Consider the following 72,089-nt stretch of genomic DNA (forward strand, 5'->3'; position numbering starts at 1 on the left):
CATAAACTTCTCTGTGACCACAGCTTTATTTGCAACCCACAGGTTTTGTTATGGCATATTTTCATTATCATTCAATTAATAAAATTCTAATTCCCATTGCGACTTTATCTTTGACCTACATAATGATCAGAAGTATGTTTTTAATATCCAACTATTTGGTAAAATATTGGTTATATATTTTTAAATTTCTTGCTTATTCGGAGTCTTGTTTTATAACTGGAATATAGTCAATTTTATAAATGTGCCATATGCACCTAAAAATTTCTGCGTAATATATATATTCCATCATTGTTGGTGCAGTGTTTTATGTAAATGTAGGCCAAAGTTATTAATGATGGTATTCAGATCTTCTCTAATCTGCTGATTTGTTCTTCTGGTTCTATGTTACTGATCTAGGTAATTTAGATTTTTCTATTTCTACTTAGTTTTTTGGAATTTCCCTTCATCTATTGCATTGAAGTGTAGATTTATAATATATTCCTTATAAAGTAACAGTGGGTTTTATTATCCTGCCTTATCGCCAGTGATACTTTTTGCTTTCAAATCTATGTTAACATTAAAAAATCTTCTTCAATTTTACTTACTGTTGTTAGCACATAATTTTTTTTTTTTTTTTTTTTTTTTTTTTTTTGCGTTATGTGGGCCTCTCACCGCTGTGGCCTCTCCCGCCGCGGAGCACAGGCTCCGGACGCGCAGGCTCAACGGCCATGGCCCACGGGCCCAGTCGCCCTGCGGCACGCGGGACCCTCCCAGACCGGGGCACGAACCCGCGCCCCCCGCATCCGCAGGCGGACTCCCAACCACTGCGCCACCAGGGAAGCCCAGGACATAATATTTGAATCCTTTAATTTTCAATCTGACTCTTGTCTCTTGTAGGTGGCATAGAATTAGGTTTTTTGTTTGTTTCAATAATCCTTGTCCTTTCATTCGAGTATTTACAGTTAATGTATTTTCTTATAGACCGTTTACTCCTCGTTTACTATTTGTCCCACCTTGTTATTTGCCTCTTGCTCTTCTTTCTTCCTTTTAGATTTCTTCAAATTCCATTTTCCCTTGTATTAGCTTGTTATTTTTACGTAAGTAGCAGTTCCACATGTACCATGACTTATTAGCTCTTTTACTGCTTCTCAAGCAATGCTGAGATCTTAAATTTCTTTTACTACTTTTTCCTCTTCCATTTGTTTTAATGCATTCTAATTTTTGATATATTTTATTATTACTCTTTTGTGCAATTAGATTTTATTTAGGTTTATCCACTTATTTATCCTTTCTGTTATACATAATTCTTTATAAATTCCTTATTTTCATCTGTGATAATCTTCCTTCTGCCTGGGGTCTCCCTTTATAATTTAATTCAGTCAGTTCTGATGAGAACATATTTTCTAAATTTTGTTTGTCTGCAAATTTCCTTATTTCATCTTTCCTTCCAAACAACATTTTCTCTGCCTCTAGAATTCCCAATGGGCAGTTCTTTTCTTTAGCACTTAAAAATGTTATTCCATTATTTTCTAGTATCCAGTCAGTTTCGTTGAGAAGAAAGCTGTAATCTTAATCCTATTGTTCCTTTGAAAGTAATCTGTCTCTTTTTCCTTGGGCTGCTTTTAAGATGTCATGTTTTTCTTTACTATTCATGAATTGTACTGTGGTGATCTTAGGTGTGGTTTTCTTTGTATTTGTTCTTGTTGCTTTCTTTAGTGCTTATTGAATTATGGCTCCATATATTCTTTTTAGTTTTAGAGAACTCTCAGCTGTTAATATTTCTGAAATATTGTTTTCATCCCAATCTCTCTCTCCTTTTTTCTTTGGACTCCAGTTTACACATATGATAAAAATATTTACTGTGGCCCATATGTCTCAAATGCGCTTTTGTGTACTTTTTATTCTTTTCGTTTCCCATGCTTTAGTCTTAATATTGTTACTACTCTATCTTCCAGTTCACTTACCTCTCTTTACCTGTGTCCAATCCACTACCGAGTTTTAAATTTCATATAATTTTTAATTCTATCAGTTCAACTTCAATCAGCTTATAGTTTCTAGTTGTCAAGTTAAGTTCTCCACCTTGTCATCTATTTTCTTGAACTTGATAATATTTACCAAAATATGTATGAACTTTAATGTTTAGGTCATCTATGACTCTGATTCTGTTTTGTTTTTTATTCTAATTCTCCTTTTCTTGGTAGTCTTGGTGGTTCTTCAGTGAATACCAGACTTGGGATATGACAAGTTGTAGGGAACCTGAATGATGTTACAGTTGCCCTTTGAACAACCTGGGTTTGAACTGCACAGATCCACTTATACATGGATTTTTTTTCAATAAGTAATACAGTACTACATGATCTGTGGTTGGTTGAATCCTCAGATTCAGAACCACAGATAAGAAGGACCGACCATAAAGTTATATGTGGATTTTTGACTGTACAAGGAGTCAGCATCTCTAACCCCTACCTTGTTCAATGGTTAACTGTATTTTCTTGAGGAGAGAATTTGCTATTCTTAAGTAGGGAGCAGAGGGGAAGATCACCTCAGTCACTGGACCAACTTCATACTCATTTTCCTTCTTTATAAGGTTCAGTGTAGATGTTGCCTCAACCTTCCTAACACACAGACACACACACACAAACACACACACACACACACACACACACACACACACATAGAGACTTTCAATGTCCTAATTCATATCATTAGTTTTCCATTGGGCCACAAATCTTTCATAGGTTCTGAACCCCAATTTTGTCTCTGCAGCATTATGAGCCAACTAAGTCTTTGCTTTGACTTCAGTTAGCTTTTGTTTGACTTCTTAGCATCTTGCCTTGTCTACCTATTATAAATGGAAAATACTGCAAGGGAACACTGTTGCTGAATCCAGCTCCGTTCTCTGAATCTTTACTCTCTCTGTGATTTTGGTCCTTAAAATTCTAGCTGCCTTTTTATTTCTCAATTCCAACTCTGGTTTCCTTAGTCCTATGACATTGTCCTAAGATCTACTGGCTTTTCTACCTCTTAGGAGCCACATTTGGTTTCTCAGACTTTTGCTCTTCATCAGTAGTTTCTAAATGACTGGGCTAGAAAAGCATGTGCAGAATATTGTTCTCACTTCAGTGAGTTTCTTTCTCTATTTTACTTTTCTAGGTCATGGCTATCTCAGTAGCTTTCTAACGCTCACAGTCAAATGTTGCTTTTGATTTATCTGGCCTAAGGTAAACTGATATAGTTGGAAACAGAAGTTCGTACCCACCATTTAAAAAATTCTGTTTTGTCTTTCTATGAATTCTTTTTGTCCCATCTTCTGTCACTTTTTCCTACCCAAAATTCCCATTCTCACAGATAGATTACTTTAAGATTAAAAATTATTATTAAGCTAATATGTTAGTTTTGAAAGGAATTAATTTTGCTTCGAACAAGAACACAGATTGGTGAATGGAATACGGAAGATTCCTTAAGACCTTTTTCATCTCTAAGAGTAGTATCCAACCATCGGTACCATAATAAGTTTGTCAACTTTCGAAGAAAGCAGTCTTTATAAAATCAGCATTATTCAATAATCTCAAAAACTGCTTCACTTTCCTGCTCATGCCACCAATTTCCAAATGTTCAATAGGAGCAGAGAATCATGGGATGGGTCGTGGAGAAATGGCCTGTCATAGTAACTATAAATATTGGAAGAATGGAATTATAAATAAAGAGGGTTTTCTATGAATATATTTGAAGTGTTTGTTCCTAAAGAACTTTTAGAATAAGACTCAAAAGTTTAACATAGAAACACCTATTGATAAGTATGAAACTCCGTAAAATTTATCTCATCATAGTTTTGTCTTTTGTGTTATGTGATTGTCAGAGTCACACAAAACTGTTTTTATCTGGACTTCACAGATCTTCTTATTTTTACTATGGGATCAGTGACCCTACATTTTTGAAACGTGGCAAAATCATTAAATTTGGAACATTTCTCCAAAATCCAGGGCATATGACTTACATTTCTGTAGAAGGCAATATTATATTTCTGTCTAGTTCTGGGGTAAACATTTTCATACCTGCTAATCCAATTTGACTAATGTATCATTTTTACAGTGCATTAGTGGAAATTAAATGGTAAATTCAGTCAAACAGTCATTTCATACATCAAAAAGGAAAATCAGTCAACACAACTCTCTGACTGAAATGAATGAAGAAAACAATTCAAGGCAAACAACTGTCCCAGTAGACTTGTATAAACACAGTAGTGGTGTCATGTGCAGAATTAATCTTCCCTCACCCTTAAACGGAGAACACTCTGCCAGCCAATTCAGTCACTCAAATGATACTGAATTATAATATTCCAGTTTCATTTACTCTCAGTTACTGCTTACTGCCCTTCCTTCTCCTTCATCTGTCCATCAGTGGAGAATGTCAGAGCAGGAGAATAGTAATATTGGCATATTGTACTGTACTGTCTTGAATTCTACAGCTTCAAAATTCTTAGGCTAACTCAATGATCTTAAAGAGTCTGGTGCAGAAAGGATATGTGAATTAAATCACAGACCACTGGCTGACCCTTCCAGCACTAACATCCCTTATTCCTGGTTCTAATATATCACAGAATACTCAAGAGGAAGGTATTGAGTGGTCAGCAGAAATATGGCTCCAAATCAGGCACATGGAAAAGAAATGTTGTCATCTCTGATCCACTTTAAAGTTGACTTGTCTTTTACTCATAAACCAGATTCAGTGTGAATTCTGTTCTGCTAAAGGTTGGAGAATATGTTGGAAGAGTGTGGCCAATTCTTTTGAAATTTTTTACTCTCTAACTTTTTGTTTTTTTAACATCTTTATTGGAGTATAATTGCTTTACAATGCTGTGTTAGTTTCTGCTTTATAACAAAGTGAATCAGCTATACATATACATATATCCCCATATCTCCTCCCTCTTGTGTCTCCCTCCCACCCTCCCTACCCCACCCCTCTAGGTGGTCACAAAGCACTGAGCTGATCTCCCTGTGCTATGTGGCTGCCTCTCACTAGTATCTATTTTACATTTGGGAGTGTATATATGTCCAAGCCACTCTGTTACTTCATCCCAGCTTACCCTTCCCCCTCCCCGTGTCCTCAAGTCCATTCTCTACATCTGCGTCTTTATTCCGGTCCTGCCCCTAGGTTCTTCAGAAAATTTTTTTTTTAGATTCCATATATCTGTGTTAGCATACGATATTTGTTTTTCTCTTTCTGACTTACTTCACTCTGTATGACAATCTCTAGGTCCATCCACCTCACTATAAATAACTCAATTTCATTTCTTTTTATGGCTGAGTAATATTCCATTGTATATATGTGCCACATCTTTATCATTAATCTATCGATGGACACTTAGGTTGTTTCCATGTCCTGGCGATTGTAAATAATGTCGCAATGAACATGGTGGTACATGTCTCCTCTAATTACCTTTTTTTTAGGGTATATGCCCAGTAGTAGGATTGCTGGGTCATACAGTAGTTCTATTTTTAGTTTTTTAGGGAACCTCCATACTGTACTCCATAGTGGCTGTATCAATGTACATTCCCACCAACAGTGCAAGAGGGTTCCCTTTTCTCCACAGCCTCTCCAGCATTTATTGTTTGTAGATTTTTTGATGATGGCCATTCTGACTGGTCACACAAAGAACTTTGGCATGGTGTTCATCATCTAGCTTATCCTAACATGCAGACATTTATGAGAGTAAAGTCAGGTCTTTGCCAGAATGGGTTGCTTATTTGGGCAACTGGGTCAAATCAAGAAGGGCAAATGTAGGCTGCAAGAGTAAATAAGGAGAGGAAAAACAAAAAGAATGAGACATATCATTCATCAGTGATTTTCCCCCCCCAATATTCTTAGCCTCCACCTATCTCCATCTTACTGGTAACACAGGAACTAGACTGAACTATCAGGTAGAAGGTCTCTACAGAAACTGAGGTAATATAGAAAATTAAAAAATAAAACATAAAATTGTAAATTTTCTTCCTAGGGATAATTGAGATGATACTTCAATAATAACATAAGATCAGGGAAGTCTAAAGAAATTTTAGAAACCTGGATAAAGTAAGGAAACATCTGTTCGCCAGCATCCGAATGTTAGAGAGACACCAAGACATGTGGGCCAAGTTGTGGAGAGAAGGGAAACAGAGACGCAAGGTTGACATTTGGTGCAGCTTTTCTCCTTGGGGCATTTGCTGATTCAACTCATACAGCCTAGGAGCTGAAAAGCCAAGGAGTTCAAAAGACTGTAACCACAGAAGCCAAACGGCAAGAGCTCAAGATAAAAGCAACAACTAATGGAATGACAAGCTACACGTATCCTTAGTCTCACAGGGCTGGGGAAACCATTACATTTAAAGCCTAACAAATACAAGGGTAGTTGGGAATAGGAAGAATCCAAACTTTCACATGGTAATCCCAAAGGTCAGAGGAAGGACAAGACAGAAATAGAGCACCCTTCACACAGACTGAAAAACGGCTTTGGGGCTTCCCTGGTGGCGCAGTGGTTGAGAGTCCGCCTGCCAATGCAGGGGACACGGGTTCGTGCCCCGGTCTGGGAAGATCCCACATGCCGCGGAGCGGCTGGGCCCGTGAGCCATGGCCACTGAGCCTGTGCTCCGGAGCCTGTGCTCCGCAAGGGGAGAAAGCCACAACAGTGAGAGGCCCGCCTACCGCAAAAAAAAAAAAAAAAAAAAAAAAAACGGCTTTGAATGAGCTCAAACTGAGAATGGACTAAGGTTTCCAGTCCCTATAGTAACTGTCTGCCATGGGCAAAAGGAAATCTTTTCAAGAGAACAATAACAACATCCAGAATGTGGAGGTATCTTTATAGTTTCCTAAAATAAGTTAAGCCCAATTTTAATATAAAAAATAATTGGACATACCATACTAAATGATCAAAAGCTCAAAAAAAAAAAATAAAAGAAAGAAGAAGAAAGACAATATAAATAGACAGAGGAGGACAAGAGTTAGTAGGCGTTGGTTAAAAAACAGAACAAAACAACTATGATTAAACAAAGAAAATAGACACATGACAAATAAGCATATGAAAAGACGCTACACATTCCATGTCATCAGGGAATTTTAAATTAGAACAATAACGAGATACCACTACACACCTATTCAAATGGCTAAAATCCAAACACTGAAATACCAAAGTTGTTGAAGATGCAGAACAACTGAAATTCTCATTTGTTGCTAGCAGGATACTTGGCAGTTTCTTAACAAAACGAAACATACTTTAACATACAGTGATCTAGTAATCATGCTCTTTGGTCTTTACCCATAGGAACTGAAAAGTTATGTCCGCATGAAAACCTGCACATGGATGTTTATAACAGTTTCTTTCATAATTGCCAAAACTTGAAATCAACCAACCAATCAATCAATCAAATCACCTGTTTTTCAATAGGTGAATGGATAAACAAACTACGGTATATCAGTACAAAGGAATAGCTTTGAGCAATGAAGAGAAAAGGTTATGAAGCCATGAAAAGACATGGAAGAAGCTTAAATGTATATTGCTAAGTGAAAAAAAGCCAATCTGCAAAGGCTACATGCATATTATATGATTGAAGCTATATGAAATTTAGGAAAAGGCAAAAGTGTGGAGACATTCAAAGATCAGTGGTTGCCAGAGGTTGTAGTGAGGGAGAAAAGGATGGGTGAAGCACGGAATTTTCAAGGCAAAGAAACTCCGGCGTATGTTTCTGTAATGGTGGATACAGGTTATTGCACATTTGTCAAAAATCATATAATGTACAAAACAAAGAGTGAAGTCTAAAGTAAACCATGGACTTTAGTTAGTAATAATGTATCAATATTGGTTCATTAACTATAACAAATGTATTATGCTAATGTAAGATGTTAATAATAGGGGAAACTGGGTAGAGAGGTAAGGAGGTATGAGAACTCTGTCCTTTCTGCTGAATTTTTCTTTAAACCAGAAACTGCTCCAAAATAGTCTGTTAATTTAAAAAACAAATCTAGACCTGCATACAAAACTTGCACGTAAATCCAACCACAGCAGCATTATTCATAAGAGTCCCAAAGTAGAAATAATCCAAATGGCCATTTACTGTAAATGGATAAATGAAACATAGTAATATCCACACCATGGAATATTATTCAGCCATAAAAAGGAATCAAGTACTGATGCATGCTACAACATGGATGAGCCTTGAAAACATGCTAAGTAATTGTAATTCCCACCAGGGAAGCCCGGCATAGAACAATTTTGAAAGCAAAATAATACTGCTGAGTCTTCACCCAGTGTATGAGATTAAGTTTTAATGGCATATGATGAAGTGGTCATGACACAGCTGGCAGAGCTCATTGAGTTGTTGAAAATGGCTCTTGAAGCTACAGGAAATGGACAGTAGACATAGAAAAAGAACAAGGTAAATCCCAAAGAGTAGAAGGACAAAATTAATCAAGAGAAAAGTCAAAAATAGAGAAGAAAAGCAGTAAACTTGACAAATAAAACCAAAAGCTTGTTCTTTACAAAGACCAATAAAATAAGCAATATTTCCCAAATATGATAGAGATGGGACTAGCTATAAAACAGAGAGAATTGTTTTTTTTTAATTACAGAAGAATACTATGGTAGATTTATACCAACACATCTGAAAATCTGGACAAAATGGCTGATTATTGATTAGTTATATGCAGCCATTATTTACACCTGTTTTGAGTAGAGAATACAAGAAGCTTTATGAAAATAGAAAATATAATCAAAGATATACACCTTAGAAAGACACGAGTTACTTCCCAATGTATATAAAAAATTAGAAGAGTCCTAATACAAAAATCAGATATGGGGCTTCCCTGGTGGCGCAGTGGTTGAGAGTCCACCTGCCGATGCAGGCGACACGGGTTCGTGCCCCGGTCCGGGAAGATCCCACATGCCGCGGAGTGGCTAGGCCTGTGAGCCATGGCCGCTGAGCCTGCGCGTCCGGAGCCTGTTCTCCGCAACGGGAGAGGCCACAACAGTGAGACGCCTGCGTACCGCAAAAAAAAAAAAAAAAAAAAGTGAGTGACAACTTAAATGATATATGGAATATTTTGCTGACTTACAAGAGCATGCAGAATTAAATATGACCCAGTTGAAATGTTAATTTTATTTTAAAGTGTATGTTGGGGTGGAGTCTTCAAGGTGCCAGAAAACAAGCATTCACCCATCCTGTTTGGTACTGCAGCACACAGACACCTTCAGTTACCAGTTCTGTTCATTCCACAGAATCATCTTGAGAAAACATGCTGTTTTTTATGTACCTGGTATATATCTTAATTAGTTTGAAGGATTTCCCAAATACCTGTTAATATGTAGTTCTCCAATTCCAATCTTGCCATGTCCTGTACCAGTGACACAGCACATAGGAGTTTTATTTCCCTTTCTTTCTCTGGGTTGTTCAGAACCCAACGAAAGAACAATGGAATGGTATCAAAGAGATCAGGGTTCTTGACTCAGATTTACCATAAAATAATAGTGCCCTCTTGGGAAAATTATAGTTATTCTAGGCCCTTTTCCTTTTCTTTACTTTGACAGAGCTGCACTAGATGACCCCAGGTAACATTGCACTCTTTGCAGTAGTAGCTTAGATGTTATTGGTTTTCTGAAACAAATGAAGACAATGACACATGAAACTGTGCAACATCTCTGTAACTAAGTTTTCTTAGAGTTGCCTCCATTTTACAGATGATAAGATGGCTGAGCACAGAAGTAGGTGTCTTGACCAGAGGTTGCAGAGTAGATGGAACTGAACCACAAGTTTCCTTCTTTCCTGAAGCTCACTTAGCCAAAACATAGGCTTCTGAATATTAAGCTGTAAAGCATATTATCAGTATGCTTTAAAAGAAGCGGTTCTTCTAGGATTTCCAATTAATAACAGGAGGTTTTGAAATTCTTCAAAGATCATCTAATTTTGTGAGATTTACAGCTCTATTTTCCTGTCAAGCAAGTTGTATTAGTGCCAATCATCTGAGTTTCTGGATGCTTGTCTTAACCTCTTGAAGTTTTCTTCTTGCTATCTGAAATTCATGCCAGATAAGCCTTTTTCTAGAGCGTATATACAGACTTGTGTATTTTTATACAGAAAAGCGATGCAGTGAGTCAGGACAGGGGTTAGGCCCTCATTCTAAGAGTGGTATTGAGCTCCTGGTGAAATATAATCATCATTTCCTCAGAATCGAAAGCAGTCATCTCTAGTTTTTAATCCCATTAACTGTTTATACATTTATGTATGATACATGTATTTATTGTACCTACTAGGTGTGTTCTCTTTGGGAATGACAAAGCTCTTTGAGACATAGGTTGTTCATTTTTTTGTTTTCCCACAAATACTGTGACTTTTTGAGCAGGAAGGTCTATATTTTACTAACATCTAGAACCAGCAGTTAACACGGTGTCTAAGATGTAGTCAATAAATATGAAATACATAAATGAACACATTTTTAAGAAAGGGCCAGGACATGAACAAATAGAAATTTTTCATTTTCAGTCACAAAGCAACCAGAGACATAAAAATGATACAGACAACAAGTGCTACGGTCATTCAAATAAGGCATAGAATAGATACAACAAGGATCTCCTCTATGGCACAGGGAACTCTACTCAATATTTTGTAATAACTTATAAGGGAAAAGAATGTGAAAAAGGAATCACTGTGCTGTACACTGGAAAGTAACACAACATTGTAAATCAACTGTACTTAAATAAAAAAACAAACAGACAACAACAGAAAACAAACAAAAGAGGTCATAGAAGTTTTTATGAGATTCCATAAGAGAAGCCAAATGAGGACGGGAGAGACGGCTTTTGAATCAATTCAGAGGAGAAGTCACAGAGAAACTTGTCTTTGACCTGAACTTGAGTTTCCATTAAAATTGCATCGCAGGGATATTACAGATGAAGGTAATCACATAAACTTACTACACTGAGACTTGCAGAGGTTATGAGTGTTGTTCAAGATCCCAAAGCAAGTGCATTGTGGAATCAGAATTTTAAGTGAGGCCTAATGAACTAAAAACAAACAAACAAAAAAACAAGCCCTTTCTGTGATACCATGTTGCCTTTGAAGTCGTTATTTTGGTGGGTTGGTAGAAACTGGTTCCAGTGTTTCTTGCAGGAATGACTAGTTCTGTTCCCCCCACGGCCCTCCACCCCCGAGTTGATCCTCAAAGTTTCCTTTAGAATGGACTTGCTAAAATGCAGACATGCAAGTCTTCATGACGCCTGTGTCCAATCATTTCTCCTGCCATTGCCTACTTCACTACTGGATTATATGAGCAATCCACTGTCTTCATTTATGCTTTTCCCTCCTCCAAGAATTCCTTTTCCCCTGGGCAACCCACTTCATTTTTCAAACCTCAGTTTACATATTATGTCTTTTGTGCAGTCTTCTTTTTAGTGTTGTGATCACACGCTCCTTTTTGCTACCCTTGCACTTCTTCATGCCTGATTGCTGCACTCGCTACACTGTATTCTGATTGTACTGTTTACATATCTCTGTCTTCTCCTGAGCAACATTCCTTGGGGCCAGGGACTACCTTTTTTCATCTATTAATGTTGCCTTAGCATGTTACTTTTTGTGAAGTAGTTAGTTATAAAAATGAGACTTGATTAAATTGAAAATTGTTATGTGTATATTAGTTATTATCATTTACAGATATAACAGGAAAAAATATTAATGTTGGTGCTGAAAGTTCACTACTAGTAAATGGTGGTGGTACTTGACTTCACTGATATTATTTTCCCCACTATTTTATAACTTTCTACCTGATATCTCTTCTTTATTTCCATCTCTTTCTTTATTACTAAACCAAGAAAAACAGGGATGAGGGTAGGGCTAGGCCATACTTGGCTGGAATAGTAAAGAAATTGTGTGGGGTTTTGGTGAGAAAATCCTGAAGCATACAGGTCTGCATCTTCCTATTTTTTTTTTTTTTTTTTTTTTTTTTGCAGTACGCGGGCCTCTCACTGTTGTGGCCTCTCCCGTTGTGGAGCACAGGCTCCGGACGCGCAGGCTCAGCGACCATGGCTCACGGGCCCAGCCGCTCCGCAGCATGTGGGATCTTCCCGGACCGGGGCACGAACCTGTGTCCCCTGTATCGGCAGGTGGACTCTCAACCACTGCGCCACCAGGGAAGCCCCTGTTTGAAGTTTTTTGATAAATTAGATTTGATAACACAGTTTTATAAAAACTTAGTTTGGACATTTCTGAACCTCTTTTTTTGTTTCCTTGTGGAAGAAAGCTGCTTGTTTAGAGTTAATACTAATTCAATGGGGGTAAGATTTACACAGGACCAGCTCTAACATTCATAGTGTGTGGCACAGGAAACAACTTTGAATGGCCATTTCAAGGAACAATATACTTAAGTGTATACAATGAGTAAAATGGATGAACTACACAAATTTATGAGTTGAAAAGCATAGAATCATAGAATTTTCTCACTGTAAAGGCTCTTACTTTTCCAACTGCTTAACTTCAACCTCTGTTAAAGCACTTCAGTAACAGGGAGTTCTTGAGTTTAAAATGCAGTCGGTCCATTTTATAGTTGAAAGGTTCTACTTGTCAAAATATTCATCCTTTTATCAACCTAAACCTGTCTACTTGGTCTAAAATCTTCAGTGTGGGACAGTCTAAACCCTTTTTCATAGGACAACTCCTAAAATAGTTTAGAGCGACCACCTACTTCTCTCCTGGTCTTGCTTCATGTCATCTGTTCCCAGTTCCTTCAATTACTTCTTATTTTAGATTCCAGACACTTTACTGAATTCATCACTTTCTTCAGTATAATAGCTCATTTGCTGAGTGTGATATTTTAAGCCTAAAAGGAATTAAAGAATAAAAGAATTAAAACATAAAATGTCCAATCAACCAATAATTCTTCACCTAACATGATTCATATACACCAATTGATAAGGAAAATTTAAAAATTCAAATTACTTCATTCTTAAAGAGTGATCATAGTATGTCCTTATTTATAATGTGCAGGAAATATGAATTTTCTTTCTGTGCATCTATAACAGTGCCCTCTTGCAGGGTACAGAGGATACTCCATTGATGCTGCCTAATGATGTGTATGTGATATCCTGATATTTACTAAGAAGTTAGACATTCAACAGGATTTTTTGTTCCCAACAGGCATACATATATGAATTTTTCTTCTCTATTTTTTGTGTGTTTCTAACTTTTATTATTCATCTATTGGCACTTAAGTGCATTCACCAAACTGCATCATAAACATCAAAGCAGATTACTTCATTTTACCTTTTATGAGATTATTATACTTATCAACCAATATTTGAGCCCTTAATATGGGCAAATCATCCTAGCCTGTTAAGCACAGAGGTACAGAGCATGGAGTTGAAAGGGCACACACCAAGATTTGAACAAATTACTTAATCTCTCTAAGTCTTCATTTTTGTATGTGAAAAATGAGAATAATTACAATGATTGAACTCATAAGGCGGATCGTAGAAAACATCTAGGTGCTACACGTAAAGAGCTTGTTTGACTACCTGGCAAAAATATCCATTCTTTATTAACATGATGGTGATGATGATGTGGATGGTGATGATGATGATGATGATGAAGCTACCAGCAGGTGTCCTTATTCGGTCGGTAAGAATGGTGAATAAGCCACAAGATCATGTCTGTGAACATTTGCATTCTAAGGCTACACTGCCTTTGCCTTCCCAACTCCGGCTCCACTCCTCATCTGTTTAAGCATCTCCCAAGATAGCTCAGGTCTTCTCCTCTATGAAGCTATTCTGAACTACTCCTCTAGAATGAACTTAAAATACATTGCTTGCACTTATATTAATTTATATCAAGTGCAAACTTCTGCAGTGGAATTGATTACGCTTTATTGCAATTTTTGTCTCTATATCAACTTCCTCAACTTCTTGAGGAAAGAAACTGGGTCTTATTCCTAGAAACGAAAACAGTGACAAGCAAATAAGTCATAAATGTCTAATTCAGCACATTAAAGTTAATTTTTCTAGAATGTTAGGGAAAACACTTAAGGGAAAGTCAGATTCATTGTTGTTCACACAGTCCTAAGAATGGACTTTCTCATAACTTGTATAATTCTATATGTAGCAAGTGAAGATTAATCAATGGCAGGTTTTCCTTCATTTATATTTATATAATCTTAAACTAATTTAAGAAAAGCCATCTCATCCTTTTGAGTTAAGTTTCAAACATTAAGCATTTTAATATTTAAATAAGAGTGAGACTAGCTTTCTTCACAATTCTGTGTTCTCATAGTTTAAAAGGATGTCAAAATTTAAACTTTTTGTCTATCATCTTCTTCCAGATTCACTTAAAGTGTGGTTCTTAACATAATCCCAAGTTCTGAAACTAATTGAAGAAGGTTAAACATCTAGTGATTTCAACCTCTTTTGGTCAGCCTCAACATTTCCTTCAAAAACAATTCCCATTGACCACAATATCTATACTTTCAGTCTATTTTTCCCTAATAAAAACAAGAAAAAATTCATGGTGACAGTTCCAGATCCATCCATGAGGGGGCAAACATGTCTCATACACACAATGAAGGGAAAACTAGTAATAAACTAGTTACACTGGGAAAAAATGGACATGGTGTCAATAGCAAGATTTGGCCCATATTAGAAAGAAAACAGTGATACATATCTGTTTGAAGATAATATGTTTGTTTAATTTTTACATTTTACTCCTATTTTCAATGCCAGAAGAAGAACACCTGAAGGATGCAGCTCGCTGTAATAGTCAAACAAATGTCTCTTTAGAGAAAAGAAAAGCACTTGAAAACATTGCAAGCTCTGTTAAACTTATTTCTAGTCTAACAACTTTAAAATTAAAAGTAGTCTTGTAAAATGCATTTCTGAAAGACTTTATCAAAAATGCATACCTCACCTCAGATAATGTCACTGAATTAAGGATCAAGAAATTAGGGACAGGAATTCAGCTGAAAGAAACATGGAGAATTCCTGTGTAACAGAGTGAAATGTGGAGGTTCTAGCTGTGTTTGCTCTTACCATACCATTATCAGTCAAGATTTTCAGTTTTGTGTTCCAACATGCAGTTAAAATCAAGTGTAGCGCTCAAGGCGTAATTCCTCAGTTCTCTGCTTACCCTGATTAGAGCCCATGGTCTGTCATTAGAATCACTCTTTTGCAGAGACACTGTGAGGTCCCTTGGCCCTCACTCTCAGTCATATTGGCAGTGCAAAATGCCAGCCCTAGTGAAATAGAACTTATGCCAATTCAGCATCTGGGCCAAACAACTAAACATGGCTGGAGAAAAAAACGAGCAACCTTTCTAATTTGCTCATTTAAATTCATAATCATTTTACCCCATGTGAACTCTTAGTACTTACTAGAAAACTGATTGCTTAATCAATTCTCTTTTCTTCTGTCCTAGAGAACAATTTCACAACTCCCCTTTCTTTACGTCTATAACATGTCTTCCTCTAAATTCTGAGCTGCTTCCTAATTCACTGAGAATACAGGAGGGATCAAAATCGAATATCCGTGGACTCCAAACACCAAGTCTACCATCCTACCTGGATCTATCTGAAACCACATGTTCTGCCTTCCTTCTTCCTTTGGCAGAAGGAAGGTTTGTCCTCTGTTCTAAGGCCGAACCCTCTACTCTGTACTGGATACCTCCCTTCTGGCCGAATCAGAGATTTCTCTTCTACTGTGTCTCCTCTTCCCTGTATCTTCCATTATTTGCTCTCTACCAGATGCTTTCATTAGCATGCAAAGATCTAATACCTCCCATCTTAAAGGGAAAAATTCTTTCTTTCTTCCCATATCCAATTCGAATCATTGCCCCATTGCTCTGCTCCTCTTTAGAACAAAACTACTCGAAACATATAGCTCTACTTAATGTTTCATTTCCTTATCTCCCACTTACCTATTTTTGTCCTCTCCACTACATAGAAACTATTCTTCTTAAGGTTATTAGTGATATCTATTATATGTTGCCAAGTCCTATATTAAATGATCAGTTCTCATCTTAATCTACCAGTAGGATTAATAATAACTCCCTCTTCCTTCTAACACCTACCACTTGGCTCATGAGACAATTCCTCTTATCTCCCTGCTCACTTCTTATATCCTTTGCCGAATCCTCTAGATGATGGAGTGTCTCCTGGCTCAGTCCTTCAACGTCATGTATTCTCTGCCTACACCTACTTATAAAGTGATTTCATCTTTAAATCTAAAGACTTTAAATACCATGATGATTTACCGATTTTCATCTACAGCCATGATAATCTCTTGCTGCTGAAATTCAGACTAGTATATCCAGTTGTCTACTTCACATGTCCACACATGCCATCACAAATTTAGTATGTCCAAAAACAAATTCTTTTTTTTTTTTTTTTTGGCGGTATGCGGGCCTCTCATTGTTGTGGCCTCTCCCGTTGTGGAGCACAGGCTCCGGACGTGCAGGCTCAGCGGCCATGGCTCACGGGCTCAGCTGCTCCGCAGCATGTGGGATCTTCCCGGACCGGGGCATGAACCCGTGTCCCCTGCATCGGCAGGTGGACTCTCAACCACTACGCCAGCAGGGAAGCCCCAAAAACAAATTCTTAATCCTCTAAAGTTCTCTCTTGACCATCGCCTAAAAGACCCTAAGTGATTTTTCGCTAACCTAGCTTTCTAACCTTATCTTCTAACAACTTCCCCTTTGATCATTTCACTACAAACCGACAAACCTCCTAGTCTCTGGAACACATAAAGTATAAGTCCACCCACCTGCATACACCAAGCCTCTTTTTCAGTGTATTCATACGGTTTGCTCCCATACTTCTTTCAAATCTCTGCTCAGATGTTCCCTGACCACCCTATATACTTGCCCTAAACCTTGCATCATTACGCTGCTCCTTCATGGTCCTTCCACTAACTAACATGCTATATTTATGTATTTATGGTGGTCTCCTTCCACTGGAACATAAGATCCATAAAGAAGAGATTTATTTGTTCACTCCTAGAGCCTAGTGCTCTAGTGCCTAGAACAGCAGCACATATTAGACACTCCATCAATATCTGCTGCATGGATGAACATCAACTTGCCTGATGACCAAACACAGTTCATTGAAACTTACTGTTTAATCAAATTTCAATTTCCTCTTCTTATTAGCTTAAATTTGATTTCAAAAGTTGAATATTCATTTTTATAAAAAATGAATAATTATAGAGACATAATTCTTTATAAATACTATTTAATAATCTATTCATTACAATGCAGAAGTTTTATTCAAAGTATACCTTTCTCCAGAAGGGATTTTTTTGGTTTTCTTAGATTCTTTAAAAACTTAAGGATAAAAATTTAAAGAGCAATGCCTAAGTACATTGTTTTATTTCATGACTTCTACATGATGATTTATTTTAAAAAGGGTTTATTTGAGAATTACTTACACCACACTATTGAATGTATCATATGCCATTTACCAAGCATCTCACTTAAGTACACATACATTTTGCAATTAAATCTAGGCTTCCAATTATAGAATACTACCTGTATTATATAGATCTGGTATTATATGTGAACTCCTTACCAGTAAAAACAAGGTGAATTCTTAGCGATATCTAAAGAAACAGTTACTGTTCTGTTTGTAGTCATTTCCCTTCTTCCATTTTCCTATTTCTGTTACAGATATTCAATGTGAAATATCAATCTTCATATGAATGATCATTTTCTTGTACTCTTGTATCCGTGCTTTCATATTAATGCAGGAAATTTTTAGTCCAGCTATAATTACTTGAACGCAATTCTATTACTATTACTATAGCTTTGCCATCCCTAGACTACATTTGTGCATATTTTACATGATATAATTTCTGGCCTCATTGAAAGGGTAGATGTTTATCATAAAATTTTAAGATTTCTGTAGAGTATGATTAATCAACCTAAGCTGAGCAGCTACCACACACACACACACACACACACACACACACACACAAAGGTATTATTATTATAGAAATTCTCATCCTACCCTTTCTCATAAGTCAAAATTATGTAAAACAATATTGATTGTCATGCAGTGAGTGCCCAATTCTTTCCTAGTAAACTAAGTTCCCAGCTTTAGGCAGACCCCTATGTAGTGAAGAGGGCAGGAGACCTGGCAGTCAGTGGATGACAGATGCCTGGGCCAAATCACCCTGACAACTCCTCTCCATAATAAATCTGAGAAGCTAATCTCTGCTAAATTGTTAATGGCTGCTAATCAGATACTGGATGCATGGTTACCCCTCTTGATAGTATATTTGCATTTAAATGAGCCCTTTCTGGAAGGACTCCTTAACCTAAAGGAGTGGTTCTAATGCTGACAGCTTCAGGCACCCAGGGCCTCCGGCTCAGGTTTTCATATTGTCCTTTGCGGAGACCCATGATATCATGAGGCCATTTGATCTCTAATTCCAGAATATCAGAAAGGAATTACTGCAGATCTCAAAGTCATGATCCGAAGATTGTTTTTTAAAAGAGAGTTGTTCAATGAAAAGTCATAGATTAAAAAACTGATCTATTTCACCTCACCCTAGCCACTATTCATTAAATTAAATTATCTGGCATACTGGTGTATTCAAGTTCCAAGCAGATAGATTCAAACCGTATATGTTGACATAAGACATTTCTCATTTCATTTTTTTTCTTTCTCTTTCCCCTATGTCTCTCGCCATGGTATAGCATCTGAAGCATCCTGCCATTTAATATCTTTAATTTTTGTTTTTTCCCAAGCACCATCAACACTGATTGTCTTCTTTGAGTAAAAAGCACCTGGCAAGAGTACTTTCATGGATGAAGGAGCCTGAATTATCATGAGAAACTATCTATACCTCCAGTGAGTCTGGCTTCACAAAGTGAAAACTATACAAGGAAGAACAATCCAATATGTTATGTAACTGTCCCAAATTGCCACACTTAATCCCCACTGTCTCAAACAAATTGAAAGAAAAGATTAAACATCTACTTTCACTCTTAAGGACAAGCCTATGTAATAGCCATTGTTCTCCTTATTTCAAAAATGAGACAAAGTCAGGCTGTGAATGGCAGGATCCAATCCCCAGTCTGTTCAACTACAAATCCCCTGACCTTCAGGGTCATCCTTGTCTTCTTCTCATCCTCCGTCAACCTTATATGGACCTTTACCTCCAACACTGATACCTAGCAAATCCTTCCACTACATTATAAATTATTAACCATAAGGTTTAGCATGTTCTTTCTTCCAAGGTATTTAGAACTTTAGAGGAGAAAGAAGCCTGCCCAAGTGGACAAAGCTAACACTTATCAAGCATGAGCTCCCAACATTTGCACCAGACAATTTCACATCATCTCATTATAAACTGACAATAATCTTTGTGAGGTTGAGATCCTAACCTTCTTTTTACTGTGGATCCTTTGACAATATGGAGTAGCCCATTTAAATAGTCTTAAAATAACACTTTTAAATTCATAAAATATAATACATAGAATCTCAAAAGAAACTAGTTACTATGTTTTAAATGCAGTCATTAGAATATTTTAAAAACCAAATTTGTGATATAGAAACGAATGAGTATTTAAACTCATTAAATAACAAGGTATAACAGAGACTCTATTAACTACTATACTTAAAAATAGTAATGTCGGGCTTCCCTGGTGGCGCAGTGGTTGAGAGACCGCCTGCCGATGCAGGGGACACGGGTTCGTGCCCCGGTCTGGGAAGATCCCACATGCCGTGGAGCGGCTAGGCCCGTGAGCCATGGCTGCTGGGCCTGCGCGTCCAGAGCCTGTGCTCCGCAACGGGAGAGGCCACAAGAGTGAGAGGCCCACGTAATGCAAAAAAAAAAAATATATATATAGTAATGTTGGGGTGATGGGTTAACAATTCTGATACATGTGTACTGAAATTGAACAATTAAATAAATAGATGGTGGATGGTGGTAGCCACATTTCTCAATATTGAAGTATGAATCTACAGATACACAAGACGAGAAAGCTAAACTGATCTCAGCGTTAATGGATTATAGTTGCAGACATCAGTATACACTCAGCTCAATATAGATATAGATAGTTATATATAGAAATATTTACTGATATGTGTATATACATGGGTTAGTATACATATATATTTCTTTGTTCTCTCAGTTAAGAGAGCCTAATCAAATAATACCCCATTAGCAACAGCACATCTAGAGCCCAGATCTTGGTTTCTATTACTATTCTCCAATACAAGGAATCAGGGCTCCTCAGAGAAACGACTGATTCTAGGACTGGGACGGGAAATACACAAAATGAGCCTGGAGCACCTTGTGGTACCAGAAAGTCAGGAAGTGATAAACACACACACAAACATGCATGCTAAACACATATACACACAGATACACAGACACACACAAACTCACACACCCCAAAGGGAGTATGTCAAAGGAGCACAGGTGCCAAAAGCAAAAGCTCCCAATGGCCAAAGCTGGAACAATTCAAACAACAAAATAAAGTAGTATTGGATTATAACCCAAAGGATAAAATAGATATCCATGAGTCTATACTGATATAAATAAATATCAATAATTGAATAAATTAATATTTAGGGGAAAATAGACAACTCTGTGTGGAAGAATTCCAAATACTTTATGTACATACTCTGTCCTCAAGGAGGTGGATCATAACTCTCCACTCTTTGGGTTTGTACTTCACATAGTGACTTCCTTCCAAAAAGTGTAGTGTGGAAGGGGTGGAGGAGTAACTTTACAGTGGAGAAATCTGAGACACGACCTCAGCCAGGTTATCAAGGTCAACATCAACAGTCAAATCACGTTGATAGAATGTACCCTTGATAAGATGTTATTAAAAAGGCACTTTATCTGGTTGTCCTCCCAAGAAACCATAATCCCAGTCTTACCATGAGAAAAGCATTGGACAGTTTACATTAGTGAGGTATGCTACAAAACACTTGATCACTGCTCCTCAAAACCATCAACATTGGGGCTTCCCTGGTGGCGCAGTGGTTGAGAGTCTGCCTGCCAATGCAGGGGACACGGGTTCGAGCCCTGGCCTGGGAAGATCCCACATGCCAGGGAGCAACTAAGCCCGTGAGCCACAACTACTGAGCCCATGTGCTGCAACTACGGAGGCCCACGCACCTACAGCCTGTGCTCCAAAACGAGAGAGGCCACTGCAATGAGAGGCTGGCACACTGCAACGAAGAGTAACCCCCGCTCTCCGCAACTAGAGAGAGCCCGCGCGCAGCAACGAACACCCAACACAGCCAAAAATAAATAAATTAAATAAATAAATTAAAAAAAAAACTGTCAAGGTTATCAAAAACAAGAAAAGCCTGAGAAACTACCACAGCCCAGAAGAGCCTAAGGGGGTTTGATAACTAAATGTAATGTGGTGTCCTGGATGGAAGCCTGAAATGGAATTAAGGACACTAGGCAAAAGCCAAGGAAATCTGAATAAAGTACAGACTCTGGTTAATATTATTTTATTAATATTGGCTCATTAATTGTAAAAAAGGTACCACACTAGTGTACAGTGTCAATAATAGAGGAAATTGGGAATGAGATATGTAAGAACTCTGTATTATCCCCTTAATTTTTCTGTATATCTAAAACCATTCTAAAATAGATATAGTCTATTAGATAAAACAAAAAAGGTAATGATGATTTGATTGTAACATCAGAGTAGTGATACTTTGAGATATCTATAAAAACTGCCTTAGGAAATTGTCTGTGATATCTGCTGGGGATATAGTCACAGGTACTCCTAATATTATTGTGGTTTGTTGTCTGCATTTCGATTTAAAGGACATGCTAAATAGTAAATTGCAGTTAGAGGTTAGTGAAATTAAAGATGTAATATTCCCATCCAGATTCCACATACACTTTGATACATATTAAGAATTCCCTGCTCTTTGGTGAGGTCTAATTTTATGAAAGTGAAACTCAGAGAGATGAATTAGGTTGTTCCAGCTTTTAAAAAGCCTGCATTCTAGGGTCAAGAATTCTTACTGAGCCTTGTTGAAACTGTTTGCTACACTACCTGCTAATTTTGGAACTGCTAAACAGAGACTTGGGAACTCTTCCTAGATTAAAAGTACTGCCTTGGCCTTGTGCAATTATACTGTTTAGTTTGCTGGACAAATCCAAGGATAAAACTGGCCTGGATCTAGTGATGGGCAATTCCAAAAGCAAGCTGAATGTGAGAAGTTCACTCACAGAGAACCCTAGTGTCAAAGAGCCTCTCTACTTGGGAATGGCTCAACTGGGAAAATAAACCCTGGTTCAGCTGTAAAGAGAGCACATCCTTGGCCTTTTTTCCCCCTTAAGTCCGGAAACTGATGATCTGGTCAGCTTAGGAGAGGGAGGGAGGGAGGAAGATGAGAGACAGAGAGAAACCTGTTAATAGCCGGTGCCAATTTAAAGAGAGAAGGAAAGAGCTTATTATATACGTATATGCTAATATTATTCTTAAAGCCAATTCTGATAAATCCTTCGGGAAAGAAAGAGATGCAGCCACCTGCTAATGTGGCTTCAGCTTCTTTGTTTCCAAATGTTACAGCTGTCACCAGACCAGCCATTCCGCTTGGGGCGAGGCCAGGGGGTAGAGGGGGAACATCTGTCCACTAAGGACACCACTAAACAGCAACAAAATCTTGGGGCAACCCCTCTCTCTTTCCTCGAGTGCTTTCGCTAGCCGGTCCTACTTCCCCACTCCTTCGGGAGTTTCCTGTTCCATTACGTAGGCAAGAGGGCGAGAGGTCCCAGCTTTCATAATTGTGAGTGGATTGGCTGGGTGTGTACGTGCGAGTAACTGTGTGTGTGGGGGGGGGGGAGTGGAGCTTGCTACAAGGGGCTTAGAAAAACTAGTCGCCAATTTAAAATATTTTCGGAGTGTTTGAAGGATATCTTAAGTGCTAATCCCACTCTCAAATTCAGCGAAATGAACAATACAGATAAGGAAGATGAAGAGGGTGGAAAACCCACACAGCGGAATGGAGCTGTCCATGCCGCGGGAGTGACAGGGGAGCGCTCAGAGGAAAGGCGCTCTGCAGGGAAAGTCACTCTGGCTCTTCTCTCTCGGTCCACCAGCCGGCGACGCTTCTTCTATAAAAGCATTCCTAGAAAATAACCCTACAACCGGGAAGGGTAGCGATCGTTGAGCGCAGTTTCCAGGAGCCGGTCCCCGCAGCCCGGAGAGGCCCCTCTCCCCCCGCGGCTGGCGCGGAATGTGGCGATCCGGCCCGGCGCGGGGGATGACTTCCGGCGGCCGGAGCTCGGCGGCGGGAGCAGCTGCTGCAGCTGGCAGGTCGGGTGGGGGCCGGCCGAGCTGAACGAGCACAGACCCGGCGCGGCGGCACTGCGGCCCCGGGGCAGCCGGCCCCCGGGACATGCGCTGATTCGATCCCTCCGGAGAAGGTAAGCAGCCCGGCTATTATTAGCCTCGGCCACACTGCGCGGTGCTTTCTGCTTGGTTAGTAATGGGGTTTGTAATACAGAGGGAAGAAGGGGAATATCCCTGCCGCCTTCTGCAATGGGAAAAGGAGCAACAACTGAAATTGAAATGTTAATCAGCCAAGTGCTTGAGGTTATTGGAGGAGCGGTGTTACTGGGCAAACAAAGAAGGCGGCCAGCCTCTGTAATCTTAAGATAATCAACCATTGCTGTGCCACACTCGCTTAGATATTGAAGAGGATTCAGAATGTAAAATAATTTGAGTTGCACTTTTACGTTGCTACCTTCAACCTTCGCTTGGTTAATTTCTGGTTTGCGAGCAGCAGGTTCTTGTCAGCAGCCTAGAGAAGTAATCGGAAATCTTCCCTTTCCTTTTGCCTTCCTCAGTCTTCTCCCTTTCCAGTTATCATAATGGGTCTGCACATTTCAACGTCAAACACGCACTTCAATACTGAACCTTTAGAAAGAATCTCAAATTAGAGGAGAAACTTACCTCCTGGAGTTCAGCTTGGGTTGAGCAGCACTTGTCCCCACTTCTCCCTTCATTTACCATCTTCTCTTGTCATTCATTTCATTGATTTCCCCCCCACACCCCGGGTATGCTGTGCCCATTAACAAGCCAGCTCTTGTCAGCTCCTGTCCACCACCTCTGTTCCGTGACTGATTTTTCAAGGACCCAGAAAGGGCATTGCCTTATACCACGTTTGTACTATTATCTGTGTCCTTCCTCAAAATGCATGGCATGAAAAATCCTTTAAGCCCAGTACCAACATGGTTTCCGATAACTCCCTTCATTGTAGTCACTGCAGCTACCAGATGGGTTTCGAGGACAGCAGAATCTGTTGGGGTGTGAGAAAGAGGGCAGTACCTACATATTTTGCTCCATGTGCATAAGAATAGGTGGAAGTAGAAATGCAAATGTCAGTCTATCCCGTTTTTCTTGAAGGTTTTTTAGTCCAGCTAGGTTGTGAGACACCTAGCTGGGTAGGGTATGGGGCAAGTCCTCCTGCAAAAGCAAGCAGTGTGTTTGTCCTAGGATTCCCCCAATAACCTCAAAAGAGTTTCCAGAGAGGCTTTTCCCACAGGCAGTCAGAAAGTCAGGGGAGGTGGCCAAGGTAAACCTCAGGTTATTTGGGCATCCTCAAGTTAGTCTCCCCTTTTAGGGGTTCTGACCTAGGATTTCCCCACAAACGCTTTGCTGCTGAGCTCAAGTGCCCATTCTTGTTGCCCACCTGGGGATGTACAATTGAACGATATTCTGTGAAATGGTGAAGATTGCTATGGTGGGGATTGCAAATGTGCCACTTCACTAACAGAGAACAGTTGCAATAAGCCAGACTGTGTGGTGTCTGTGTGCCAATATTCCATTTAAAAAGAGATTTGTTATCTTTAAATCTGAAATTAAAGAGACAGTTTGACTCAAAAGGCCATGGATTTTATTTTAACAAATTAAAATAGGAGATCAATGAAAAAGAGGGCCAGGGTTTATAGCTAACCTTCTTACCTTCTTTTTTAAATATTGCTTTAGAAGAAGATACTGGTTCTGAAAAATCATGTTACTTCTATTATATATCGTTATTGTTTTTCTGATTACAAATTCTCTATTTATAAATACACTTTGGAAAGATTTGAGTTGGTTTCTTTGTCTTTCTATCTTCAGTATATGAGGCAGAAGGAGTGGAAGGGGGTGGGCAAATCCCACTCCAAATGGCCCACTCAAAGAACTGTTCCCTGGACCATGCAAACCTCTGGACCGAAATTGTTTTGGCTGGTTGTTATTATTATCTTTAAATGTGGTTTGGGTTTGAAAAATTAAATTTTCAATATTCTAAAATTTTGACTCAGGCACACCAAGTAGAAGAGAGAACAAAGAACAAGAATAGCAAAACTATTTTCCACCTTTCTTACCTAATTGTAAAATATTTAATTATATGAATAATTATTCTGAATAATAAGTGAAAGACATATTAAAATAATAATTCATTTTTAAGAAAGTAGCCCAAGGTTTATGAAATACAGGTTAGTGCAATTGATCTTAAGTACAGTAAAAATTTCTGTAATTTTAAAAGGTGTTTTTATGTTGACTATTAGTACATGAAAATATGCTAATGATGGTTAGAAATTGAAATGTCTGTTACTTGGTTTCTGAAGAAACTGAATTCTTTGGCAAGAAATGGGTCAGGATTAGGGGACTGGAGCGGCCAAAGCCGGCATCATACCTGCCAGTGATTTTATAGGTGAGATGAATGCACTAAGTTATGGATTAGGGTTGGAGAAACCTTCTGGGGAAGAAAGGAAACAACATAGAAAATAGAATTTGTTATTTTAGTGCAACTAAGATAATTAAATTTAAGGTATTTCTGAATTTGGACTTCGTTATATTTAAACAATTTCTGAGGAAAGTTTCTAAATTCAAAGCCCTAGGTAGAAATAGTTGTATGATTTCCTAACCGAAACTGATTTATGACTCTATTTCCTTTGTTAAAAACGTTTCCCAGAGAAAGGAAAAATTAATTGCCCGGTGTTAAGGAGGAGTAATACCAAATAGAAGGATGTACCTATTAGTTGCTAAATGAACTGTAGGAACTTTTTTGTAGATTTGACAAGATAGAATTGAAATCAATCTGTTGCTTTCCAATCACGTAAAAAAAAATTTAGTCTGGTGGGTGGTCAGTGTTATCAGTAATTTAAGACTTGAGTACCGATTTAGGATTCAAAGTTACCTCTCCTTACAAAAGGCATTTTCTGGTGCTGCATTACTGCCATTAGCTACAATTGAAATAGACTTATCCTGAGATTTTGAAAAACAGAAAAAGAAATAGTAGGATTAATAAGGCTTTGCCTCCACTGAGAATGGGTAGAAAAAGTGCTATTTTGAAAGTTATCAATGGCCTCTTAATTGCCAGATTTCTGTGCTGTTTCAACCTGTTCTTTACGTCTTTATTTTTGAGTTCTCTTCTAAGTTCTTTTTTTAAAATTTTACTGCTTAGTGTTTTGTTCACTAAAATAGCATTTTTAATTGAAGTATAGTTGATGTGTAATATTATATAAGTTACAGGTGTAAAATATAGTGACTCACAATTTTTAAAGGTTATACTCCATTTATAGTTATTATAAAATATTGGCTATATTTTCTGTGCTATGCAATATATCCTTATAGCTCATTTTATAATAATAGTTTGTACCTCCTAATCTCCTATCCCTATATTGTTCTTTTTTCTAAATTAAATACTTGTGTTCAAAAGTATTATTAATAAGTAATATATAAAGAGATATCTCTTTATCTAGTTTCTCACTAATCCCCTTAAATTACCTCATGACCAGCCTAGAACAAGTGCTGTTTATTTCTAGTTTGTGCCTCATGATATCACGACTATATGTCTTCATTTGTTCCTTTCACTCACCCTGCTACACGTTGAAACCTTGCTCACAGCATACACTGCCTCTTCCATGAACCTTTCCCCGTACCCACCTTCCTTCTCATTTCAGATGTGTTTCTCCCTTGTCTAAATTCCTATGGCACTTTCTATTTTGGTCTATCCTTTAGTTTGAACATGATTTGCTGTTCTAAAATAACCCTAGAGAGCAGAGTCTTTGACTAACAACTTTTTACTACCTGCAACTCGTGATACAGTGCCTAGCTAGGTATATGCAAAGTAGATGTTCAGCAATTTGATTTTAGTGAAGAAATTAGCTATTATTTTCCAGGGGTGTATATCCACCTACTCTAATATCCAAGTTAGGCTCTAAATAATGTGTGCAAGTAAATTTTAGTTTAAAATCCCTATATAATAATATAGTGAAAGTACATTCAAACAGTTATATTCAACAAAAGTTATTGTGAGCTTACATGCCCTTAAGTGGATATTGGCTCATCCGTATCAAAAAGCATAGTAAGCATTACAAAAGAAAACTTTAAAGAAGACATTGTACCAGCTTTCAGTATGCTTTCATTCTACTGAAAACAAGTAAGCAGGGGAAGATGTCTTGCATAAATAAGTACTAGTCTTAAAGCGCTCTGCTAGGTACTTTCATCTATGGTGTATAATTTCATTCTTCTACTATATGCTAATTTTACACTGAGACTCAGAGATCTTACCTAAATGGCAGAGATTCTTTCCACATTAATGTGCTGTTCTTTGAAGTGTTAACGAGTGAAGGAAAACTATAAAAACATAATCAGAGTAGTTTAAAATGGTTTTGTGATCAGGCTTTCCAGTGCTTTTTAAACTTTTGGGTCTTAACATCTCCTTTAATAATTCAATAAAAGCTATGCATCCACTCCCCAAGTACATACACAACACACACACATAGAAATGTGCCTGTAATTGCAGGTGTTTGCGACCTAATAAAGCCCTCCTTTGCAAATGCTTTAAGGACATCTACGCTGGGCTCAGTTTTTCTTTTTGCTTGTTCTATGCTTAATATTTATTTTTGTACCTATTAAAATTAAACAAATTGTTATCTGTTATAGATTGAGATATAAACCTAAGCAGCTTCGTACTTTACAACTTTTCTTTTTGCATTTTTGTATTCTGTCCTTCTCTCTCACACAAACACACACATTTATATAAATGAGATCAAATAATACTTTTCTGTGAAGAGAATGCTTAGAATTTATTCTTAGCGATTTTTCTATATATCACACGTCAGTGTTAGCTATAGTCATCATGTTGTACATTATGTCCATAGTATGTATTTATCTTACAATTGGAAGCTTGTACCTTTGGCCATCTTCCTCCAATTTCCCCTCCCCTGACCCTCTGTCTCCTGTAACCACAGGTCTGATCTCTTTTTCTATGATTGTTTTCTTTTTTTTTAGGTTCCACATATAAGTGAGATCATATAGTGTTTGCCTTTCTTTCTCTGACTTATTTAACTTAGCATAAAGCCTTCAAGGTCCATTTCTGTTGTCTCAAATGGTAGCATTTCTTTGTTTTCTTATAGATGAATAATATTTCAGTGTGTGTGTGTGTGTGTGTGTGTATACATATAATATGTATATATCTATAAATATATGAAACAACCTCTTTACCCATTTGTCCATCAATGGGCACTTATGTTGTTTCCATGTCTTGCCTATTATAAATAATGCTGCTATGAACATGGGGGTGCAGATATCTTTTTGAGTTAGTGTTTTCATTTTCTTTGGATATATTCCCAGAAGTGGAGTTGCTAGATATATGTAGTTCTAGTCTTAATTTTTGAGGATCCTCCCTACTGTTTTCCATACTGGCTTTACCAATGTACAATCCCACCAACAGCACAAGGGTTCCCTTTTCTCCACATCCTCACGAGCATTTGTTATCTCTTGACTTTTTGAGGATGACTGTTCTAACAGGTGTGAGGTAATATCTCAGTGTGGTTTTAATGTGCATTTCCCTAATGACTAGTGGTATTGAGCATCTTTTCATGTACCTGTTGGCTTTTCGTGTGTCTTCTTTGGAGGAATGTCTGTTCAGTTCCTTTGCTCATGTTTTAATTGGGTAATTTTTTTTTGCTATTGATTTGTATGAATTTTTAATTTATTTTGGATATTAACCCTTATCAGATATATGGTTTACAAATATTTTTTTCCCATTCTATATGTTGTCTTTTCAATCACTTTGTTGATTTGTTTTTGTTTTTGTTTTTGTTTGCTGTGCAGAAGCTTTTTAGTTTGATGTAGTTCCATTTGTTTATTTTTTATTTTGTCGTTTGTGTTTTCAGTGTCATATCCAAAAAGTCATTACCAAACCCATGTAATGAGCTTTATTCCTATGTTTTCTTCTGGCAGTTGCATAGTTTCAGGTCTTATATTTGAGTCTTTAATCCAATTCAAGTTAGTTTTGTGAGTGGTATAAGATATTGGTCCAATTTCATTCTTTTACATGTGAATATCCAATTATCCCAGGGTTCCCTTGTATGTAACTTCTCTCTTTTCTCTTGCTGGTCTTAAAATTCTTTCTTTGTTTTTGACTTTTGATGATTTAATTGCAGTGTGTCTCAGAGTAGCCCTATTTGAGTTCAACCTATTTGGGCTTGTTTGGGCTTCATGGATCTGGATGTCCATTTCTCATCCTAGGTTTGGGGAGATTTCATCCATTATTGCTTTAAATATACTTTTTTTCCCTTTCTCTCTCTCTTTTCTTCTTCTGGAATTCCCATAACATGAACATTGTTTACTTTATTGTGTCCCATAATTTCCATAGGCCTTCTTCACTCTTTTTATTCTTTTCCTTTTTGTTCCTTCCACCGGGTAATTTCTAAAGTCCTATCCTCCAGTCCTATCCTCCAGCTGATTCTTTCTTCTGCATGGTCGAATCTACCTTTGAAACTTTCTATTGAATTCTTCAGTTCAGTTATTGTATTTTTAAAATCTAGTGTTCCTGTTTTTTTGATGTTGCTATTTCCTTGTCAAACTTCTTGTCTTGTTCATGCATTGTTTTCCTAATTTCACTTAGCTGTCTGTGCTTTCTTGTAGTTCACTAAACTTCCTTAGGAGGATTATTCTGAATTCTTTGACAGTTCATAGATATTCTTTTTTTTTTTTTTTTTTTTTGCAGTGTGTGGGCCTCTCACTGTTGTGGCCTCTCCTGTTGCGGAGCACAGGCTCCGGACGTGCAGGCTCAGCGGCCATGGCTCACGGGCCCAGCCCGCTCTGTGGCATGTGGGATCCTCCCGGACCGGGGCACGAACCCTCATCCCCTGCATCGGCAGGCAGACTCTCAACCACTGCGCCACCAGGGAAGCCCAGATCTTTATGTTTTTAAGGTCAGTTATTGGAGTTTTATTAGTTTCCTTTGGTGGTGTCATATTTGCCTAATTTTTGTGATCCTTGATTCCTTACATTGGTATCTGCATATCTGAGTAATTGGGCTCTTCCTCCAGACTTTACTGGGTATTATATTCAGTAGTAGTAGTAGATGGGGCTATGAATTAGTTTCCTGGCAGAGAATCAGAGCTTGTATAGGACCTAGCTCTGGACAGGACCCAGAGCCTGTATAGTTCATTGTTTGGGAACCCAAATCAGGCCAGAGTGTGCACTTAATTCCCTGGTCAGGTGAGGGCACTGGTTTTGCCCTGCAGATGGTGGAGGCCACAGGCTGTGCTGTCTGTTCAAGTGCCACTGTATCTAGGGCTGTTTAATGGGCTGTACAGCTTCCCATGTTCTCTGGTTAGGCTCCCCAGTTGGACATGCTGAAGGCTGTATTCAGTGATGAGTAGGGCTATGAATTAGATTTCCTGCCTGGGTGCAGCAGGAGAAGCAGCTCTAAAGCCAGTAAAGCTCTTTGTTGTCTTAACTCAAGCTGATCCACACTCCACATTCTGTGGCTGACCAAGGCCACTGGCTTGGCTTTGCAGACTATCAGCTCTGCCTACCCTTCTCTAGGCTTGAGCACTGCTGGGCCACACAGTTTCTAGGAGTTGTCACCAATCCTTCTCGTCAGATGGGCCAGGAAGACACTCTCCACAGCAGATGGGATGGGGCTAGTCCCAGTTCCTTTGCCTGGCTGGGATGAGGAGGGGCCACTCCAGGCTACTCTTAATTTCTCAAACAGGCTCCCCAGTTGGGAGGAGCTGGGAGCTCCTCTCAGCCTTGGATATGAGTTAATCTCCCTGCCTGTGCATGGTACCGGATCCCTCCACACCTGATACTGGCTCTGCTTTGTACCAGAGCCAGTGATGAGCTCTGGCTGCCTGCCTCTTGGCTGGAGCACGACTGGGCCAAATAGCTTCCAGGATTTATTGCCAGCCCTTTTGGTCAGATGGCCAGAAGACACTGTCCACAGTGGGTGGGCTGTGACTCTGCTCTTTCCCTGGGTATGGGCAAACCAGGTTCAATGGCCAGATGCGTATCAGGTGGATCTGTACCCTGAGTTCCCTGGTTGTAGTGCCCCGCCAACCTGGCTCTGTAGATAAGCAAAGATGCCAGTTGTGATCACTACTTGGGCACTGCAGGTATGAATTCCATCTGTCACAATCCATGTGCTGGCTGTTGCATGCCCCTTCCCCCTTCATCACAGTCCAACTTTTAGTGGTCAAACCATGCAGATTCCCCTGCGATCCCAGTGGAGCAGATTAGAGCAGTGGCTCCCACAAAGCAACCCCAATGCTAGTGGTGGTACTTGCTGTCCCCCAGTTCTCTTCTCCTACTGGAGGAACCAGAGGTTCAGGGGAGACCTCACCCATGGTGCTCCACTGGCCTGGGGGAGGGGCAGTGTGGTCAACGTGTAGCTCCTTCTCTCACCCTTCTAATGCAGTCTGTCTTGGTCTCTGTGGTGCACGGGGGTGCTTCAGCCTCACCTCCATGTTCTAGGATTCTCTCAAATAGTGTCCTGTTTCCAAATAATTGTTAGTTGCTCCTCCTGGGGGGGGCGGGGACGCGGAGCCAGGAATGACCTTGGTGATGTCACCCCACTCTGGGCTTACTTTGACAATATGTGTGTCCTTTATAGCCCAGACATTTCTGGTACTTGAAATGAGGTTCTCCTTTTATTGTTCTCCCTGCTTTAGGACCTAAAATGGGAGCTCTTCCTTAGCACTGGCACAAAGGCTGCTGAGATGACTAGGAAGCAAGTGCCAAGGAGGATAGTGAATCAAAGAACCTTGATTCATGGAAAAGGAATCCCAGAAGGAGCTCCAAACGTTACACATTCCAAAGGATTTATTCAGGGTTTTCCAATCGAAATCATTTTTACAAAAAAGAAACAGTTCTCAGACTTAGAGTAGTATACTGCCAAGTATGTGGAAGAACATTGCCAGCAGTTGAGTGGTGTGGTCTGCTTTGAAATATATTCAGTTTTCTTAGGATGGACATATGTCTACTTCAAAGTTACTATTTCTTTCTAGTAATGCTGTCTACAGTAATATATTTGCTTTTGCCAAGTTAAGAAAACAATGACATCCCTCCCAGGTTCTAAAACAATTACCAGCATAAAAATACATTAAAAATTTTCGCTGATACTTAAGGAAACCAGTACTAGCTAGCATTCCTACTGATGCTAGTATTCAAAGAGAGGCGTGACAAAACCATTAATCTGGAAGAAACCGGGTTGGAAAGATGGAGAGAAAGAACTCAAGAGGACTACTTAAGCTGTTGCTTTCTTTACATGTCCCCAAATATGATAATAACCATATAAGCTCCCAAAATAAGTGCAATTTTATGCAAACTTCCTAGTATGCCTAGTATGAGGTAAATTTTTACTTTATTTTATAGTATATTTTTATTTTTTATTTTGGTAAAATGTCCCATAATGTAAAATTTACCATTTTAACCATTTTTAAGTGTATCATTTATTGGTATTAAGTACATTCACAATGTTGAGCAACCATTACCATTATCCATTTTAAGACCTTTCTTATTATCCCCAACAGAAACTGTACTCACTAAACAATAACCCCTTATTTCTCCCCTCCCCTTAGCCTCTGGTTAACTCTATTCTGTTTTCTGGGTTTATAATTTGCCTATTCTAACTACCTCATATAAGTGGAATCATACAATAGTTGTACTTTTGTGTCTGGCTTCTTTCACTTAACATAGTGTTTTCAAAGTGTATCCATGTTATAGCATGTAGCAGCATTTCATTCCTTTTTAAAGCCATACAATGTATAGTGATTTTTAGTTGCAAAACACTTTTAGTACATTGTGTTTCTATTATATTAATGATATCTAGCATATATCACTACCATATTACCTTTAGTAGATGCCCAGTAATGTGTACTATGAGTGAGCCATAATTTCATTCAGTCAAAACCCATTGATAAACATTTATTAAGTTCCAAACAGTTTTATGATTTCAAGAAATGTGGTAATGGACATAGAGGTTCATGTCTTTATGTGCTGGAGCTTTTACTTTTGATGGAAGAATTCTTGGAGTGGCATGGAATGGTATTGTTAGGTCAGAGATTATGCAGAAACATTTATCATTTGAATACATACATTGACTATAAAAACCATCAACTTCTTCAACAGATAATATTCCTGTATTTTATGTAACCATTTATGACTATCTTAAAAATGAATGCAAGTAATATAAGGGAATGCACTTAATGTGATTTGAGCAAGGAAACATTCTCACTTTTTTCATTTCTAGTTCATGGAAGAAAATTCCTATACACAAGTATTGAAATATTTCAAGTCTCTGGATCACACATTTCATCATTTCAAAAATATTACAGAGTACATCACGGATGTCAGTCAAGTCTTGTAACAACAGTGTAGAAAACTAGTAACATTTATAGCTAGTTTTTTTTTAAGCTTCAGCAATGGATCATTTCTATCCAGCCTAATCTGAAATTTTAATTAGATTAATCTTTAAAATAAAAAGAGATTAATTTTTAATCTAAAACTATTTTTAGTTCATATTTATGTACCTGCATTATGGTAAATCTTTTATCTTGTTGTTTTTTTTTCTTAGTTTCTCTTTAGAGTATCTTTTAAAATTTATTTTTAAACAGAATAATTAAAGCCCAAAGATGAGAATGTCTCATTTAAGCTAAACTAAAGAATGTTGGAATAGCTGAAGTATGAACACAATTGGCAAAACTTTTCACTACCCTCCTTAGAAGAAGACTGTTTTGATTTACATGGTCCAAGAAAGGAGAAACAGATAACTTGCTGGGGATTGCATCCTGCTTTACTTAAATTAGACATTAACAGGCTAAAAGGGCAAGGATGAAGCAACATGTTTATAACATATTTTTGAAAAGCTACTTAAAGGTGAAGGGTTGCAAGAACACAGACAGACACACCCTCGACATTTCACAACAATATTTTAAGGTATGCCTTTTCTTTGGTTGATAGGGATGGAGGGACCTATTAATAAACATTTCTCCTATTTACTTTTGTCTTGATTGCTGTCTAATCAAACCCTCATTAAAAAACAGACATAAAACAAATAAGCATTCTGACTTTTGCCTGAATAAGCACCAACAAACTGACATCTTAAACAATGGACTGCAATTGCTATGAGACTGAGGATGCTTGGTCATTGCAACAGTAGCAGCAACACAACCTGCTTTGTTCCTTCTGTTGTATACTGCAGAATCTGAGTATATATAGAGAAGTCAGTGATACCTTTAGTGCCATTTCTTACACTCCTCTCCATGATCTTTCACACTCAGGTTCTCTGGTAATCTCAATGTAGTGAAAAACAACCAGGATGCTAATACCCTCTATCCATTCACAAAACTTAATGCTTCTGAGACTTGCAGAAATAATGTTGAATCTGAATTGGTGGTACCCAATAGAGTCACTAAGAATAATCCGTCAGACTCACCAAATCCAAATTCAGATTTAAAGGCCATCAAATTTTAAATATAATGAAGATTTTAAGATTTCAATATTTGTTATATATGGTCATATGTAAAAATTTAGAAATGTAAAATTATATGTTTAGCTTTTTAATTATAAGCTATATTCACTGGAGAATTAATGCATTTTTAAAAGGATTCATTCTGAAAAGATTACATTAGCACTTTTTTTAAACCACTACCCTCAAAAATAAATTGTGACAAATCATTGTTCACCCAAGTTTATGTCTCATCTCAAGGAAGTGAGTTGTTCTTGGGGAAATTGCTTTCATCTAATTTGTGCTTTCCTGCAGTGGATCAAGCTGAAATGAAATGGGGCTGACATTCTTAACTATTATGACGTGCCCACATTTACCAGAATTACCTAATGATCAGTAACGAAGAGTTTTATAATAAATAAATATGTATGTACTGAGAGTCTCCACTGATAAAAGTTAGTTGCGACATGGCTGGTGATCCTGTAGAAGAGATATCTAGATTATATTTCTTGCATCATCTCCATAGGAGAAAGCAATCCAGGATTGCAAAGCAAGGCATGAGACAGTAGCATTTGGTGTATTTTATAAATGTTTAGATTTCTAGGGAGCTCACTGGTATTATATATTATGGTAAGCACTCAAATGTAAACTGTGACTTTAAAATAGTAAAATATTGGGGAGGGTGGGAGGGAGGGAGATGCATGAATGAAGGGATGTGGGAACAGATGTATATGTATGACTGATTCACTTTGTTATAAATCAGAAACTAATAAAAAAAGGGGAAAAATAGTAAAATATCAAGAACGTAAAAATTTCTGCAACTTAAATGGCCAATTTGGTATTTGGCTTTATTATAAGCGTTTTCAAGATATTTATTAAACAACCAAATGAACCAATACCAGTTAATTTTGAAAACTGCCTTCTTAATACAAAAGAATTGGTATTCTACACAAGTTACTTGTGATTATTTTTGTAGGTGTGGTGGGAATGAATTATGGATGGCACTACCCTTTCTCCTGTTTCTTGTCTGAGGTTTTGGTAAGGTGCAATTTAGAGGTGATGGACCTTAAAGTTTGAGCAGTTCAAGACACTCAACCAGTAAGTCAGAAAGAGAAAGACAAATACCGTATGCTAACACATATATATGGAATCTAAGAAAAAAAAATGTCATGAAGAACTTAGGGGTAAGACGGGAAAAAAGACACAGACCTACTAGAGAATGGCCTTGAGGATATGGAGAGGGAGAAGGGTAAGCTGTGACAAAGTGAGAGAGTGGCATGGACATATATACACTACCAAACTTAAAGTAGATAGCTAGTGGGAAGCAGCCGCATAGCACAGGGAGATCAGCTCAGTGCTTTGTGACCACCTAGAGGGGTGGGAAAACGAGGGTGGGAGGGAGGGAGATGCAAGAGGGAAGAGATATGGGAACATATGTATAACTGATTCATTTTGTTATAAAGCAGAAACTGACACACCATTGTAAAGCAATTGTATTCCAGCAAAGATAAAAAAAAAAACAGTGAGTAGAATTCAAATAAGTACTAGTAGATATAAAAATAATAAAAAAGAAATTTTGGCAATAAAAAAATAAATAAATAAACACACTCAACCAAGCACAGTCCATTTTCCCAGGACAAGAAAACATATGACATTACTCTTCTTTTTTCAACCACAATGGATTTGAACTTTTAGAAAATTGAAAATGCAAGATACAGATTTTATTTTTTTTTAAGTAATTTATTTATTTATTTATTTCTGGTGGTGTTGGTTCTTCGTTGCTCTTCATGGGCTTTGTCTAGTTGCGGGGAGTGGGTGCTACTCTTCGTTGTGGCACGCGGGCTTCACATTGCAGTGGCTACTCTTGTCGCAGAGCACGGGCTCTAGGGCACACCAGCTTCAGTAGTTGCGACGCACGGGCTCAGTAGTTGTGGCTTGCGGGCTCTAGAGCACAGGGTCAGTAGTTGTGGCGCATGGGCTTAGTTGCTTTGCGTCATGTGGGATCTTCCCAGACCAGGGTTCGAACCCGTGTCTCCTGCATTGGCAGGTAGATTCTTAACCACTGCGTCACCAGGGAAGTCCAAGATACAGATTTTAATAAGAAAATATTAGTCAACAATTCTCTTATCTCTATGTCTTTTTCTATCTCATTGATTGTGAAGAATACAATCATAGAGAAAGCAAAATCTACATCAGTTGAAAATTTTTTCCACCTGCATGCGTGTTATAGTGGATGTGTAACATCTTCACAGGGTTTGTGAAATCACTATTTCACCACAAAAATTAAATATGACACTAAAATGATCTGACACAAATTAGTCTATTGAATAAGGGGACGAGGATTGGCATCTTGGTTATTGTTTAGAAGAAAAAAAAATCATTAACCTGTTAGGCAAAATACTTGTCTTTAAAATATCCCTTAATAAATACAATAGAAAATGAAATAAAATGAAAGTACAGTGTTATGAAAGGAAAGCAATTGGGTTGATCTTAAAGTGAGTATAAAAATCAATGTTTTTTGTTTAGTTTGTTAATAATTTTATTCTTAGAGCTCTCAGGCAGCTAGCTTTTGGTCATTTTTAAGATGAATCAAAAAGTTCTAAACATTATTTTTAAGGTATGCAGATCACTAGGCCCTCCTCCCCTCCTTTCTCTCTTTCTTTTAATCTTTATTTTATTTGGGGGAGTTTTGGCTACCATTTATGTTCTAATCATGTTTTTCAGGAAGTGAATTTGAACTTTGAACCTCACCTAGTTTGAATCCTACCTCTATTGTTTTCTATCTCTATGACTTAGGGTAAGTTACTTAACCACTGTGAATTGTTTCTGGATATTTAAAACAGGAAAATCACAGGGTTGTTGCGAAGATTAAAGAAGATAACATAAAAGGGAACTTATTGCAGTGTTTGAGACATAGTAAGGGTTAGTAAATATTTCCAGTTTTTAGCTTTCAAATTCTCGTGAGCAGTTTACAATGAGATCTCATTACCACATTTACAATTTATGAGATTTTCCCTAAAATTATGAACCTTTTCCTACCCCTCTCCATTTTAAAGCAAACCTTGAAATGACTGAACCTCATAGGAAATTGCCTCAATGCAGGTAATCCCAGTAGCAGGAGAGGTTGAAGCTACCACAATGCAAAGTTGTCAGGCTCTGATCTGGCAGTAGCTGTGGGAATTAGTCTTAGCTTCTATTTTTAACTCTGCAAGGAGTTGATTGGATGACCTGGGAAAACTCAGTTGGCATCTTATTTTCTTTCTGAATTTCTTTCTGCATCTTATTTTCTTTCTGAATTGTACCATTTGTCTAATCACTCTTTTCACTGACTCATTATCAGAAATGATATCAAGGTTGTTGAATAAGGGTGTTGATTTCAGAAGTAATGTTATAGAAAATGGCAATTGTTCCCTTTCTTAAAAGCAATAGTTGACAATTTTATTTTATTTTTTTCTGATACAGTATTGAAGTTCCTGGGAGAGGGCAACTTTAATTTATAAAGAGTTGTTAACATTCACTTCCTCTAACAAAAGCCGTTAAAGGTAATACTAGTAATTGTCTGCCTTATACCCCAATCTTTTTTTTTAATATGTAACTGTTGAAGTTTTTTAATGTTAATCAATATCATTAAGTTGTCCAAAAAGGAAAATTAATCTGTTACTCCATTGTACATCATATACAAAGGAATCTTCTTGGTATATGATATCTTTCTATTTGACTGAATCTCAATGAATTTAGAGAGTACATGGAAGAATTTTAATATTCAGAGTCTTATTCATAAAAGTGCACTACTGAGTAGATTCAATCACTAGCAACACCTTTAAACTGAAATCAAAAATAGAGCCTCAATTAACGTGAAAACTTTAGTACCAGAAACACCTGCCTATAAAAACTGCACTGTTAGTACACAGGCGAGCTTTAGTATGATAACAATTTTGTTGGGCTTAAAAAGCACATAATTTTACATTTTTTTCTTATTTGACTTTTTATCATTATGTGGACCATTTAGGTCTAAGGAAACAAGTACAAAAACTGCCTAAAGCCTTCCATTTAATATGTAAGCCATGGTTGTCCACAAGAGAGAATTTTGTGGTGATCAACAACTCTAGCCAAATCGGCAATAATTTATTTCAGTTGGTAGAGTCTAATCATGTGTACCTAACTATGTTCTTTTAAGTAAAAAGTGTGAAACATTTTTAGTAGTAAGTTTGTCCTGAATTTCCAAATCAATATTTTTAATCCCTATTTGAATACTGAATTCATTAGCTATTCACCAAAGGCTTGAGGCATAGATTTTGGGCATAGTCTGCTTCTAAGATGAGATGTAGCAGTCTAAATTCCTGTTTGGAATATACATGGGCATACACATATACACATATATTATACAAAAATTTATATACAGACATTCCCCGAATTACAATGGTTCGACTTAGTGATTTTTCAACTTTACCATGGTGCGAAATTGATACTCGTTTAGTAGAAACTATAGTTTGAATTTTTTCAAAGTATACTTTGAATTTAGAGTAGAAACTATACTTTTCCCAGACTACTGATATGCAGCATGATGATCTCTTGTGATGCTGGGCAGCAGCAGCAAGCCACTCCTCCCACTCAGCGACTCGATCACAACTGACACACTTACAACCATTCTGGTTTTCACCTTCAGTACAGTATTCAATAAAACAAATGAGATATTCAACAGATTATTATAAAATAGGCTTTGTGTTAGATGATTTTGCCCAACTTTAGGCTAATGTGAGTGTTCTGAGCACATTTAAGGTAGACTAGGCTAAACTATGACAGTTGGTAGATTGGGTGTAGTATAAGCATTTACAATTTATGATATTTTCAATTGATGATGGGTTTATCAGGATGCAATGCCATAGTAAGTTAAGGAAGATCTGTATTTTATGTGTATTATATATGTTAATTGTATTTAGCCAATTATGTGTATAAAAATATATATGCATATATATGCATGTATATATGTCTGTTTTCATGAACATTTGCCTTCTATTTCAAATATTTGATTATATTTATTTATTTTTATTTTTTTATTTGATTATATTTAAAATAAACAGACAAATTCTTGGAGAAGCATTTGAAGAATCTTTGTTTCCAGAGTCAAGTTTTGCAAAGAAAACTTATTTTTTCACTGGCTGTTTATTTTTCAATAGTTAAAAAATATTTTTAAAATTTCACAGTGATTCTTTAATATATGAATATGAATATGTATTTACTTCAGGTGCTATATATGTTATTTATACATATGTGTATTTATATATATTTAAATGTTTTTAAACCTGATCTTACTGGGTTATGACTACTATCCAATTATGTGAGAATAGTGATATTGTTGCCTTTCAGCTTGGAACATGCTTCTGTTTCATTTGATTATATTTTATCCATTAAGTGCTCTGGCCTTCCATTAGCTCTTTTGCTTTGAGGAATACATTTTATAGTGCATTAGAAATATTCTTCTATTTTTCATGCCATAATTTTCTGGTGTCTCACAAAATCCTAATTTGGAATGTTCTGACTTGAATAGTGTTTCAGAATAGAGACTTGTCCCTTTTGGAATCATCAGATCTGTTGGTTAGGTACAGTATTTCTTATTTTTTCTGTTGGGGAAAGGGAGGAAGGAAACCGCACTATGGAACTTTCCAGTTTTTTTTTTTTTTTCTTACGCTTATACCAAAAAAATGCACTCTTCTAGTAAAACTAGAAACATGAGAGTGGCAGTTACATAGTTCCAAATTAGGACAACCTAATATACTGTAATTTTTTCAAGTAAGAGAATAACCCAGGTAGTATACTATTAACTAGATTTTTTTAAATAGCCATTTGTTGCTTAATAATTCTATTCTTTTTCCATTGTTAGTTTCATAACATTTTTACACAAAGGTTTATATTAACAAATGCCATCCGTTGTATTGTTGGTTTCCTCCTGCTTTCTGATGAGTTCTATAATATAAAAATGCTTAAAGTCCAGACTTCTCAACTAGAAAACATGAGCACAGTAAAAGCAGTGGTTTTTATTTTGTTTTGTTTTGTTTTGTTTTTGCGGTATGTGAGCCTCTCACTGTTGTGGCCTCTCCCGTTGCGGAGAACAGGCTCCGGACGCACAGGCTCAGCGGCCATGGCTCACGGGCCCAGCCACTCCGCGGCATGTGGGATCTTCCCGGACTGGGGCACGAACCCGTGTCCCCTGCATCGGCAGGCGGACTCTCAACCACTGCGCCACCAGGGAAGCCCAAAAGCAGTGTTTTTAAAATTACTTCTGGAATATATTTCTCTTGATGGTAAAGACATATAAGATTACAGATGTGTATGTTTGGATGCTTTATAAATAAAAATAATATGATTAATCATGTATTAATTTATACTACCAGAAATTCTCTCTAAATCCTTTCTAGGACACAAATATTTATGACATTTCTATATTGTTCTCATTTTATTATTTTAATGAAATATTATACAGGTAGTATTTCATAAAAACACTGCATCTATTGTAATACTAGTTTAAGAATTTTAATTTGGTATGTAAATATACTAACTTCTGTTGAAATTGCTATAGCTTAGGGTCAAAATTAATTTGAAGGTTATTATTCTGGTTTTTATTAGCTGCTGTCTCAAATTAATTATAAAGACAAAAATATCCCTGGCTTCGAGTTTCTGCACTATTAATGACATATCGAGGTGTCTCTTGGATATCAATAAATGATATATTTTAGAGCATAACTTATGAAATGACTTGCCGGTTGGCAGACCACCTTTGACGATAAAATATATTTGATAGTCTACCTTTGCAAATTCATTGTACCACAAAAATGTGATCTTGGTAATTGACATATGACTATTAAGCTTCAATCATTCTCCATAATATTCCTATTAGCAATTATTAATAGAATAAAGGGGAGACAACAATTCTATAGTATTTATTCAGATTTTTATTTAAACTCAAGTATAATCTATATTTCTATAGTGCTTATTTTATCGAACACCTCACTTAAGTAGAAGGAAGTGTTCTAGAGGTTTGTTATCAGCTTTTAAATGAAGTAATCTTTAACTATCTTTTATTTAAAAATACTAAAAAAAGTTTCATGGTCTTTAATTAAATATAAATATTGGAATTGTCTATGAAACTTTTGAAATGGTCAAACACATAAAAACATAGGGATATCCTTTAAAGCAGGGGTCCCCAACCCCTTGGCTGTGTTAGGAACTGGGCCGCACAGCAGGAGGTGGGCGGCAGGCGGGCAAGCGAAGTTTCATCCGCTGCTCCCCATGGCTCGCCATCGCTCACATTAGAGCCTGAACCAACTATCCTCCCCCGCCCACCCTGTTGGTGGAAAAATTGCCTTCCACGAAACCGGTCCCTAGCTCCAAAACAGTTGGGGATCACTGCTTTAAAGCATATGAATTTCTAATATATTTATTTAGGTTATATATGCTGAACTTTTTTTACATAATAGCTCATAGGTAACCTTCACTATTAAGTATTTTATGATGCTTAGAATCGGAAACAATACAGAAACTAACAAATTAAATTTGTTTTTTGTAAAATGTCAAGTGAGAAGAGAAGAATGTTAAATAATAAATACAGCATATTCACAACTTGGTTTTGAATATCACACACATAGAGAAAAAAGACCCAAAGAAAATTTAAAAATTATTTATCAATGGTTAACTCAAGAAATAAGAGAGTCAGGGTGACCTTTACTTCCTCCCGTTCTCATTCTGTATTTCCAAATTCATTGCACTATGTATGTATTACTTTTAGAACTGTTTAAGAAGAAATGTGCCAGTTTGGATAATTTTTTTTTAACATCTAAACATTGCCGAGTGTTGTTAAAATGTTCCGTTTTTATGTAGCTTTCTGGAAGATCTAGCTGGCCATAAAAAACTGAATATATTAGAGGAGGGGGAGTTTTCCCTCATCTTGAAATAATGATGATAAATAATATTTTTAAAGCATTAAATAATTTTCAAAGCATTTTTATATACATTTTCTCCTCAGACCATCCTAACTCTCTAGAGTTGGTAGAAAAATGATTATACTCATTTTGCCCAGGGTGGAGGTTAGAGGGTGGGAACTGAAATTCATGAAGTTTAGCAAATTGCCCATTTAAGCCGTACACAGTTATTAAGTGGCAGGGCCAGAATTCTAACCTGTTTCATGCCATGGCCAATCTAGTGCTTTCCTCTATGCTCTAGGAACTGGACATATTTAAGAGGTAAGCACAAAAATGGAAATAGGTCTGAATCTTGCTCTAGTTACAAATTTGCCTATAGACCTCACTGGAGCCTGAACCAGGAAAATCTATATGAATTTCTTTCTTCAACCCAAAGAAATGGCCATGTTAAATAATTCCTAGGTTAAATTTTTAAAAACCTATACTGTCTGTTTTTTCACCATATTCCAGTTTGTGTATCTTGTGTCTATCAACTTCTCCAAAGAACCATGCTTCCTACCTAAAGGACTGCATTGCTTAATAAACAAACATTGACAATTCTGATGCTAACCTGAATTAAATAATATACCAATCATTTATGAGATCCGCCTTAGTATTTTTACGCTCCTGAAATATCATCTCTATAACCTGCTTTTTAAAATAGTCTGACACCTACCGAGTACTCTTTCACTTCCTACAAGAAATCAAGAAAAAGAAAGCATTTGTGTTTTTAATTTTAGTGAAGGGTTCTTGATTTAAGAATTAGTTATTTAGTGTCATTTGAATTTCAAGTGTGCCTCAAGTACTTGAGGTTCTTTCTGTATGACTTCTCCAGAGTTTTCACATATATATCATCATTAATTTCATCTTTCACTTGGGATTAGTAAAAGAAAAGTTTTATTTACTACTATTTCTTAGTTTTCTTCAGTTCAAATGTTCAGTGCCTTGTCAAAAATAATATTATAGTCTTATACTGTTCATTGATAACAGATAATGCCAAGAAATTGTGATTCTGGTTTTCAGTTAAAAAAACAAAATGAGAAACTAAAGAAATAATTACTATAACAACGTTTTTCTCCATTTAGCTAATCAGATATTCACATCAGTGAGTGTTAGATTTTGAGACTATGAATCCCAATACTAAATGTTTTATATATTCAGAGAAGTGAAAAATAATAATTATTATGCTTCCTCTGTGCTAAATACTGTTTTAAAACCAATTGGAATCCCCCCTCACAACAATCCTAAGAGGTAGGTACTCTTTGCACCTATTTTACAGCCTGACAAACTGAGGCACAGAATGATTAAATTATTCATGGTCACACAGCTAGTAAAGCACAGATACAGTACTTAAAATCAAGTCTGTTTTTGTGAGAGTCCACATTCCCAACCCCTGTAATGAAAGCGTGTGATCCCTACTATTTGCTATATACCCATTTACTTGCTTTGTGGAAAGAAAGGGAGTGAGGGAAGAGGAGGGAAAGGGAGGGAGGGAAAGAGGAAAAGAAGGCGGAATGGAGGGAGGCAGGAGAATTGTCAAAATTCTGCCAGCTTGTTGATACTGTGTGTTATTTCTTATAATAAGGTTGAAATTAAGGACTTGTAGAGATTTACATAGAATAAATAATTTTAAATTTCTTTAAGGGAAGTCTCTGGTAATATTATCAGATGGGAGACAGCAAGTGAATTTCTGTTTAATTCTATTCATAATTAAAATGCTATAGCAGGCTCATATTTGGAACAAACACAGTTCTGATAATTCTCATAGTAATAATTCTACCTTTTCTTAAATTTGTTATCATTTTTTTCACCCTCAACACTCTCAGCTTATTTAATTTTAGTACCTACTCTTTTTCAAAAGTCCATAAATTTTAGTTAGGCTTAAATCATAGGAAAATTGAAGAAAGTTTAGAGCTTGTAACAGAAGGAAACCACCCCCTTCCCACCCCGAGCCCAGCTCTGTCCATTTCTATCAGAGCTACTCCACCAAGAAAGGAGGAATTATTCTGATTGGTCAGATTTATGACACATTCTATTACATAGGGTGACTGTATTTGTTTAGAGGTACACAGCAACAGTTCCACATTTCTTCTTGCCCGTTGCCTGGTCCTGTGAAAGCAGGTAAGTGGAGTGAAGATCCTCAAAACCTAGACCTCAGTCTCTTGTTTCTGTTCCATTCCATTCACCAGGGTGAGCTTAATCCAGCAGAAGAGTGAGCTCTTCTGTGTCTGGCTGGATGTTTCCATGCAGATGAGTCAAATTCCATTTTGAGCCTGGAAAATCTTGCATGCTGTCTCATCAACTTCTTCCTTTTCTGAGTATGTACTCAGAAAATGGTAACATGCCCCCAGTAAGCCTTTACCACAGCTCTGACTCAGGGTTATTAGGAAGTAATTCCAAATCTCAGACATGTTCTGTATTTTAATCAACAGATAATTTGTACTTATAGTTAACATTTACTCTGGATTATTCACGTGTTCTTATGCAGTTGGAACCTATTTCTGTCTTCATGTGCTTAAAGCTAGGATGAGTATGGATTTTAATCAAGATAATTTAGAAATTTTATTAAGTGTTTCTTATGTGGCAGGCACTGTTCTAGGTACTGGTGATAGAGTGTTAAACAAAGTGGTTACAATCCACACTCTAAGAAAGGGTACTTAACATGAAAATTTAAATAGGAAAGATGTACAGAAATCATACACAAAAAACAAGAGTCAGTTTAATATGCATAGTTGGCATCTTGGGGATAGAAGAAATCTAACACAAGGAGTTTTACAAGACTGATGATATTATAGTCACTTCAGTTGAACTTTGTTTTATTTAAAACAAGCAACTTTTTTTCAAACCAAGTAAAAAAATTATTGACAGTAATTGTGCAACTTTATAGCTCCTTATTTAGTAAAGAGAGGGTGCTTTGACTTATGATATGAGGCAATTTCAGTCTTTTGATAAACTAACCTTCAGCATTTTAAAAATTAAGCTTTTTCATTGATGGAAATTCTAATATTTGCCCATCACTTTTATTTCATGCCTCCGAAATTACATTAAATTTTCCAATTTTAAGTGAAAAACTGGCATATTATCTGTTGACACTACAGTTCCAAGTTTTATCATAAGAAAAGGTGGGTGAGAGGAATCCCCAGCTCAAAATCCTATCCAAACTTGAATTCTGAAAGTCTTATTTTGATTGATTAGTAGATGTTGGTATCACATTATTTGCAATGGCAGAGGACATTGTCAAGTTGTTATTAGCATTCATTGTAGCACCGGCTTCTGAGAATGTATTAGGTTTTTTTTTTTTTTTTTTTTTGCTGTACGCGGGCCTCTCACTGTTGTGGCCCCTCCCGTTGCGGAGCACAGGCTCCGGATGCGCAGGCCCAGCGGCCATGGCTCACGGGCCCAGCCGCTCCGGGGCACGTGGGATCCTCCCATACTGGGGCACGAACCTGCGTCCCCTGTATCGACAGGCGGACTCTCAACCACTGCACCACCAGGGAAACCCTGTAGTAGTTTTTTTTAAACCACATTTTCTCCTCTTGACCCATGACTCCAACTCTAAAAATATCTTGACTCATTCATACATCATACATTCAAGAAATAATTACTGATCGCATATACTGTTCCAGACACCAGGCTGGTCAGTAGGGAGTCAAAATGACTAAGGCACAGGCTTGGCTGTCAAGGAGACCCCAATGTAGTGAACCTTTGCTTCTTACTCTTCAAGTGGCATTGATCCTGTGTAATCAGAAGTAATAGGGAATTAAGTAGCATTCATATTGTAATTAAATGTAGATTGAGCCAGATGATTTTCCAAAATCAGGTTTAATCAGAGATAGGGCAAGAGTGTTCTTTGGGAGTTTTCCTTGATGAGCATTGTTAACTATCCTTGAGATGCAATAATAGAAGTCAGTGAGTAATTTATCAATTTGGTTTCCTATGGAAACCAAGATGAAGCACGTTTTCTCCTTTAGTCATTGACTTTCTACAGAGGTAGGGAAGGCGCTTCAACTTGCCTGGACAAGAAATCACCAGTAAACAGCAGTGATGGTAGATGTGGGTTATTTACTACCATGGGGTTGAGAATATTAGTGAGCTGCATTTTGACCACTTGTCAAACATTTTGACATCTTGGAACAGAAAGTGTTATTTAAATATAAAAAGCATTGTCTGTTGAATTGCTGTTAGTCATCCCTATGAGGAAATGACCTATTAAGTAACAGATCGGGAATAAGATTGATTTCTTTAAAGAGTGCTTAAAGTAGCTACATGTTTCAATTTGTGGGTTTTTTCCAACCATTTGTAAGTTACCACAGTAAAAACCCCATATAAAAAGCTATCTGAATTTACTTTCCAGCATTCTTTCCTGGACTTTCTCTCTCTTTCCCCCTCTCCCTCTCTCTCAGATCAGAAGGAGAGCAATGGGTCTCAAGCTTTAGCGAGAATCAGAAGGCTTGTCAAAACAATGATTTCCGGAGCCTCAGCTGGGAATTTGCATTTCTAACAAGTTCCTAGGAGAAACTTCTGCCGCTGTTACATATTTGATGAACCACTGCTCAAGTAAAAGGAATGGGAATTTAGGAAGTAGAAAGATCTAGAGCTATGAAAAGCTGAAGTCAGCTTCTGATCTTCTTCACCAAGCTGCCCAAGCTATTGGGAAGATAATCACTACTGCCCCAGGGAAGCGTATTGAAAGTCACACCGATTAGAATGGGCATCATCAGAAAATCTACAAGCAACAAATGCTGGAGAGGGTGTGGAGAAAAGAGAACCCTCTTTCACTGTTGGTGGGAATGTAAATTGATACAACCACTATGGAGAACAGTATGGAGGTTCCTTAGAAAACTAAAAATAGAATTACCAGATGACCCAGCAATCCCACTACTGGCACATACCCAGAGAAAACCATAATTCAAAAAGACACATGCACCCCAATATTCATTGCAGCACTATTTACAATAGCCAGGTCATGGAAGCAACCTAAATGCCCATTGACGGATGGATAAAAAAGACGTAGTACATACATAAAATGGAATGAACTTGGGTCATTTGTAGAGACGTGGATGGACCTAGAGACTGTCATACAGAGTGAATAAGTCAGAAAGAGAAAAACAAATATTGTATATTAACACATATATGTAGAACCTAGAAAAATGGTACAGATGAACTGGTTTGCAAGGCAGAAATAGAGACATAGATGTAGAGAAGAAATGTATGGACACCATGGGGGGAAAGCGGGGCAAGGGTGGCGGTGGTGGGATGAATTGGGAGATTGGCATTGACATGTATATACTAATATGTATAAAATAGATAACTAATAAGAACTTGCTGTATAAATTAATTAATTAATTTAATTTATTTTTTTAAAAAAGTAATTGGCCCTCCTCTGAGTAAGTGATTGGCTGAGGGCATCATGTAGAACAGTCTTGACTGTCCTACTCTTAAGCCCAGGTTTGCAGTGAATGAGCCATTTAACCTCTCTTTACCCCAGTCTTTCTCAGATTCAAAATAGTAATGGTAATTTCCCTTCCCTCTTGTTAAAAAACAAGACAAAACAAAAAATACGCAAATCCTGATGGTGCTTTCCCTTTGTGGAAAGTTATTTGGATTTATCCATCTATTACTCTGATGTAGTAAAGAAGAAATTTAGAAAAATTTCTCTCTGTCGATAAAGATTTTAGGCTTTTAAGCTTAACTCTTTAGCAAAAACTACCAAATGTCTATTCTCCACTGCCTGGGGCTAGACATTTCCTTGATTCTGTCTAAGAGGTGGGGAGCCACAAGGGAACAAGTACTTAAAGAGACTCTAAAAAGCCCTATCTTTTCTGCACCCCCTTCGCCACCACCAGCTCTCCAGTTTATCCACTGCTCTTCTCACTCTTTCCACACCAGGAGCACCAGCCTCTTAGCTTATACTTTCAACACTCAACGTTCTCCCATCCAAAGGCCCTTGCGCTTATGATTTCATCTTCTGGAAATGTTCTACAAAAGTAATCCATACACATATAAATAGAATATGATAATAGAGGTTATGATAATAGATAGGATATGACTACCTTCAAGTCTCTGGTCAAATGTCACCACATCAGGGAGACCTTGATCATCCTATAAAAAACAGCTGTTGTGCATCCCCATGCAGGTGCACACATTAACCTACACATGTTCTATTCCATCTCTGATATATTTTTCTCCGTATGTTTGTTCCCATCTGCCAAACAATATATCAATATTTTGGTATTGGTTTATTTTCTGTCTCTTCCCTAGGTAGAATGCAAATTCCGTGCAGGTAGAGTCATGGTTTTTTCACTGCAGAACCTATAACAATCAATGGCACATAAGAGTCACTCAGTAAATATTTCTAGAGTGAAAAAAAGAAAGGTGATATATCCTTACCTTAGATTATCCACTGCACATTTTGGTATCCTTTACATTACTTGCTCAAATGATCTTACACTCCAGTCATACATACCTATTGGCAGTTCTTTAGAGCCACCATTGCTCTTTATGCCCTCGTGTCTTTTTTAAAATTTAATTTTATTTTTTTTAACATTTTTATTGGAGTATAATTGCTTTACAATGGTGCGTTAGTTTCTGCTTTATAACAAAGTGAATCAGCTATACATATATCCCCATATCTCGTCCCTCTTGCGTCTCCCTCCCACCCTCCCTATCCCACCCCTCTAGGTGGTCACAGGACATATATATACTCACTACCAGATGTGAAATAGATAGCTAGTGGGAAGCAGCCACATAGCACAGGGAGATCAGCTCTGTGGTTTGTGCCCTCTTGCGTTTTAAATCTTGCTGTAGCCTCTGCCTAGGATGTTCATTTCTGAAACTTTTTTGTTGTCTTTCACACTTCTACATTTCCTTCAAAACACAAATCAGGTATCCTGTTCTTCAAAAATATTTCATGATAAACTTGTTCTTTCTCTGTGTCTTCCTTCCCACCCTGGCACCCTGTCCTGGCCCTTATCTACTCATTATGTTATACTATTCTGTCCAGTTGAAACTCCTCCCAGCTTTACCAGAGACCACTTGAAAGCAGGAACTGCTTCTGACATCAAAAGCACAAGCCCCAATGCCTGGCATATGACAGCTACTCATAAATGATCAATAAATCAACAACAGTCCACCTTATTCTTTCTTCTTATCATAAGAAGCTACTCTTCATTGCTTTAAACTTCTAAAATTGCCCTGAGGGATATAATAGTAATGAGTGTTCCTGAAAATCAAGAGAATGGACACTTATGATAAGTAGCTTGAAGATCAGCCAAGTGAAAACTGGAATAGCTCTCAAACAAGGAAGAGGAGTGAGGCATTCAAGTTCCTTTAGGAGTAGCAAGTAGCAGTGATGCTGGTGTTCACATTGCCATGAAGAAAACCACTGCCATATGAAGCTCCTAACACGAGTAAATATGTAGTATCTCTGAGGTATGTGGTAGTATGTGAGAGTAGATCATGACAAAACTCTTCAGCAACCTTGTTTCTGGATTTTACCTCATCCAGCATCACTTGGTGTATGTTGAGATAATGCACAAATTTTACTAGGTAATTAGTCTAGGAATTATTCCTCTAGGGTAGAAAGATGCTATCTTACTCCAATCGTGTTGCTATAACAAAATACCACCAACTGGGTAGATTATAACAACAGCAATTATTGCTCACAGTTTTGGAGGCTGGGAAGTCCAAGACTGAGTTGCTAGCATGTTTGCCTTCTGGTGAGGACCTTCTTCCTGGTTCATAAGCTGACACCAACTCCCTGTGTCCTCACATGGTAGAAAGGGCAGGGGATCTCTCTGGAGCCTCTTATAAGGCATTAATTTCATTCATGATGGTTCCACTGTTACGACTTAAGCACTTCCCAAAGGTCCACCTACTAATACTATCACATTGGGCATTAGGGTTTCAACATAGGAATTACAACATAGGAATTCAATGTATAAAACATTCAGACCATAGCAGATACTTGGGAGTCGAAGCTTGTTCTAAACTTTATAGCTGGGAAGACTCTGTGAAGCTAGTATGTGTGGCTGAGTCATGCATGTTTGAAGATGATAAAAGACCCATCCCAGCAGAAAAATCCTACACACAACTGAGAAACCACTGGGCATTGTGAATGAGTGTATGCCTTGGCAGAAGGCTGTTCCTCCTCACATCTGTGAATTATGCATGATACTGCAAGAGGACTTTTTAAATATGAGCAATTTGGAGCAAAAATGACAGAAAAGAGAAGTGCAAAGAAACAAGATGAGTGAGTATTGAAAGGCAGAAGTGGTATATTGGTAGGCCTGGAAATCAACTGTCAGTAATTTAAATTGATTAAATGTAGCATAGAAAGTGTACAAGAAAAGGTTGAGGGGATCAAATTAACAGGGAAAAGAAACAGTTTTCTCAACAGTAACATTTTTGCTGTATCAAAGTGAAAGCAATTCATAAGAGATTGAGAAAATGAGTATATTTTCTCATTCCTTTGTCATGTGACAAAGGAATAAAATAATTCCTTTGTCACATGACTAGACGTAAGGTGAAAATTAGAACTTTATCTCAATATAAGGAGGCAGTCATTTTTAGGAAATAACATTTAAATTGAACAAGAAAAAGGAGATCAGAGGCATGAACCAAGAGATAAGACCTTGTCTCACTTATTCATAGACTATGGGGCCCAACTGTCAAACAATAATCAGTATCGAGGCTGCAGAGAACAAAGTTTTATTTGAGGTCTTAATAATTGCAGTCCTGGAGACACAGATTCAGGTAAAACCCAAAGATACTCTGTGGAAGAGAAAGAGCCAGGGACTTACAAAGATAAAAGGTACAAGGTTGTTAAAGCTGTCTGTCAGGAATTATGATTGACTCTGACGCAGGAAAGGAAATATTTGTCCTTAAGGGATTCTCCATCACAAGTTATTTTAGGTTAAGTGTCCGATAAGTATCTTGAGTTTCTGGAACGTGGGCAGATGCTCTGGATGCCTGTGTCAAAGCAATAGGTAGTCAAAGTTCAGATTCCATCTCGGCTGAGATGTGCCTAAGTCACACTTCCTCAGTGGCTTCCTCAGAGGCTCCATGTGAGAGAGCTCTCCCCACCAGTAATGACTCCATTTCTGTTTTCCTTTCACACAACTTACCTTCACTCCTCAGATGTGTTGGGAACTGATAAGCATATTCTCACCATAGTACTTATTGTCGCTCACTTGCATTAAAGTGGACCATAGCCAACATCAATAACTGATTATTGAGTTATATTGTATTTTTCTCAAATTCAGAGTTATTTATTTTAAAGCATCAGTAAGCAAACTATGGCCTACAGGTGAAATCTATTCTTGAGCTAAGAATGGTTATTACATTTTGAAAAGGTTGTAAGAAAAGAAAAAGAAAAAAGGAAAAAAAGAAAGAATATGTGTTACAGACCTATGTAGCTCATAAAGACAAAAATATTTATTACCTGGAGGGCTTAAATTTAAGGGGATAAAGTTGATATTCACATTCATTATATATATATATGAATATAATAAATATATTATGAATAACAACTGAATATAATAAATGTATATAATGAATGCGAAGGTTTATTTGTCTTACACTTTGTAGGATTTCACACCCTAAAGCGTGGATTTCTAGATAAGAGAAAGAGAAGATACATATTTACCAGTTCATAGTTTATTGAGGACAAGAAGGAAGAGGATTGAGGCAAGTTCACTTCATTTTTGCAATGACAACATTACAGAGGAAAATGAAGTAAAAAATGTGAAACAGAAGCCTGATTGTGGAAGATGCATGAAGGGAATGAATAAGGCAATGAAAGGGGATAAACTACTTTGAGAGCTCTGATACCAGGAGGAAAGTGGAAAGTAGTCATGTATGTCCCTGCAGGTATTTGTAGATTGTCTTCCACTCTGAGATTTCTCTGCTGCTGCCCCTCCCCTAAACAAGTGTCAGAGAGGATTGGAGCTCTGTCTTCACAGCGCTTGCTGACTTTTCAAGAGAAACATTGTACAGATAGACCCACAGACATACTTAAATAGATACCCGCAGCTCTGTTGGATGTGTAGTATTTAGCTTCTTCGGTCTGTGTGTGAAACACTTCTAACATGCTTCCCCTACTCCAATGCCCACAGGGCCACCAGTTTTCAACCTGTTTTCTCTGTCCTGTTAAACACACCTCTTTTTCTAGCAGCTGAATGGGAAGGAGGACCCCCCTTTCAGTTGTTATCTTCCTCGAAACTGTTCATTCTAAACGAATTCTGACATTTCCCTTCTGAATCTATCTACCGTCTCCCTCTATGTCCAAACTCCTCCTGATAGACAAATTTATTGAGTGCTCAAATGTATACCAATTACCGTTCGTCAGTGGCATTTAACCCTCACAAATATTATCCACATTACACAGTTAAATATTGAGGCTTAGAGAAATTAAGAAACTTGCCAAAAGTTGCACACTTAACAAGTGACATGTCTAGGGTTCAGGCACAAAAGATTTGAGCCCAGAGGCCATGCTCTTAACCATGAAGTTAAACCCTCTAAACAGGAAGAAGTTAACACCTGATCAAGGGAAATGGAGGGTCCATACTAGCTCCCTTATTTATACCAGCCGCCAGAGGGGAAGGTTTAACAGAAAAGTGTTCCCATTTAATTTTTCTATTTCTTTAACCATTGAATTAAACAATAACACATCCTCCTTAAATGTAATCTCTCTTTGATTCAAGCTTTCTGATTATTTCAGAAACTTCAGTGAATAGTTTATATCTTCATAATTTTTTTCTTTAATTTCAGAACTTTGTGAGAAGGATAAATGCTATTTTCTTTTAAGTGATTAGATAATTTTGTAATTTTCTATGCTAAAAAGTATACTTATCATATAGTATATATAAAATTCTATATATTTATTTATTTATTTAATTATTTAATTTTTTTTTCCCTTTTGCTGTACACGGGCCTCCCACTGTTGTGGCCTCTCCCGTTGCAGAGCACAGGCTCCGGACGCGCAGGCTCAGCGGCCATGGCTCACAGGCCCAGCCGCTCCGCGGCATGTGGGATCTTCCCGGACCGGGGCACGAACCAGTGTCCCCTGCATCGGCAGGCGGACTCTCAACCACTGCGCCACCAGGGAAGCCCCTCTATGTATTCAATGTGTACTTTTGTTAAAGCATTGTAAAATAACAACTGAATTGTACTCAAATAAATACATCATTTTCCTCAACATTGACTTAATGTGCACTATAGTTCATATTTTTTTCTGATTAGTTCAGAATTATCAAATTAGAGAATTATTGTTTTGAGACTGGTTTTTACTAACTCTAACTTCCATGTTCCTAATTTCCATGTTCCTAATGAATAAACTAAGCTTTATTTATCCTTAATATTTTCTGACCTCTTCACTTCAATTGAAATCTGGATTGTTTCAAATGATTCCCCTACCATCTCCACCACAAATTTAGCTTTCTTTTTCTCTAGTATAAGAAGAGCCAGCCTGCTTCTTACATTTATACCACTTTTTGATTATTATTCTATAATCTCTGTATTCCCCTAATTTTAATTTACTGTCAGGAAGTAAAGTTGGCCCTCTCTCTATTCAAACCACTCCTGTATCCTCCAGAACCAGTGCCCACTTCTACTTTCCTGAACAAGGTCAACTACACTTCACCAAGCTTCCCATTTTTTAATTTTAATTAATTAATTAAAAAAATTAATTTTACTGAAGTATAGTTGATTTACAGTGTGTTAGTTTTAGGTGTACAGCAAAGTGATTCAGTTATACATATACATATATCTATTCTTCTTCAGATTCTTTGCTCATATAGGTTCTCATAGACCAAGCTTACCAATTTTATAGTTTCATTGCCTGTCTTCATCTATGCCATGACCTCATTTCTCATTCACATGTCAAAATTAAACTTTCAGAACTCTATTGCAACAACGATCAGTGGTCTAATGAACTTGTATAAGATGACCAGAAGTTGAAGTATTGTAAGCATTAGTAATATAAAAGTCCAACTACTGTCTGTTCTACAAATGAATATATGTTTAATACTAAATATATGTTTAATACTAAAAGTTTCACCATGGTAGTGTGAGTCTTTCCAAAATTTGTTACATTCCTATTATATGCCAAGCACTGACTTACTCTTTGATTTCATTTTTCCCCCAATTTTGTTTTCCAAACACAGAATGACAACTTGGTGAAAAAAACCCTGTGGTATATACCAAATACCAAGATGTGCATCCTCTGCCCATCCTCATTTCTGTATTCCCACTCATTCCATCGTAATTAGATTCTGCCACTTTTCTCCTGAGCCCTATAATAGTCTCATGTCTACTCACTTCCCATCTCTTCCCCGTCTTTTAATCTCAAATGCAGTTCATACATACAGAACGTCACCTGAATGATGTTCATAACTGATGGCTGCTTGCTTTCTTAAGAATGCTTAAAAGATGCAGTGTTGGAAGAGAAAGCTGTCACCACCTGCTGACTTGTGCCCAAAGTCTCAGAGGCTGAAACTTCTGCTTTCATAAATGGGGAGGCCCAGCACAGAAGTGAAATGAAGAAGTGCCATAAAAGAGCTTATGAGCCTTTTAAAGACTTCCCAGGAGATATACACACACACATACATGTACACAAGATGTTCAGTGTGACTTCAGAGAAATTCTCAGAGACCTCATATGTCTCGAACACTGGGTAAGACCTCTGCTTCCAGACATTCTAAAATTTACTCTTGAATAATGCAACCCAGAGAGTGGTGTACTTGGACCAAATTACTTATATCCCTTATAGTATTATTTCTGGCAAATTACCCCATCCGCTTTTGGTTTGCATAACAGACAATTGCAAGAATTTCTTTTCTATCTATTGGTAGAGGTCCTCTTCCATCACATCCTTTATACAAAGACTATATAAATGCACATAATGTCTTACATATTATTTCATAGGGTTAACAGATACTTTGTGTCCAATGTAGAGTAACATGGACTATGGGCTAACAATGTTCTATAAAGAATAAAGTAGTTCTTTGTAAACTAGACTGTTTATATATTTCATACACACTCTGTTTCCCAGTTATTCTCTCTTATCACTTAATAAATTCTTTTGATGTCTTTTCTATATCATTTGTACTAAAGTGAAACAAAGCAAGATGTTTTTGATTGCTCCATACCTGGACAAAAGTGTTAGAATGGAAGCCTAGAGGCTGCTATGGTGGTAGCAGTCATAATGAAAATGAGAGAACCCCTAAATGGATGTGGTTTTCCTGCTTCAATTACCTGGAGATTGTTTTCCAGTGCTGACACCAGGATGTTCTGAATTTGCTTTAGTGAAAGGAATTAGTGTTTCCTCTACAGTTTTAATTATAATTTTGTTTCCTCTAAAATTGCGACGTAATTTCATTGACCATTGAGTTAATACAAAGTGAACTCCTTGGCCTGGCCCTCCAGGCACTCCAACTGTTCTAACCTATCCCTGCTGCTCCATCACCTCCCCTTCTCCTACACATGGGCCTGTGCTGCCATCAAACTGCACAAACCTCTCTCAAGTGCTGGGGAGTTTTCTAATCTCTGTGTCACTTATCATTCTGCTGATTATGTCAGGAATTGGATTTTCTTAGATGCGATGCTTATTAAATCTACATGTATAACATGCTTATATAGTTAATAAATTTGACAAAAAATTATTAAATGATGATGACTACATTATAAAATCATATATATATATATGCCTTTTCATATATATTCATGTCTTTCAACACTAACCTCAGCCTCTCCATTCTCATAATACTTAAAATATGCTTGCTTTTGTTTTCCAGGCCATTGCATGTGGTGCTCTCTTTGCCTGGAGTTCTCTCCTTCCTCCGTTCTTCTACTTGCCACCACTTCCCCATGTAATGACCCGATTTGGAGAAGACTTGTTTCTGCCCCTCTTATGGGTTCCCTTAATACCTGATTCTAAGTTCTATTAATTCACACTGCATTGTAACTCCCTGTTCATTGTCTTACTTGCTTATTGTGTCCCCAATGCCTATACAGCACCTAACGTTTGGAAAGTACTCAAATAAATGAAAGTTGGTGACATTGAAATACATGTATAACTGGTTTAGAAGAGTTAAATGATCATTGTTATTGAAAGTCATAAAGATACTTAGGCCTTTGACCCACTAATCCAGGAGTCAAAAATTCAAATGCTTTCAGGGTCAAGGAAGTAATCTAAATGTGCAGTGTTGGCCTGGGGGAAGGCAATGGGAATACAGGTTACTGTACTTGCCTCACCTAAACACATTCAGATTTACACTTTTATAAATACTGTCGATACAAGCCAGCCAAACCATAACCGCTGTCTCATTCAAAGAAACAATTCTGGGGGCTTCCCTGGTGGCGCAGTGGTTGAGAGTCCGCCTGCCGATGCAGGGGACACGGGTTCGTGCCCCGGTCTGGGAAGATCCCACATGCCGCAGAGCGGCTAGGCCCGTGAGCCATGGCCACTGAGCCTGTGCTCCGGAGCCTGTGCTCCGCAAGGGGAGAGGCCACAACAGTGAGAGGCCCGCCTACCGCAAAAAAAAAAAAAAAAAAAAAAAAAAAAAAGAAACAATTCTGTAGAGGAAAAAAATATTCATAATGTTATTTGTGAGTCTATCTGTAATAAGGAAAAAATGAAGACAAATAGCTAGTAATAGGAATCTGATTAAATTAAATAGATTGTATCCATTAAATATCATGTATTCTTTAACATTAAAATAATCCCCCAAATGTAATATATGAAAAATGCTTTCGTTATTGGAAATAGTGAAGGAATAACACAAAACCCTGTGTTTGCTGTAATTGCAACCATGTAAAAATGTACATCTTTGTTTTAAAAAAAAAAGGATTATGCAAAATGAAGATAACTATGTTAGGGTGCTCAAAATAGAAATGATTTTTGTAAAGTTCAGCATTTACTAATGCCGTCATTTTTCCAATCCCAGTCTCTGGAGAAAACTTTGGCAATATGTCTTGGAGTCTTAGAAGATGATACCTAGCAAGCAGAACCAGGTTACTTTGGGTAAAAGCTGAAGAATATGAATTGTGGGCTGAGCTACAAATAACATTGTCATAGCAACCTCCAAAGATTTCATAGAAAAGGCGTGACTTGGATTTCTCTTTTTTTTTTTTAAGGAAAATGACTAACAAGATCCCTTTTGAAACAGTTCCGCTATAGTGAGGGATAAGATACAATAAGTTTGATAAAGAGTTTTGTTGAGAAATTGGGATAAACTGGCATAGCCTTGAGATCAGAAGTGAGACTCCCTAGTGTAGCCTTAGCACATTTTTGTGTGTGTGTATTGATTAGTTTTCAGTGACGTAACACTTATGTGATGCCAATCTGCCTTCCCTGCAGATAATAATTATTTATTTAATAATAAAATATTAAGATCAATATAATAATTCTATAATGATAATAATGGTTATTATAAGTAAACAAAGTTCAATTCTCCTTGTTAAGAGACATTTCATATATTTCTCTGATTCTTTATAAAGGCTTGATTATCTGTTCTCAGGGTTCTTCTGTGATACTATATATAACCTCCTGGAAACAGGACTGTGGAAATACTGATAGTATCAACGGAAATCGTTGTAACTTCTTCCTTGGAAAGGGCGTATTCCATCAGTCTCATTGCCTCATTTGTTAAGCTGAATCGCCATTCTCAGTGACAGATCATTTCAGTGTCCAAACTTCCTGCAAGGATTTATGTATTAACCCCATTCTGTTTGAGTTTAGATCAGGAGTGTCCCTTAGGTTATTTTATGAACCCAAGTTTCCTGTAGTTTGCAGAAGCTGGCCCAGCCCACTGGCAGAAAATCTGCTTTTGATAGCATAGTCCTGTGGTAACAACTTTGGTATCTTGCACAGATAAGCAGCCTTGATATAGGTCCATGTGGTTAAGGAGGAAGACATTGTCAGTAATTACTTTTATGGGGGAAATTCTAGTTAGCAATTTTTTTCCAGTTCGAGGTAAACATGTAAGTCTGGGCTTATCATAAATAGCAATATATCCAAAGTATCATTCTCAGACTACACACAAATTTTTGACTCTAGCTTTCTGTGTAACGTTAAAAAAACAAACAAACAAAAAAGCATAGTCAAATCACCTATTACCTCAAAATAAGGAGCTGTGTGGCAGCATCAGGAAGCATAATGAGTTAAGCCAGAATTAACAAGTAGCAGGGCTGAGTGTGAAACCCCTGCAGTTCAGGCCTTACCACTGAAACTGGCACCTGATTGCCCTTACAAGTAATACCTGTTCACTCAGTTCTTGAAACAATCAAATATATACCGTAAATATCATGTTTCTGCTAACACCTTTTGTATGTTTTCTGAAGCCACTGGTAGAACTAAACTTTTTAACCATCTGCTGAGGACAGAAGTCACGTTATAAGTCAAGTGGAACTTTGAGTTCTATTTCCATTTCTAAACATTTGACCACAAAATTAAACCTCAGATTCTTAAAGAAGAATTCAGTCTTCTGGGTAAGTGGGATCTGTCCACTCGTTCATTCAACATTTACTGAGCTGCTGCTTCATGTAGAATGTACAAGTGGGTTAAAAGATGTTTGAGGAGATTACTGTCTCGTTAGCCATCCAACTAATCATCACTCATGCTGAAGTTTTGAATCAGAAAAAAAAAAAAAGTTGAACCAATATTTGTTAAATTTTGCACACAAATAGCCCTAGGGAGCACAGAAGGGAAGACTTTTTCCATTGAAAAAATGTATGACTTTTCTGAATAAGTTAATATGTATCTTAATCATCTATGTTTCAAATGAGGAAAAGATTAATTTAACAGAATCATTCTGTAAAACCCCTACTGCTTTGAATCCTATGAAAATTTGTTGCTAATTTGAGGCTTTCAAATTTAAAGTCATAAGATAAGTTGAGCAATCAATAACCTTGAAATTTAGGAAGGTGACTGACATGGCCTAGCCAGAACGTTTTTTGCAGTAATTTGATATATAACTCTGCCCTAATCACTCTTAAAAATCAGCTAGACAGTAAAAAGTTCTCTACCTTCAAACCTCTTGATGAAGTTTTGCAGATTAATCTGAATGGGTTTAAAATTTGATGAAAGGATGGAGAGCATCTAAATTTAGTTTTTCTGGATAGCCACATGCAAAAGAATGAGACTAGACCACTATCTTATACCATACATAGATATCAACTCAAAATGGATTAGAGACTCCAATGTAAGATCTGAAACAATAAAACTCCTAGAAGAAAACATAGGCAGTATTCACTTTGACTTTGGTTTTAGCAATATCTTTCTGCATATGCCTCCTCAGGCAGGGAGACAAAAGCGTAACTAAACAAATGGGACTATCATCAAACTAAAAAGCTTCTGTACAACAAAGGAAACATCAACAAAATGAAAACCTACCAAATGGGAGAAGATATTTGCAAATCATGTATCTAATATCCAAAATAGATAAAGAATTTATGCAACTCAACAATAAAAAAGCTAACAATCCAATTAAAAAATGAGCAGAGAAACTGAATAGATATTTTTCCAAAGAAGGTATATAGATGGCCAACAAGCATGTGAAAAATGTTCAGCATCACTAATTATCAGGGAAATGTAAATCAAAACCACAGGGAGATATCACTTCACACCCATTATAATGGCTATTATCAAAAAGACAAGAAATAAGTGCTGGAGAGGAAGTGAAGAAAAGGGAACCCTTGTGCACTTTTGGTGGGAATGTAAATTAGTGCAGCCACTATGGTAAATCACATGGAGATTCCTCAGAAAATTAAGAATAGAACTATCATATGATGTAGCTATTCCACTTGTGGGTGTTTATCCAAGGAATACAAAAAGACTAATCTGAAAAGATATATGCACCCCTGTGTTCATCACAGCATTATTTAGAACAGACAAGATGTGGAGACAACCGAAGTGTCCACTGATGGATGAATGGATAAAGAAGATACACACACACTTACAGTGGAATAATAGCCATAAAAAGATGAAATCTTGGCATTTGGGACAACATGGATGGACCTTGTGGGTATTATGTTAAGTGAAATAAACCAGATGGAGAAAGACCAATACCATATGATTTAACTCATATGTGGCATATAAAAACAAGCAAAACAAAATGAATGAAGAAACCAAACTGAAACAAATAGATACAGAGAACAGAGTAGTGGTTAGCAGAGGAGAAGGGGGTGCAGGGAGGGCAAGATGGGTAAAGGGGGTCAACAATATGATGACAGTTGACAACTAACCTTTTGGTGGTGAGCACACTGTAGTTTATATAAATGTCAAAATATACACATGAAACTTATGTGTTATAAACCCATGAAAATATAAATAAATAAAAATTTAATAAATAAATTTACTTTCATTAACTTATGAAACAGCAACATACTTTGCCCAATTTACTTAGCTTCAGAATTTTCATTTGTACAGTTTGAACCAGAAGAAGTACCTTTATTGGTTTATTTATTTATTTATTTATTTATTTTTGCGGTACGCGGGCCTCAGACTCCGGATGCGCAGGCCCAGTGGCCATGGCTCACGGGCCTAGCTGCTCCGCGGCATGCGGGATCTTCCCGGACCGGGGCACGAACCCGTGTCCCCTGCATCGGCAGGCGGACTCTCAACCACTGCGTCAACAGGGAAGCCCCTATTGGTTTATTTTTTTTCTAAAATTCTAAGACCAAATTGTTATTAGTCTTCAAATAACAATGTCTTCAAAAAATTATTAATAGAATGCTTTCATAATTATCTCACGTAAATATTTAGGTAAATAGCTATGTAATAGCTGAATTTTCTCAAACTGTTAAAATATTATTTCTAAAGGTATATTTCAGGTTAAGAAGGATTAAGCTGCAGAGATATAACGTTTAATGATATTTCTCAAGTGATAAGAGCTTACTATCAGAAGCATGTAATATATTAGTACCCTCATTATGGAGTTCAGATTCTCCAGCAGAAAATGCTCAGGGCATATGTGAGTGATGATAATTTTTTTTTTCTATGCCTATATTCCTATAGCATTTCTTTTTTTTTTTTTTTTTTTTTTTTTTCGGTACACGGGCCTCTCACTGTTGTGGCCTCTCCCGTTGCGGAGCACAGGCTCCGGATGCGCAGGCTCAGCGGCCATGGCTCACGGGCCCAGCCGCTCCGCGGCATATGGGATCCTTCCGGACCGGGGCACGAACCCGTATCCCCTGCATCGGCAGGCGGACTCTCAACCACTGCGCCCCCAGGGAGGCCCCCCTATAGCATTTCTTATCATGATGTCATTGTGTAACTGCATTTAAAGTGGGCTCTTAGGGACTTCCCTGGTGGCGCAGTGGTTAAGAATCCGCCTGCCAATGCGGGGGGCCCAGGTTCAAGCCCTGGTCCGGGAGGATCCCACATGCCACGGAGCAACTAAGCCCATGCACCACAACTACTAAGCCCGTGTGCCACAACTACTGAAGCCCACGTGCCTAGAGCCCGTGCTCTGCAACAAGAGAAGGCATCGCAATGAGAAGCCCGCGCACCTCAACGAAGAGTAGCCCCCACTCCCTGCAACTAGAGAAAGTCCGCGTGCAGCAACGAAGACCCAACACAGCCAAAAATAAATAAATTTTAAAAAAGATGATTCTTTAATAAATAAATCAATCAATAAATAAAGTGTGCTCTTAAGCATTTGCCAATTAAAGAAACTCAACATAAAGACCCAAAGACCCCATCTGAGTTTGCTAAGTGATGCAGTGTTAATAAAACTGTGGCTCATTGGAATCTAGTGTGTTACAGGATTTTTTGCACACTTAGCTCTTCAACTGATTTGGTTTGGATTCTAGTCAGATTACTTGGTACCTTGGTTAAGTGGGCTTGTGAAAAATACCTGATGTATACAACCACTTCCTATGGAGCTAATAGCTATGTGTTTGCTAAGTATTTTGTGAGAAGAAAAGATCAGAGAGCAAAGAAAGCTGGATTTCCTTAAAAGCACTGAACTGTAACATGTATGTAAAGACTGGTAATTACTGGGCAGAAACAGGCCTGCCAGTAAAAGCCAAATATATGCAGCTCCCTTCTTTTGCTGAAAATCTGTCCTAGTTTCATGTTAAATTATATATTAAAAGAATACTGCATTTTTCAATAATGATGTTTTTATAATATAGAGGTTATGTTTCTGACCAAAGACTCTACATCCACAGTATATGATAAAAGCAAAGGTATAACGATAAAATATCATACTCAACTCATTTAAGTAGTAAAGTATATTCTAAACCTCATAATGGACAAATATAGTCACTGTGAGGTGGTTCTATAAGTCTCTAATATATTTTAAAAAGGTATATATCATGTTCAAACCAATTTCTACTATATCTTAAATTATGACTATATAAAATGAACACATTAACTTTAATGACCACTTATTTACACTAATATTAGTCTGTTCCCCAACAAGAAAGATGTACATATGTATATGGGTGTTTGTATGAGTTAGATAACTGGCATCGTTTAAAAAACTGTTCAAGAAAGTTTGAAGTAATGAATTTTCATGTAGCATGAGGAGGTAATCAAAATCATTCTCCCATATTTCCTTAATTCTAAGGTGCCATATGTTGTATATGTCCTTAAGTTAGTGAAATGTTTTTTGGAAATAAGCAAGTACACCAAATGCGCACATTAGAAGGAAAATTCTGGTTTTATAAATTTTATAATGAAAAAAAAAGAAAATGGAATACATATTTTTATTTACCTTAGAATTAAATTTGAATTTAAGCTTAATTTCTACAGTAACCTTTAGAAATTTTTATTATGCAGTCTTTCTTGATGACAATTTGTAATTTGCTATGATTGATTTAGAATTTCCAAATTTCCATCCATTTTTAGAATTCAAAATTTTGGCAAAAACCATCAATTATTTGAAATCCTCTCTCAATCTAGACTGTGCATGAGGCCAGTACCTGAGCTGATCCTCTAGAGAGCTTCAGGGAGAGTATAATAAGGGGAGCCCTTGTTGAGTAATTTATAATTGATTAACATCATCATGAATTGCTCCCAACTGTATTCATGATTCTGAACACTTGAGATAATTGAAATACCAAAAGAATGAGTATAAAGCTATTAGGACGAGTGGATACTTGAGCCTACTCAGAGTCTCTTTGAGGCAGAGGCTCATTTTGTGCATAAGTGTAAAGAAATATATTTTTGGAAAAATAATTCTAGTTCCAGTTAGAAGATGGTGAACTCAGAGATTTCATTTATCACTGCTCAAAGTGTTTAGAGCCATTGAAAACATTTCCCCCTAGACATTGACATGATGGACTTATTTTAATCAGCAATTACAAAAGTTGACCAAGTGCCAGGCATCAGTGAGTAGATTATTGGGCAAAAATCCGTTTTTTCCCCTTGTACAAAACCTGGATGCGGGCCTCCCTGGTGGCGCAGTGGTTGAGAGTCCGCCTGCCGATGCAGGGGATACGGGTTCGTGCCCCGATCCGGGAGGATCCCATATGCCGCGGAGCGGCTGGGCCCGTGAGCCATGGCCGCTGAGCCTGTGCGTCCGGAGCCTGTGCTCCGCAACGGGAGAGGCCACAACAGTGAGAGGCCCGCGTACCGCAAAAAAAAAAAAAAAAAAAAAAAAAAAAAAAAAACCTGGATGCATCCTGTCTAAGGACAGACTTAAACAGGCAAGGGAAAGTTTATTGAAAACTTGCAATTGGAGAGAGAGATTAGACTAAACTCTGCTGAAACAAAAGGTGGGACAGTTTATCAATTCTGGAGTGAGCTAGTGGACTGGTACTGGAGGACATTAGGAGGAGACTGGTTAATGTGATTAGGCCATCTGTGTTTGCTAATCAGCACCTATTGAAGTTAGACTCTTGCTCTCCCACAGAGAATGTGGTGCTATCTTTCTTGATGATTACATTTCGAAAAATGGCTCCCATGTCCTTGAGAAAGACATTCCTGGGTTGTAAATCTGGCAAGATTACTAGAAGAAGATTTACGTGTCAAAGGGGTGAAAAAAGAATTTGCATGTTTTTTAGAGTAAATGTTCTAAATAAGGGGAGGTCAAGGGCCTATAAGTCAGGAAGAAACCTGTCTAAAGTTTTAGTAAGTTGAAAGGAATGTTAAGGCTGTCTTGGTCAATCTAAACCTTGAACACAGGTACAGATGTTTGCCAACTCTAGAGAAAAGCCTACAAGTACGGCAAGCTCCTTTACCTTTAATCTCCCATCCTCCCTAATCTGATTTAGATAATTCACTTGTGTTGTCACAGGCTTACCAATATCACAGAATTTATCAGGTCAAATTGCAATTTTTTGTCTGTTTACTACTCTTGACACTAGACTGTAAGGTACCTGAGAACAGGGATCCTGTTTACATTTGTAACCACAGGACCTACTGTAATTCCCCTTACCTCAATTAATGCCTGCTAAAATAAACTGAATTCTAAAAAATTAACAGAAAAGTAGCTGAGATAGGAAATAAGAATGTGGGAATTACAAAAAAATTAAGAGCCTTTAGTTTAGTAAAATGAAGATGGTAAGGGAATATGATCAGAAGCCATATATTCCTAGAAGGTATGAAATTTTCTAGTAAATCCTAGAAAACTAGAAGTTGGCCACACCCAGTGGAGATAGGAAAGAGGGCTCACATTTAATGTACACTATATGGTAGACACTATGTTAGCATATCAATATTAATCCTTTATCTGTGAAGAAAGCACTGCAAACCCTATTTTATAAGTAAGAAAACTGATACCTGGAGTGGCCATATACCACCTACAGAACAGTGAACCAAGATTTAAACACTCACCTTTATGGCCCCAAGTCATAAAGCTATTAAACTTGGCTGCCTTAAACATAAATTATAATAGTTTAAGTTTAGGAGAGAAAAATGATCAATACTTTTAACTTTGCATATGAGATGATATCCCTAAGAAGGGATCACCCTCAAAATATAAATAGAATCAATAAGTATCAGATGTATCTTTAAATACTAGAGACAAGCAAGGTTGTAAAGAAAACTGGTGATGTTTGGGGGTACCTCCCAAAACTTTTGAAGGTGGTGTCATCACAAGGAAACTCTGTCTCTTGGTAGCACCATCAGCTCTGCTTCTGGATTGGATGGATATTGACATGACATTAGAAGTGCTCTTCTCTTAGAGTTAAGACATTCTCTGATTCTTTAGTAATGAAATACCTTTGATTCTTTGCTTTATCACCAAAAAAGATTGTTTAAAGGAACAACCTTTTTGTTTTTCCAGATACACACTGGGAATGCTATTTACTAACTCTCACTACATGCTAGAGATACGATGGTAGTCCTCTTATCTATCCCAGTATACCGTACAGAAAATATTAAGGCTACTGGTATCAGTCCCATATGGTTAAATAAGCTATTTCAAGGAGGATATTCCTGAACTGGAGAGGGATGTCTGGGACAAGAGCAAGCAGGATGGAGAGGATTTAATCAACAATTTAGTTTTATCTGGAAGCCTGATAAAATTCAAATACCCATGTCTCGCTTATATGGGACTTATTTTTCTTTCTTTCTTTTTTTTTTTTTCCGGCACGCGGGCCTCTCACTGCTGTGGCCTCTCCCGTTGCGGAGCACAGGCTCCAGACGCGCAGGCCCAACGGCCATGGCCCACGGGCCCAGCCGCTCTGCGGCATGTGGGATCCTCCTGGACCGGGACACGAACCCGCGTCCCCTGCATCAGCAGGCGGACTCCCAACCACTGCGCCACCAGGGAAGCCCGGGACTTATTTTTCAACATAATATGGCTTGACAATTTTTCTTAAGAATTTGGGATGATAAGGAAAAACATAATAATTTAATCTAGTCAATAAAAGGAATATTGATGTTCCTCATATTTCTTTGAAATCCTTTGGTAAATTTCTTGACTTGTCATCTGACTTTTACCCTTTTCTAGAAAAAAAGCATACCAGGAGGAAGTAAGACCTAGTGCTTTTTAGTGTACTCTTGGCATTCTTCCAACTCTTCTGGAAAACATCATTCTATCACTTATATTCCTGTAGAACTGTAAGTTGAAATGAAGAACCCTCTTACCCAGCCTCTTACACAAAAGTATCACGATATTCTTTAAAAGACCCTATCCAAACAGACACATTTTAAATAATCATTAGTTCATCATCATGACCCAACAAGACTGCAAGGTTGCTTAGCAACAGAATCAAGCACTCTTAACAGGAACATGCATGGGAACAATGGTGAAAAGTGATGGAGATCTTACAAAGGCAAATTCTTTGAATTAAATCTTTGTGAAAAGACATCATGGGGAAAATGAGTTTTTTAACCTAAGAATTGTTTCCTGAGATTGATACATTATTTCATAGCTAAACATCAACCACTTTCCATAGAATAGATAGAACAATGGAACTTTTAGTCTTTACATAATTTAGGGCACTTACAAAACATTATTTATCAGTGTTAGCTTGAAAATGAATAATATTTCTGTGTCGTCCCATTATCTTTAAAACTGTATAGATATATAAAGAAAGGAAGTTACTTATAAAAATAAATACTGCAAATGTATTTGATTAATGATGTTCTATTTTTATGTCATACATAATTAGACTATAAAAAATTGTATTCTTTTAAAATTGAACAAGATATAAGTATATATATATATATATATATATATATATATGTATACATACATACACACAAACATGCATTATCTATCTAATTCCCATTTCCAGTGGAAAAGAAAAGAAAAAGCCTGCAAAGCATTGTCTCTTTGGGATTCCTAGATTGACTAATTTTTGACTAGTTTGACTGAATGGGCTGATTTTATACTACAATACCTGTAAAGGCACTAACTTGCTTCTATTAGTAAATGGAAGAAAATCCAGTACATATGGGCTCTGTTGATGCAATATGTAAACACCCAGCAAGTTCAAAGAGTAAGCTCAACATCCTGGCAGAAGATCTCAACTTTGACCCTAGTCCCATCTCTGGCTTGGACAATTCACTTAACCGCCATAGACCTCATATTCCTCATCTATAAAAGGAGGCCTCCAAGATTATTTTCAGCTCTAAAATTCCTAAAGTTCATGTCCATCAACTCTAAGTAGCATCATTCTTTTTTCTCACAGAAGAATTGTTTGTTTTAGTGCATTGGTTATTTGACTACTGTCTTTATGTAAATACTAGAAGTAGCAGGCTTGTTGCCAATACATTCATGTATCAGGCAGAAAATTTTCAGTGCTGGGTTTTTGTTTCTTTCTTTCTTTCTTCACGGCTGATTGCATGTTGCAGAGCTGATTTTTAGTTTCTGGAAGTTAAAAACATGCAGGTGTAGATATAATATGCTGCAGCCATTTATATCACCAGCCATAATGTTTTAAAACAACTGGCTTTTTTGCAGTCTTTAGAAGAGGGTTAGATGAGCACTTCTGTTTTCCTTTTCTTGAGAAGTTTTATAACAACACCAAAAGGTCATCTTTAAAATGTCAGACAAGATTAACAACAAAATCTTGGAAGACAGCCAGTCCACCAAGGAAACAAACCGAAAGGACTCTTTACAGATGCAAATCTTAAATAAGCAACAGAACCTGAGAGTGGGGTGAGGGCAGGGGAGAGAAATACTTTGTAGCAAAGAAATACATTCAAGAGATGCCTCGTGGCCTTGAACTGTTGGAAAGGAGTAGCAGTAAACAAACCTGGCCCCCAGCAATTGCTAAAGGGCACATTCATTAGGAAGTTGGAAGCAAGAAGTCTAAGATCATGAGTCAGAGAAGCAGAATCATGAGCCACACCCACACTGGGTTCTATATGCTATTGTCAAAACAAAGAGAAGTTGATGTAAATATTTTAATTGCAAGGAATTGAAAAAGTGGTTTTTAATCCCACTAGTTGATGCCAGGCCAGGTTTTTGATTATACAACTGAGGATGTAGCTCTATAGTCCTGACAGCTGAGTAGTAGAGAAGATGCAGTTTTCTTCCCACAAAAATACCACTTCTCCTACTAACAATTCTAAAGGGAGAGAAAGCCTTTAACAGAGAACACATTAAAGGAGAGTCACAGTTATTTAAAACCAGAAACTTAAATATTGATGGAAGAAGCAAGTAGGTTTAGGAAGAGAGCAAGCTACAGAAATTGATAAAAGCTTTGCACTTTTAGTTGAAATTTTTAAAATTATAAACAGAAATGGAGAATTCTCTGCAATTTGTATTTTATCCAGTATTCAACTAAGTGGCCTATTAGTTTAGAAGGATGAAAAGTATCTTGCTGGCAAATGTGGAAACTAACACTGAAACAAAAATATAAGGCAGAGACATATTTTTGTAGCAAAGGATTTCACCAGCTTTGTCAAGGTTGACACAAGAATCATATTATAGTTATACTTAATATAAATGTTAGATTATGTAATACATAAATGTATATTCAGTAGAAATAGTCAATAAATTGTACATAATGTACTACAGTAGTAAATGTTAGGTTCTTTTCAATGAATACTTTATAGTGTTTTTGCGATCTTTATAAAGAGCCTAGTTTTTAAATAAATACTATTTCAAATTTGGGGAATGAGAAGTTTAAAATAAGATGAACCAGATTTCTACAATCCATTTTCTGTTGCTCAAAGTGGGCAGACTACAAAATGGAGCATGGCTGAGGCCATGTGGTAATCTGTGTGTTCCTTGCACTGTTTGAATTATACATCCGTAATATGCAGGGGCACACATCACTCATAGGTTATGCTTTTTAGGCAAATTTTTACACACGAATAACAACTAATTAGAACAGACCTTAGCAAAACCGTGGTGTTTGCTTGTTTCATCAAGCTCCACTTTCTGAGTTTCCCCTGTGAGTCAATTTATTGCTCTGTCTTCTCTATTCCCTAATACCCTCTGCAGAACACTTATGCCCTCAAGTTCTCTTCCCTCTTGCACATCATCAAAACTTGCTTTTGGATCATTCAGGCTGAGGTAAAAATGACTACGATCTTAAAGCACAACCAGTATTTGAATTTTAATGGGAAAAAAAGATTTAAGCTAAAGGGATGAGATTCCGAGATAAAGGGATGAGAGTTGAGTGCCAACCATCAGTAAGTAGATGAGAAGACATTTTTAGGCATCAAAACTTTTCTGCATCTCTAGTCATAATACTAATTCTGCAAGCTACATAGTTGGAGAGATGCAATCATATGAAAGGCTCAAGATATCAGAAAATAGAAACCAAAACTATTTCTTCTTAGTTCATAACTAGGGTGTAGGTTTACCAAAGAGGACATTAAAATTGCTCCCTGTTTCCTGAACCCAATCCAACCAGCAAGGGAAAGGAGTTGAATAATGTGGCATTTGAGTTGGTTAATGGCAGGGAGAATTCAGAGTGGAATTATAGATGTAAAATGGATATCAGGATGTTATTTGTGTGTATGTGTCCATCGTGTATGTGTATAGAAGCCACCTCTGTCATCTAGGAAAAGACGTTTAAATCTTCCAGAGTTATTAATTCACTGAGAAAAAACGATAAACTTCAGCATCATTTTGTTGCTAAATTGGGTCCTATTTGAGGGATGAATCAATAACAATGATTTCCTTGAAAGGTCTCTCAAGGCTATTGATTTTTTTATGGCCCTGGTATGCAAGGGGTTTGTTCTGAAAGGACACAAACAGGTAATTCTCTCTTTCAAGAATTTTGGTCGTAGGAGTTGAGCAAAAACTACAGTGTGATAGAAAGCAGTTAGTTTTCTCTGTCTCATATACAGATTTAAAATTAAAAAGTGAAAAGACCCTACATTTTATCATTTTATATTTAACACTTATCTACATAAGTGTTAAAACAAATTGATCTTACTACCCATTATGATTATTAAGGTACCAAAAAAAATTCACTTTGAAAACGATTCGTGAATATGGATATATTTTGTATTCAGAATCACATGGAAAAAGAAGCTTCTTAACTTACATGGGCCAGTGTCCCATAGTTATTGATCATTATTCATGGGAAATAAATTAATTTTCTAACATTCCATCATTTGCTATTTTTTTAATAAAAGAGGGATTTTATTGTTCAGCACAGGGAAATATAGCCATCATTTTATAATAATTAAATGTAGTATAATCTATAAAAATATTGACTCACTATGCTGTACACCTGAAACTAATATAATATCATAAATCATCTATACATCAATAAAAAAGAGGTATTTTAGTTTTCTTATCAGCTGTTCTGTTCTTTGTTAAGAAGTGAGGAAAAAAACACTGATTCTAAGGAAGTCAGATCCTTGATTTACCTGATGATTATGAATAAGAAGAAAGTGTTCTCTACAGAACAGTAGCTCTTAATCAAAAAAAGGCTGGCTCTAACATTCTACAAAGAAGAGTGTGCCAAGATATAGCAATCCTTTTTGATTTTTTTGAAGTTTAAACAAATAGTGTACTCTGCATGAATTTTATCTTTCAACTGAATCATTCTACTGTAGCATCATTTATGATGCTATAGTACTAGTTTATGAAGAAAGTGTAGTAGGCTTCACATATCTCCATATCTTATATTGATGGCATTTAAATCCTAATACCAAACTGCTATGGTTTCATAAACTAGGAGAAAATTGTGCTGATAACAAGCAGGAGAAGCTGGCAGAAACAATAGATTTTCCACTCTTTGCTTTCTATTGTTTGTAAGCCTAATTACCCTAGTTGACCAATTAATGACAACACATGATGAAATTTTCCTGACTGCTAATTAATTAGCTCTAATTTCACTAGTTTTGTTACTGGTAAGTCTTCCACTAATTCTATGTGTGAATGTCTTCTTACCCTACTCATCCTATTTTCCCCTTTGAACTTCCTCATATGTAGAGAACCCATTTGATTGACTTAGGAGTCAGAAGATACTTATAATCAGAGAAAAAGCAAAAAAGAATGATTATAATGCCAATTAGTATAACTATTAGTTAAAAATTATGTTTTGAGGATTTTCAGACAGAAGAGGGGTAGAAATGATAATAGTTTGGTTTTAGGAAAGCTGTAGTACACAAATAGAACCCCAAATCACACCACAGATAATTTTCCAGGAATTTAATATATCTGATATACACTCAATTTGTGCCCATGAATGGTGAGCAACTAGAAGTAAAGGAGAATCACATAGTTACATTTCTGGACAAATCAGGTTATCAGAATGATGCAATAATGGCAGTTTACCTCAGTCACTTCTTAGGCTTTCTTATTTACTATGCTAAATGTTAAATGAGATTTCTGAGTAAAAGCATTACAATGACTTCAGCATTGTGGGACATGAAACACAGTGAGAACTCAGAGCAGGGAAGGAAATAAGTAAGGTAAGAAGGAAAAAGAATTGAAAGAGCTGAAAGATGTATTACTTGGCTGTCAGGTGTTAGGAGAGTTTATTTGTGCTTTTTCTTAATCTTCATAACGCTCTTGTCAGAATGGTAGTAACATACCCATTTTTTTAGATGAGCGACCTTTAACTGTA

General features: G+C 37.1%; 1 long non-coding RNA gene across 1 annotated transcript; it reads left to right on the top strand.

The window, feature by feature from the left end:
* The first annotated feature begins 23,278 nt into the window (after window positions 1-23,278).
* On the top strand, window positions 23,279-53,847 carry LOC307066381. The gene is made up of 3 exons (XR_013811372.1): window positions 23,279-23,386; window positions 29,968-30,175; window positions 53,614-53,847. It is a non-coding gene; the product is annotated as an uncharacterized lncRNA (long non-coding RNA).
* Window positions 53,848-72,089: the final 18,242 nt, after the last annotated feature.

The sequence above is a fragment of the Hyperoodon ampullatus genome, assembly GCF_949752795.1.
Source record: "Hyperoodon ampullatus genome assembly, chromosome: 18".
NCBI lineage: Eukaryota > Metazoa > Chordata > Mammalia > Artiodactyla > Ziphiidae > Hyperoodon > Hyperoodon ampullatus.